The sequence below is a fragment of the Telopea speciosissima genome, chromosome 4, assembly GCF_018873765.1.
Source record: "Telopea speciosissima isolate NSW1024214 ecotype Mountain lineage chromosome 4, Tspe_v1, whole genome shotgun sequence".
Classification (NCBI taxonomy): domain Eukaryota; kingdom Viridiplantae; phylum Streptophyta; class Magnoliopsida; order Proteales; family Proteaceae; genus Telopea; species Telopea speciosissima.
The window spans coordinates 57,989,063-58,049,684 of NC_057919.1; the positions used below are offsets into that span (position 1 = coordinate 57,989,063).

Consider the following 60,622-nt stretch of genomic DNA (forward strand, 5'->3'; position numbering starts at 1 on the left):
GGTTAAATCCCTTTCCACGAGGATTCTTCTGTTGAAAAGATGTCCCTGGGAGTGTCCCTTGGCCCCTTCATTGGTCAATTGAGGCGCCCAGTGCGTGATAGGAATGACAGGCATGATGGTAGTGTCTCTCTCTCTTTTTGGAGCCATGTCGCCACCTGCACATACGAGACAACACCAAGCAGAATTACAAGAATATAAGTCAAATTGGAATAACGGTGCATATGATTGGCAAATGGATTTACAAAGGTGAAATGCTCCATTTGAAGTGGAAATGATTTGACTGAGAGACAACTCATGATGAGAAAATCAAAGGAGAAGTGCATGTAGAAAAAAAAATAAGGGAAATTTACACATACCAACCCTGAGTTTTGACAAAAGGATGTTTTCACCCTCCAGTTTTGGAAAATTCTGCGTACCCCCCCTGAGGTTTGCAAACGGTAACAAATAAGCCCATTCCGTCAGTTTATGACTAACACTGTTAAAAATTAGACTTCAACTGACAGAATTGCCCTTCTAAGAAGAACCCAAAAAAAGATTAAAAAAAAAAACCATAACCTGCAACTCATCTTCCCCAAAATTGATTGGGGAAGATGAGTTGCAACCATCCTTATTTTTAATCACCTGCAACTGTAAAACCCATCTCTCTCTTCTATCTCTTTGAATTGATTCCCCACTATCCATTTAATTTCTCTCTTTTTCTTTCTCCCCCCGTATATACCCTGCAATTAAGTTGGCTATATTGAATTTCATGGCGACAACAGCATCGCGGAAGTCTGTTTTGCACTTACAACACCTAGAATCTTATTGGCAATTTACAATCACCATCACCATAGCTAATATTATCTTCAGCATCACCATCACTATTATGACCCATTAATGGCAGAGAGTATGTGAGAGAGAGAGAGAGAGAGAGAGAGAGAGAGAGAGAGAGAGAGGAATTCTCAACCATAGCCAGAGCTTTGAGGATGCGTTCCAGTTTGTGAAGGCTGCTTGCGGGATCACAAACCCAAACATGGGCTTCGCCTGCTAGTTCTTGCAATGCTAGAAGAGGGTTCACGCCGTGCCGGCCAGCCCTAACTGGCGCCCAAAAGGTGGACCAGAAATCGGTACCGTACCAATCGGATCTCTTATCAAGTTCACCAAAGAGGGGACTGCATCTGGTATTTCTCCTATCAAAATTCTGTACTCTTCCCTAAGAATGATAAAACAAAGTAATGCGATTTGGCGACAATCCATCTTCAAAAGCTTAGAACATCCGAACCAATCTCAATCCACCATTCTCAACAATCGATTTGGCGACAATCCATCTTCAAACCTCTGCTTAGAACATCCAGAACCAATCTCAATCCACCATTCTCAACAATCTCTGTTTTGCACTTGCAACCCATCATCCATGACCATAAATATGTTAATCCTATTTGGATCTCACGCTTGCCCCTCCCCAGTTGGTAGTGGAGGACGAGATATCCACAAGTATTGATGGAACAACAGAGTCATGGGGATGAAGACGAGTTGCAGGTGCAAAAGGGGATTTGGGATTTTCCCCCAATTTTAAACCCTAAACTTCTAAACGGTTGAAAAGTGTTTTGAAACCCAATTGCCTAGGGTTTTCCAGTTCAAAACCCACTCTTTTTATTTCTCTTAATCATAATTACAGAAACAAAAGAAAAACCCTTATGGTTTTGAAACCTACAACTCATCTTCCCCAATCGAATTGGGGAAGATGAGTTGCATGTTTTTTTTTTTTTTTTTTTTCCTTTGTAAGGGTAATTTAGTCCATTCACCTCTTTTTTTTTTTTTTTTTGGGTTCTTCTTAGAAGGGCAATTCCATCAATTCAAGTCTAATTTTTAACAGTGTTAGTCATGAACTGACGGAATGGGCTTATTTGTTACCGTTTGCAAACCTCAGGGGGGTACGCAGAATTTTCTAAAACTGGGGGTGAAAATATCCTTTCGTCAAACCTCAGGAGTGGTATGTGTAAATTTCCCAAAAAATAATAATAATGATGTATAATTGGAACGTGGGAATTATTGGAGATGAGTTTGGAGAAAAGGAGAAAAGACATGAATGTGATGTAAATAAAGCTCCACAGGTAGTCACTATTATATGAATGTGAAGGATGAAACTAAGTGAGCAATAAACATAAGTTTTGGAATGGAATATTCCAACTTGAAACAAGAATCAATTATTGAGGAAAGAAAATGAATACCAAGGATTGTGCAAGTAATCTCAAGGATATATAATGCATTTGGAAACACATTAAGAGAATGAAATATCAAGAAGAGAAAATAGATTCCAAGGATTTTGTCTACTAGTATACAAATGTGTAAAGGAATGTGCTTGATGGTATATCAATGCAATGATTTGGTGAAGCCTAGATACAGGTAATGGATTAGGCATGGACTTGAAAGGTTTCTCAAGCATGAAAGAATGGGAGAGCTTATTCAAGCAAGAGATGGAAACCAATCCAAGATAACTAATTAAGCAAGTTAAGCAATCTCTAAAATGCTTGAAATGATACAATGAACAAGTAAGAAGCTGTTTGTATAGTACCATTGATAGTTAGAGCTTGAACCAAACCCAAAAGCCTTGGCTTAGATCAATTTTGGCATGAACTTGATGTATATGACCATAAGAGTGCACGCAAAGTCAAGACATGATCATACTTGGAATGAATTATCATAAAGCCAAGGAGAAATGAAGGAGAAGATGAAGAGGCACAAGTGAAATCTCTCAATGAGAAGAATAGAGGATTTAAAAGAAAATGGAGAAGAGGAATTTTACCTTAAACAAGTAGGAAGTGATCTTGGAGGGTTGAAGTTGCAAAGAATCTCCTCAAGGAAGTTGTAGAGCCTTTCTCCCTCTCCCTACGGTTGTGTTTTCTTTGGAACTCACGATTTCTGTTTGTTGAAATTTGTCGAACGAACGAACAAACGGAATCATTTATCGTGACTCCGCTCGTCAATCCGTCCCGCCTAGAATTTGAAAATTCATGTCTTTATAACTGACCGAATCAACGAACGGATCCACCGTCATGAGATCGCCCGTAGATCCGATCGATTCATATTCTCTCGGACCTTTGGTCTTTTGAGAACGGACGAACGAACGGATTCACATTCCACATCCGCCCTTTAGTCCGCTCTCCCTGTCTTGCGAGGCAAATACGAATGGACCCACAGCACCAATTCCACTCGTGAGTCCGCTCGCTGTTCTTTTAGGATTTTGATCCCAGACTTTTGAGACCTTTTAACCACCTCCTTGTATGATGAATTAATGTCCATACCCTAGGTTGGACACCCATTTTGCTTGGCCATGCATGGTTAATTGTTTGCCTTAGAGGCAGAGTATGATGTTTGTATTCTTGGACCCACATCGGCCAAACCGGCCAATGAGGAATGAAAGGCAATCGTGTGCGCTATGACTCCCCTCTTACCTAAAGGGGGAGGAGAGTTACTCTTGGAAATGAAGACCCCTAGACCGCGTGAATAAATGGACTCAGACCTTATGAATAAGAAGCCTAACCCTGTGGGTAGATATTAGGTAAGGGAAGTATTGGGCTGACTTGGACTGGTTCATTTCAATGAGCCACAAAGGCCAGGTATATTTGGAGGCCATTCATGACACATGAGTTAGTGACGACTCTATTTGTACTTTACTTGGTTCCTCCAAACCATGTTTAGACTCATAGAGGAAGTCCTACACCGTGAGTTGATCCTCCAAAAAGACTTAGCAAACTGTACTCGAGAACTTTTGTTCTTGTGAATTGACCTAAATGAAAGATATGTCTATAGGGATATGAATGTAATTCTTGAAATTTTGCCTATAAATTGGTGAGATATACGTGTGTATATATAGATATGTCCCTTAAGACCTTGGACTTGTGTGACGAGAGTGATTCTCTGGTACTACAAGTATGACCTTACCTAGGCTTTACTGTGATCACTTAGTTAAGCCCTGACTCTTGGTCATGTTGATCATGGATTAATAGTAAACGACCTTGATGATGACTGGGTGGATTAATTAGCATGAGTTGACTTAGACCCAACCATTGAAGGTTGTTTGGCTCTCGAAGGAGAACCATGTAGGACTTTTCCTTGTATAGTCACCGTGAGATGGGTTTGAAGACTTTGAAAGCTGAACCTGAAGGAGGTAACAAGACCTTCTCCAACGATAGATATGAAGGGAGTAATGGGTCACCAAATGCGTTCCCTCCGTACTGGGAGTGAACAATAGGAGATTCTATCAATATTCCAAATCATTCTAAAGTTGGGTGAGGTAATGAGATAGCCAGAAATGACAGCATTCGAGGTATGAACCCTATAATGAGGAACTGGACAGGTTGAGTTCTGTAACCCAAGTGTGACTAGAGTTGTGAAGGCCAGAGTGGTGTCCTACACACTAGACTAAGCCACCTGGAATGAGAAAGTTCCGTAGACTTTTCCAGACCAGGAGATACCCCTTTGACCTACTGGTATATTATGACTACCGGCTCTAAAAGTCAAAATTGAGCCTGGGTATTGAGGACCACACCCCTGTGGTAATGTGACCATGTAAGGGAGTGGAGTGTGGAACCTGACCTGTTGTGTTAACTAGACACTACCTCACCTTGACCCGACCTTGAATGAGTCCAAGTAGTGGGTATTTGGAGGTATTGTTGTTCAACAAACCTTTGCCCTTGAGACCCGGGTTGCCTCAAATTTTGAGGATGAAATTTTTAATAAGGTTGGGGGGATTTTACACCCGCACCCCAAATATCCCCTATACCCCGAGGGCATCCAGACCTTACCCAATGGGTAATGCCTTATGACCATAGTCAACAGTAATGACTTTGAACTAGATATACCATAGAAAGAACCCCCTCGAAGTTTTGGAAGTGTGGGCCAAAGCCCCACAGATTTCCTTGAAGTTTGGGCCATGACAGCAGCAACGGAGTCACGAACGGATTCACTAGAACTGAATTCGCTCGAGGATCCGCCCGTGCTATCATTAGCCTTTTTGGATTATTTTCCTATGGGACCCACATACCCGTGTCCCAGACATATTAATTAAGCCCTTGGACCACATGAATCCCTACCCATACCATGGATTGGTTGTTTGGACCATGAAATGGGGCCCACAAGGCCAAACTCAAGTGGATAATGGGTTTTACATACCCTAACCTAGGCCAAACAGACCCTAGCGGACAATTGAGTCCAATGGGCTTAGGGTGAATCCCAAACAGGCCTTAATTAGCTAAATGTACCTAAGGGCCATGACTTGGACCAAACATGGCCTAATGTCTAACCCAAAACCCATTTTATGCCCAAGGATCTAAACTACATTCTAAGACCCCTAACCAAACACTCCATAAGGTCCCTTCTACCCCCTTAAAACTAAAGAACCCCTTTTATTCTCTTATCTCTCCCCCTCCCCAAAACCGTGGAGGAGAAGAAGGAGGAAGATAGAACGAAGAAGTAGGAGTGGAAGAGGAATGAGAGGGGAAGGGAAGAAGATGGGAGCTATGCCAAAATGGTTGGCTGCCCCACATCTCCTCCTCTTGCTGATCGGACCAAGAAGGAAGAAAAAGGTGAAGGAGAAGAGATGGAAAGAAAGGGAGGAGAGCATGAAGGCTCACCTAGCCTTGGACTCCACTCCTCCATGGGAGGATCTCACCAAGGTAAGCTCCCTAAACCTGGTTCTCCCCCATTTTCCCTTTAATTTTGGTAGAATCCTTGAGCTTGGACTGACCTAGAGTTCCATTGGGACTCAAGGTGGAGCTCGGCCCCTAGTTGGAGCTCTAATAGAGTTGACCGAGGTTTGGTTTGGACCCCTTGGTGCTGTAATTCCAGCCATTGTTGGAGAACTTGGATTTTAGACATTAAAACCCCATCTCTTTGGACCAAATTGAGACCCAACCTTGTAGGATCTTGGATCCATGAGGTTAAGCCTAGTACCTAGTGACCCTACGAAGGCTTAGACACCCCTCCCCTGTTCCTAAGATGCTAAGGAGCTCCAAGCTCTAAGCTGGAGCTGAAACTCCTTGAAATCTAGGAAGAGACTGCTGACGGACGAACGACTGGATCCACCTATCGTGGTACCGCCCGTCAGTCCGCCTAGTATAAACCCTGTGTGTTAGCCTGAGCGGACGAAGGCATGGATTCACTCTGTTTGCTTTCGCCCGAGACCTGTTGCTCTCGGGTCCTGTCTCAGGAATCGAACGAATGCAGGAGCAGACCTAAGAAGCACTTCCGCCCGTGGATCCGCTCCCTTTTATGGTTGTCTTAGGTGTCGAACTGATCAATGACCAGATTCAACTAAGAAGATCCGTTCGTGGGTCCGCTCGCTCTGTTTTCACCTTTTGGCCTGAACGGAGTTAGGGGCGGATTCACCTTTGCTGAGACAGCCCGTGAGTCCGCTCATGCTGTCTTGGTTGAAACTTGGTTTTAACCATTTTGGGCCTAGCATGGGACCCTTTTATACTTGTTTTAATACCTTCTTTTATATGTTAGGTTGGTGCACCGGTGAGATTCATGTGAACCACTCCGGATGCCACCCGAAGCCCGAGGGAGATTCATGCCAATCACGCCCGGTGACACCTATGCCTGGTGAGTGGGTTCTGGGTGACTTTGTTGGGTTTGATTATTATATAATTGTTAATATTAAGCATGCTATGGTATATTTATAAGCATAGTGCGCATTGTATTTTATTTAATTGTGAACTGTTGCGAATGTGATAGTATGCTCACCATTGTATCGGGCTACGGTGCTGGGTGTGCCGGTACCGGAACCCCAATTTATTTAATTATGAAAACTGTTATATGTCATCCTGATCTGTATGTGCCGTGCCATTCTGCACCCGTGTACTAGATGGAATGGGAAGTTGATGCATCCGGAATGCCTCTCGGGACGATAGGACCTGCATATAGCATATCTGCGGCTAAGATTGCTTGTTCCCTTATGCTACGACCCTTGCCAACAGGGGTTTATGTGTTGGATAGTCTGAGCACCTGCGGTCTGTGGAGGTGGGAGAGGCCAGGGCAGGGGTAGTGATGGCTATCGGGGTTTGCCACTGGGTGGTCATGATGGCTTCTACCGGCGCAGGTCCCTTCATGATAATTGAGGTCTCACTGGGGCGATAGGATAAGTGACCCTCAGTGTTTTCCGAGTTATCACAGTAGCATATACTTGACCGATAGAATTATGTGTTAGGTGAAAAATGAATGTAACATTAGCATGCATCATTCTGTTTGATTTTGATTGCGTGATGTGTGCGCATTCCCCTTTGCTCCCTCACTAGCTAGTGTAGCTAACCCCGTTGTACAACCATTTTTAGTTTATATGCAGATAATCTCTTGACGAGCACCATTGGATGCGAATCAAGTGGAGTTGATGATTGTGACTTGGATGTAGACGTACATCCAAGCATTTGTGCCCTTGGGGCAATTATCATTTATTTATTTAATTTATGTATTTCTTCCACAACCATGTATAAACTGTTTGTTTACTTATTAGGAAATATTGAATGGTTACGAACATTGATATTATAATATGTGTTATCATTAGAGAACCGATGCTCTATAATTTCACATAATTTAATTTGATTTTACTTCCGCTAACTTTGTGATTGGAACGATTTATTCCTTTTGGTGCGTTCCTTTCTGTCATCATAAGGTGTTGATAGGGTGCACTGTAGCTCGGGACACTACATCTGTGATCCTAGTAGGTGTTGGGATGATGTGCGATTGTCCCAGTCATACCCCTATGTGGCAATATATATTACATCGGGGTGGGGGTGTGACACTTCTGGTCCGCTTGGACTAAGAACTGAGCATCTCTCAAGCTCTTCCTTCCTCAATCTCTACACTTCTCTTCATGCATCGTTGGCTATGGACAAGCAATCTCTCATTTGTTTTTTTTTTTTCTATTTTTATCATTACATGTTACTTTCTTTGGTATGTGAGGAACAATGTTCTAATGTAGGCTGTTGAGGCAGACCCACTGGTTGTTATAAAAAATGTTATTAAGTGAGCTAATGATCTATGGATCTGCCCCCCATCTTTATCTCCATCTTCTTTAACATACAATTCTTCTCATTAGCTGATTTTTTGGAAGATTACTAACACTATGACCCCCATGACTGGTTTAATGGTCGCAAGCCTCGTGGAACCCGAACTTAACATAGCCAAGTGGACATTTAACCTTTTGATAGATGGCAACAGTTTTGTCACCGATGCAGGTTGTATCAATGTACAGGACTCAACCGCTACGGTTCTTTATGGACTACTTCAGGGCTGGAAGAGATCACGACAGGAGGGGATTGTTCTCCACCATGTCTGGTTGCAAGATAAGGAGTTACTTTCGTGGCTCACCAATCCAGATGCTGCTAACAACTCTTGGTTTTCCCTACCCCTCTTTTTGCATATAGCTGAGGTTTCAAACAATTTTAAGAACATTACGTTTCACTACTTACTGGAGGGGGAGTCAACACCTCCTTTTCCGCCAACTGGAACTTTCTGACTTGCTAATTCTATATACATAAATAGTTCATTTTACGTACATTGTTAGCATATGTGACTTCTTTAACTTTATACAATATTTTACCATTCTATGTTTTTGTCTTCATTTAATGTTGCATTCTAGGCTGGATTTTGAATTTAGGGGCATATTGGTTATTTATGCGATTATTATATTTCACATGAATGTTTTAATTTTTTTTTTGGTAGAAATGTTTTAATTATTTTACTAAAAAAAGTTTTAAGGGATTGTTTGTTATTTTAATTTTTAACTTTGTAAGTGATATTATTTAGGCTTTATCTAATTCTTTTTGAATTTAGAATAATTATTGGGAAAAAGAACTCTGTCCGGGAGTGTGGCCTACGCCAGCACTCCCATGAGTCTATCTCTCTTTCCTCATATGAAAAGACATCCATGCCCCCTTGTTTTGAGGAGGAGAGTAATAGACACATGGGATTGCTGGTGTAGGCCACACTCCTGGATGGAAAACCACTTCCCATAATTATTACTCAGTTTTATGGTTCGATTCATTTTTAAACAAAATAAGAGTCGGAATTTTATTTTAGGTAAAAAGATCTCTGTCCGATAGTGTGGTCTACACCAGCACTCTCATGAGTCTATCTCTCTCCTCCCCATATGAAAAGACACCTGTACCCCCTTGTTTTGAGGAGGAGAAGATAGGCACATTGTTAGGGGTGTCAAAACCAAACCGAAACCAAACAGAAATCGGCAGGCTGTTTATTTAAATGGTCTGGTTATGGTTTTAGAAATGATACCGTTTATTTAATCGGTTCGGTTCGGTACGGTTTCGATTGATTATTGTAACGGTTTCAAACCATGTAATCCAATTAAAGCCGATTATAACCAAACCGTCTAACCGTTTAAAAACCTCAGTTTTAGGGGAGTTATTGATTCGTACTGCTATGTACTTCTGGGTCTCTATATTTTGAAGCTCTAACTATGGCTTCTGTTGTTCCTATTTCATTCTTAATTTTTATGTGTCTTCCTTAATGGTTTGTGCACTGCCAAAGGCCCCCATTTTCTATTAAAAAATGCAACAGGTAACCAGTGTAAATTAGACTTAGTAAATGGTTCATGAAACCATCTAGCAACCGTCTAGCATAAACCGTGTAAAACCGTTTAAAAATCATTTAACCACAACCGTTTATCAAACGGTTCAGGTTTTGATTATGAGATCATTTAGTTAAACGGTCTGGTTACGGTTTCTACCCTCAAGCAGTCAAAACCAAACCGTTTAACCAAAATCGGACCGTTTAACACCCGTACACATGGGAATGCTAGCGTAGACCACACTCTCGTACAAAAAATGCTTTTATTATAGAAAAATATTTTGCCACAAACCTAGTTTGCAGATTTAGCACACCTATAGCACCCTCAAATCCGAATAAAAGATATGTGTGTTAACTCTAACGAGACACCGTGTGATAACCGATGGTCATCCATTTACATACATTCAACAGCGGATAATAAAAGCCATAATCATATTGTCTATTCTTGAGGCGGATGTCTATATCATTAAGCATCCCATCCATGGATCCTACACTTTATATCATTAAATATAAAGGACCACAATTGAAAAACCGAAACCGACCCACCCAATAGCTTATTGGGTCCATTCTAGATTTACTGATAAGTTATTGGTTCTATTTTGGATCAAATAATTAAGTTATTGGTCTCCCAACAGTTCCAATACCAATAGATAAACTAGGAACCAGAATAAATCCACATCCTAACCTTATATATTACCCTAAGGCCCATGTACCCAAAGATAGGGCCATGTGAAATGACCTCTACACCCTCAAGAATTTCCTCCTTTAATGGGTGTAGCGATCATTTTAGCCCTATATCTGAGCACAGTGCTACAACACACGCAACTCTCCCTATATTATTTTAGTAGATGGAAAACCCTAAGTTTCCCACAAAAGTGTTATCACAATCCCCGGTAATGTAAATTCAAAGACAAGACAAATCAATACATTTATGGATTTACTTTTCATTTTATAGGATAATATAAATTAGGGAAGTAGTTCTCAGTCCAAGAGTGTAGCCTACACCAGCATTCCCATGTGTCTATCTCTCTCCTCCTCAAAACAAGGGATAGAGATGTCTTTTCACATAAAGAGATAGACTCACGGGAGTGCTGACATAGATCACACTCCCCCGACAAAGAACTTTTTCCCTATAAATTAATATATTTATGGAAGTCCAAACATTCTTGAGGTATATCGCGGGGAGATAAGGATGATTTCAACTTTGGAGAGGTAGATTTCAGACTACCAGAGTTTGAAGTGCAAGGGTGAGATCCTTCATCTCGAAGAGCACTCCACCGTTTCCCGACTCCACCCAAGCCGATTCCAACGACTCCAAATGGACGTAAAACAAAAAACCTCTTCGGCAGCAAGCTTAAAAGGATTATGTCGGAGGCCGCTACTACTAGATCCAAGAAGAAAAACTTCTCGCCAAGACTCCCTTTTTTTTTGGGTAAATTCACCAAGACTCGTCAACAGCAAAAGAAAAGCTTATGCAGAAGTAGCAACAGCAGCAACAGTGGAGTGGAAAAGGCTTATTCACCTCTTTCGTGGTGAAGATAAGATTCACCAGACAACAAACTACAAATCCACAAACATAATTACATGAACAGAAGATAGATGGATAAAAAGAAAAAAACAGGAAAGAAAGACATAGAGAAAGAACAGTTTTGAGGAAGATCAAGAAAGCCATCCGAAGGGATTTAAAAAGGTTGGTTGGGATAACATCTAGAGAAAAAGGAGAATTGCGTAATTGGGAGAAACATCAACGGTTGGGGAACGCCAAAATGGCTTACAATTGAAGCGTCGATATTTAATGGTAGGAGATTCACATAGATCGCTGACGTGGATGGAAACCTCTTCTTTAATTTCCTTTGGGTATACACGAATTACCAAAAGTATACCTCATTTTGCTCTCTCGCTCTCTCTCTCTCTCTAAAAAGTAGCGCATCAAGTCTGAAGTAGCCCTCGGCTAGGTATACTGAGATACGATCTTAGTTGGTAAGTTTGCATATTATACGTGTATATGAAAGTTTAATTAAAAAAGAACATATTTTATGTAGGAGGTCTCGCTTTGTGTTGGCCCCCTCTCCACGGCACTTTCTCTTTTATTGCAGAATGATGCTAAGGGGAAGAAATACCCAAGAATGTAATCTTATGATGGTAATCTCTAATATATAAGCTCCCTTTTAACCCAAAAAACAAAAAAAAAAAACGTATTTGATCATATATTTCTATATATATAGTAAAATATTTGTTTTTTAAGTGCATCCGTATTATATACGTATTAAATACGAATCAAACGTGTTTAATATTTTTTAACTTAAGTTTAGTTTTATTAAGAAAAAAACTCAAAACTTAAAGAAGAAAAAACGCAAAACAAAAACCTCGCATAATACGATTTTAGTATTTTTCTCTTCGAACCCTAGCTATCAACTGCCCCCATTCTATTCAACTTCTTCATCTCCGTTCTCATTCCAGTTTAGGTGGTTGGCGATACTTCCTTTGAGGCTGAATACCCCATGTTCCCTTCCTATTATCTATTCCCATTTCAATTTAAGTGGCCAGTTAATTGCAGCTGGGTAAATCGGTGATTGCAGAGGCGGACAAGCTCTGTTCCTCTTCTTCTCCATCTCCGTTCACCAAATGGTTGTACCGGTGATTGCAGTAGTGGCCTGGTGTGAACACTCAATCTGAGGCTCTCTCTTCTTCGTTTCTGTAAATTGTTTCTCTTTTTTTATCTTTCTTTGTTTTTTATTTTTCTTTTCTTCCATCTTCATCCTTGTGTGGTTTAATTCAAGGAACAAAATGTTCATAAACAAATATGATTCGAGTAACATGAGTTGACAAAATTGTTATTTGATGCAATTGGCCATTGACTATAATTCTAATGCCATGTGAAATATTAGACCATCAAGCACAAGCTTGGCTACAGATCACCTGAGCTCGACATATGAGTATATAAATTTTTAACCTGCTACTAAGGTACATGAACTTCCATTGGTGATGTTAATTCATCTTAGAAATGAGTTCTAAAACAAATTATGTCTTATTTTGTTTTTTTTTTGTTTTTTTTGTTTTAATGTCTGATGAGATACTTTTATTGATATTTTGATTTGTTAAATGATAATCTTATGAATTGTAATAGGGGATATTATATTGTGTTTATTTTAGTTGTGAGGTTGCTTTTGATAAAATCATTGTCTATATGCTATTATTTTGTTTATTAGGTGGTACATGTCTATGACATATTAAATATATGCCTGTATTTTTGCTTATAGAGCAGTCATATTAAACACATATTAAATATGTATCATATTATTGTCGTATGTGTTTTATTAGGCCAGATTCTTTGAAAGTATTATTGTTATCTAGTCCGTTTAATTGTTGAACGTATCCAATCCCGAAGTTACTAACTAAGGATACGATACGTTACCCAAAAAAATAAAAAAAAAACTTCTCTCTTTCTTTAGTTTTTTAATTTGATCAAACTGTAATTAGCATTAGTAAATTTTCTTAAATACATAATGGACGTTCGTAGGAAAGTAGGGAAGAGCTGAACTAGTAGTAAATTTTCTATTTTTTGTTAACCCCATATGATTCTATAATCTTCTGGATGAATACCTTTGCTAGGAAAGCAGTAACTTGTCATCGCCACTTTTGGTATTGACAAGACTCTGTACATACTTTTATTATTTCTTAGTTATAAAGTTTTTTCTTTTCATAAAAAAAAAATGTACAAAGCTCTGAAAACTTAATCTAAATAAGTTTCACGGGCAGATGAATCAGGCTTTTCGACTCTCAGTTGGGCGTCGACACTCTGGCTGTCTGGCATATGATTCGTTGGCGGCTGTCGGTTGTTTGTTAGGAGGAAAAGACTGGTGGTTGCGCCCAGTGTCAACGGAATGAAATTGTTCTTTGTGCTGAGAGCATAGGCTACGCCTAGACGCATGGGGGTGGGCGAAATGACCACCTCACACCCTGGAATCGTTGAAATGCCACTCCCATGTGTCTAAGCGCAGCCTGCCTTGTGGTACAAAGAACATCAACCCTAAATAAAAATAGAAAATGGCAATTCGATAAATATTAGAAAGTGTAAAACTAGAGAATGGAACACATCGTACCTAGGGGTGTCAATTAGGCTAGGCCCGACCCGTTTATTAAACGTGTCGGGCTCAAGCCCGACCTGACTAACATTCGATTGTTCCCGTTGCAAGGGTCCTACCCAACGGACGCCCAACCGGGACCAACCGATTAGTAGCCTGACTCTGCCCAACATGTTTAAAACACGTTTAGAGCCTGCTTGCAGCTTTGTTTAAAGCTCATTTACTCAGCCCGACATGTTTACAACCCGTTTAGATATACTTGTCATTAGCCCGTTTAAAGCTCATTTATGGCATGTTGAGCCCGATTATTGGAAGCCCAAGTGAAGCCCGAAAACTGACCAACCATTTATAAACCATACCATGCCTACCATATGCAAGCCCAGCTACATATTCGTGCAATCACGGTGCAATGCAAAAATATGGTAGGCCCGGCTAGGCCCAACTGAGCCCGACTGATTAACAAAAGATGATTCTAATTTCATTCTATTCCAGAATAATGTTATCAAAATATCAATTTACTTTAAAATTTTATGGGAAAAAAAAAAGGATACCACCTGAAATCAAGGAAGTGGAACCATGATGGTTATCAAACGGCTGTTTAAAAAATATCACCAATAGTAAGTCTCGTTAAAGATTTCTGAATCTTTCAATCTATTTTGATTTTGTGCATCATTATCATTATGCATAGAAGCGAGAGCAATATGAGATGAAAAATCTCACCCACTCCCTGCCTCACACAAGAAGGGCGTGGACCCTACCCAGGCACGGTACTCAGGCAATGGGTGGGGCGGTCATTTTGTCCCTATCTATGTGAGGTCACATGCTAGCCTTCCGGCTGCCCAACTGTAGAGGATCACGATCCGGAAAATTAAACCCCTAAGTTCCAAGAGGTCATGGAATGGGCTTCTAAATTATGCTTCCTAAGCACACTGTTGGTCCACTGGAGTGTGTGGAATGTTGTTGTCATTGTTGGCAACGTATTTCGTCATAGTAGTGTTGTGACAGTAGCTATTGGTGGTTTGGTAGAGCTGGAATGGTCAAACGGACTTCTACACAGTGTCAAAGGTAGTTTGGTCATTTGGCAATGTTACTGCGGCATCCAAGCTGGAGGATGACTATTGACAGTATATTGGGTCCCTAAGAAGTGTTTGGCAAAGGTCCGAAGCAGCAGGTGAAGGTCATGTGCATCAAAAGTAGCGAAATCACAAGTTCACGCAATGGCAGTGTCTTTAGAGCCATTTTTGGAATAATGGCAAAAATGGGAGAAGTAATCTGCACAAGAAATGTAGTTCATCAAGTTTTGGTTCTAATGCAACTGGTTTCACATCGTTTCAATGTCGTACGAGGAAGTAACATAAGTTTTCGTGTAGTCGCGTGAAAATGGAGGGAATTGAGAAAGGGTTGAATGACTTTGAACGAATTTGGGGAATATTCTATTGTTTATTTCTGTAACAGGTTATGCAATCACGTTTTTGTGGTTACAAAGGTCATTTCCAATTTGTTTGGGTCGATTTGGGTATAAAATGAGTGTTTTCTGAGAAAGATTTTGTTTCGTGAGCTTTGATAGGTCTGGAGGACAGAGCTTCAGTGTTTTCAGGCACATACTTTATCATATATAGACGGTCCAGATTGAAAGACTTAGTTTTAACGGATTCTAGGAACGTTACTATGGTTGGGACAGTTTAGATACCATCACAAGTGTTTCTATTGGTCATGTGTACTTGACTTTTTGCATATCACACTACGGAATCATATGTTACATATAGTTGTGTTTTGGTGTAAATATAAGTACCGCGCGCATACAACTCCCGAATGGAGGAATATCTTTGAAGTTGATCTCGTACATCCTATGCTCCCTCTCTGGTGTATGGCATATATACAAAACCTTAGAGGGAGATTCTATTTTGTTGGCTGCTAGCAAACCCTCTTTGCTTGTGGCAGAATCAACAAGATCTAGCGGTTAATAATCAACCTGAAATAAGCTTAATCGGACGGTCTAGAAAAGACCCGCCCTATGTCATAACACACGGAACGCCACGCCGCCTCCTGTTGAGTGATGAACTGTGGCGAAACATTTCTGAAATGACCGAAATGCCCCTAGATCGTAGGGTTTCAGTAAAACAAGGATATCTCCCTCGTTTTAGATGAGAATTGAGCTCTGCGAAGTGCTGCGCATTCACAGAGACGAGACCCATATATCTTTATAAAGAATAAAAAAAAACGTGAAAAACCTTCTGCATAACACGCTTTTGCATAAAAGACTTATTTTGGTGATTTTCTTGATTCGTGTGCAGCGTACTGACCGCACGTCAGAGATACAGTGTAGTGTGGAAATACCCTGGGCTAAGTATTTCACAATTGAAAAACCCTTGTCTCATGGCGTTGAAGGTTTTTCGTTCTTGAGGAGATTGAACTTCCAAGGTCAGTGAAGAGAAGCTGATTAAAAGCTATTATGTGCTTTGAAAACCAGATTATAAATTGAACTAGAGAGTGTCAATATAACCCTAATTGATGCCAATTTGTTTGGTTTTTTTTTTTTTTTTTTTTTTTTTTGGGGGGGGGGGGGGGGGGGGGGGGGTAATTGCAGAGGCCTCTAGTCCGGTGAATGCAGTATTGGCAATTGGGCACTCAGTTTTTGTGAAGGGAGATCATACAAACTTCGAGATAGAAGCTTCATTCGGGGTGGAGACATTCGATAGAAACTGAACTAGTCAATCTGATCAGAAAATGAACCTACCCGAACCCTTAACAGTTTTGCTTTGGTTTATGTTTAGAATCCGATAGAAACTGAACCACCACTAGAGGGTGCACCCAGTGCACGAGGCTCCTGCCACTGTAGGGTCTAGGAGGGTCATAATGTACCCTTGAATTGCTTTGCGGAGAGGTTGAGAAAGTGATTCACCACTGGTCAGACTAAAACGAACCAAACCCAAAAAATTGATATAAAAAAAAGTGAGAAATGATAAAAATCATTTTTTCATTAATTGGAGTGAGTTTTTCTTTAGCCATGGTGAATGGAAGGGAATCCATTCACCATGGCGGGTACAGATGCATAGAGATTTCAGAAGGGTATTTTAGAGAATATTCTAAAACCCTATAAGGTTTGTGAACCGTAATATAGAGCGCTGAACGTTCCAGTAAGGTGTAGGAAAAATGTATATGAAAAAGTGAACGAGATTAAAACCGATACCAGATAAAAGGAAAACTAAAGACCAAGGGATAGTAAAATAGGTGGGATCCATGTATAATGAAGTAAGCCAACAAAAAAGGGAATTAAAGGAAATGATGAGAAAAGTGATTTTTGTGGATCCCCCATTAATAAAGTAACCAATTTCAATTTAATTCTTTTCTTCTTCTTCAACACCTCGGACTTGCCTGCAAATTGTATCTAATTCTCCAAGTTATTTAAACAGACATGTGTTTAAATTAGCCTAATCATTTAGCCCTAGAAATTTTCATTTTTCTGCAGAAGCAATATGGAGACCTGCATGTAGAGCTCCTAAAATTTCTTCATAAGAAGTTCGTCAATGCCCACTCGACCTCAAAGAACCTTAGATGCTAGTCAATTCAAGGGCATTTATCTTCTCAAGTGCGGCCCAATGCATCACATTTAAGAATCCAGCCAACACTTGAAAGGATAAAAAGATATCATTGCCCATGTTTTTATAGTTGGATTCTTAAGTGTGGTGCATTGGGTAGTGCACCAAATTTATAGGAAAATGATTTGGGTCCAAATGGAATTTTTTGAAATATTTTTCAAACTATATTGGTTTCTAGGATCCAAGGAAGGTTTTTTACTCCTTAAACCATTATTTAAGTAGATCAACCCTTTCATCTTGTTTTGATCCTAATTTTGATCCATAATCTTGTTCTTGTCATAATTCATCAAATATTGGATAAAATCCCAAAGTTCGATATTGAAACATATATAACATAACTACGATGATAACCTAACTCCTCATATATATAATAATAGCTCTACCACAAGTTATGGTATCCAAAAAACAGCTCAACTTCTAGGATAGTTTTTATTGTGTATGTTTTGCATTTCCATCATGTTTTATCACATTTTTTAATGTTTTTCATATTTTTTTATTATTTCATTTTACGTACATTGTTAGCATATGTGACTTCTTTAACTTTATACAATATTTTACCATTCTATATTTTTGTCTTCATTTAATGTTGCATTCTAGGCTGGATTTTGAATGTAAGGGCATATTGGTTATTTATGCAATTATTATATTTCACATGAATATTTTAATTTTTTTGGTAGAAATGTTTTAATTATTTTACTAAAAAAGTTTTAAGGGATTGTTTGTTATTTTAATTTTTAACTTTTTAAAGTAATATTTAGGTTTTATCTAATTCTTTGCGCATTTAGAATAACTAGTAAACATGCACGTGTGGGCATTTGTTAAATGGTAGACTCAAATATAAGAATTCCAATATGTATGACATCTCTTGTTGCACAACCATCTAGAGCTCCTCCTAAGGTGCATGAGAAATCATCTAAATCTTTGTGTGCATAAAGGCATCATATAACTCGTGTTACTAACATAACTTGAACACCTACATATTCAATCAAAATTACATGTTTATATACATCAGATGAGTACCACAACTAAGCAATTCCCAGGACTATCCCAACCGATTTTGGATACACAAGTTAAATCTAATACAATAGGGTTAATGTGCAGAGTCTGGCTCACTATCTCTGTATATTTAATTATGTTAATCATGTGAATAAAAAGGCTTAGAGATCTACTCAAGAGTGTTGTGAGGTTTAGCATTCGATATTGTCACTTGGATAGAGAGTTTTTCTCTATGCAATTAGCCTAACAAAACTCATAGTTTAAAGGAATGAAAGAGTTCAATTATAAAGTTGAAATCTGAATTCAATTCTCCTTTTCGGATTCGATATTGTATATTAAGAGATTTCTCTTATAGCCATCCAAGGGAAAAGGAAATATTTTGAATGTATCGTTACAGAATTAATTGTAATTGTATCTAAAAACAACGAGGTTGACCAATTTTAATCTTTAAATTGTACACTACGAAACAACAGACCCGAACATTATCAGAGACTCTGTCATTAACTTAATTGAAAGCAAAACTGGATCTTGATGAGATGATAATCCTGTTATGCATGACCAAGAAGTGAATATGCATTATTTATCATTTAAAAACTTTGAGAATGTAACTATTAACCCAGATTAGAGTTATGTACAAGAGAAGAAGAAATGAATTGTAACAAAGAAGAATCAGCCCAAGTAGAATGAGCCAGACATAGGATGAAGAAATAATAGTATAATCACGTAAAGAATGAACTTGACAAAGTTCAACCAAAATCATTTGCACCTAGTTCACCAAATAGACCAATGAGCGAAAACCATGAGGTTGAATACTTACTCTCAGACCCCCTAGTATAAGGCCTGATCCCAGAAATACTAAAAGAAAATCATGTATTTGCCTAGGTAAATCCATTATATATTATTTATATGTAAAATAAGAAATAAATAAGTCGAAATCTTTCATGACCTTATTGACCTGACCTAACCGGGAAAAAATAAATTACACTATTTATATTTTATATAATTTATATAATATGTTTACACTCCTAATTGAATTAAATTCTAATGACTGTGAATCGATGTAGATACTCTTAGATGGATATACTGTTATTAGACAAATTCCATTCTATATTCGGATTTGAAAAACGAAATTTGATGTTTCGAACTCATCACAGTATATGAATCAATTTTCAATTCCAATTAAAACGTGATTCTCACCAATCAATAGCTAGTATTTTTAGTTATTAAAATATATCCAAAAAGACCTGAATGGAAAAGTAGAATCAAGGGTGCAAACTGCAGAAAATATTTCTGGTAAGTGCACTCACCCTCTATAGTTGGACCAAATTCTTTGACACCCAATTCACAGAATTGAAAAAGAAACCTGGGCTGCCAAAAAACAGGCACTCCAGAAGGCACTGTTACCCAATTGAAGGGCTCAAGACCATACCTATATCAAACCCGAATTGGAGTAATAGAGAAAAGAGAAATCCATATCAACCGTCACGAGACCAGCTGGTTTAGACATGCTTGGAGGATTGGAGAAATGGTGATACCAAACCAACTCTGAATTTCATCAATATCATCCAAATGTTAAGACAGTCAACTGGTGTGAAAGGTGGAATGTGAAGGAAATGAAGAACCATGATTCTGGTGATTTAAAATACGAAAAATTGAAGCTGGAAATTACCTTAGCCTAGTTGTTTAGTCTCCTCGATCCTCCACACTTCCTGTGGCAGGGTAGCACTGTCAAAATTCCAGATAGGACAACGAATAAGAAGTGTATTAGTGAAACGAAACAAAAGTACCTAGAAACAGAGCTTGTTTGAACTTGAGGACATTAAATTCTGGAATGCTAAAATTGCATGTAACATTAACTTCATGCCTCCCCCAACCCCTTTTCCAGAGAAAGAGAGAGCGAGAGATGAAAAACCTTTTCCCATAATTTTTGAGTTCTTAGATCAACTTAAAACTTAGTTAGACACCAGTACAAGAATTAAGTAATCGCTATCACCTGAAAAACGCATTATACCAAAGAGATATTGTAAAAACACAGAAAAGGAAAATAAAACAATGTCTGTCTAAAGTCACATGGATTACCCCTGGTTTCAGTTTCTTATAGTTAACATTAAATAATCTCAGAAGGTTAACTGCTTCAGTAATCAGTACAAGTACTCCAATCAATAACCAATTTAGGGTAAATTACACATCACCCCTTGGTTTTCAAACGAAACTCAGATCACCTCCTAGTTTTTGAAAAAACTCAAATCATCCCCCTCTACAGTGACGGTGTTAATCTGTTGTTAGTTATTGGTGTGAAAGGACTATTTTACCTATGTACTAAAACATTAGAATTAAATTTACAATACAATCTATCCTTCATCTTCAACATTGGTCAAGGGTAGTTTAGGGATTTAAATTTATTTAACTGATTGACATCATCACTTAACAGCATAAAACTAACGGTAGGGACTAATTTGTTATATTGGGGTCTAAACTAGGGGGTGATTTGAGTTTTTAAAAAAACCAGGGGATGATCTGAGTTTCGTTTGAAAACCAATGGGTGACATGTAATTTACCCTAAAATTTATAAAAACAAATGTAACTATAGTATGTCTACAATTCAGTTTGAAATTGAAGGCTAATTTTCTCTGCCCTCTTGCTAATTGTTCTTTTTCCTAGTTTTTCTACTCATGCTTCTCAACATCCTAATGTGATCTACACTTATTTTGATAATGTGTTACTTTTTTATAAAAAAGCCAACCAATATTAAGCTCCACTGTAAACCCCCTCAAATCGATCTTTAGTAAAAAACACGTCCTGGACTGTTCTAACCCTCCTACGACCAGTCATTTAATAAACATTGTGTTACTAATGATGGCTTAAGTTCAATGATTTAATGTACAGATTTGGAGCATACCTATTCATTTGCTCAATAAAAACCAGAACCAAACACTTTGAGCATACCTATTCTTGATTGGATAGGCTTGGTTAGGGATGCAACAGGGTCGGGTTGAGTCGGGCTTTTTGAAACCCCAGCCCAACCTTGAGTCCCCTTATCTAGGCCCAAACCCGCCCTGACCCTGAATCAGGGTCTTAAAACCCTGACCCTGACAGGGCCAAGCCCAACCCAAACCTGCCCTGATCGGCCCTGATTGGGCAGGGTCGGGCCGGGTTGACCCTGATTGGCCTGACCCTGACCTGACATGACACTGACCCTAACCCTGACCCTGACCTCTTTTTTATCATATAAAAAATAATAATAAATAGATTTTTATATGATAGTCAAGAAGAGTATATGATAGTCAAGAAGAGGGAGAAAAACAGAATAAAAATTTCTGATTCACAGACTACGTTCCCCATCTAAGCTGTCACAACTCACAAGCAACACAAGAGCTGAAAAGAGAAGATATACAAGGGGGTTTCGGCTATTCCTTCCAACAGAGAGAACCAAGCCTGTTAGGCTGTTAGAGTAGTAGCAGGCTAGCAGCAGATCTACATTGCCAAAAAAAATAATAATAAAGAGATTTTTATATGAAAGTCAAGAAGAGGGAGAAAAACGAATAAAAAATTCTGATTCACAAACCACATTCCCCATCTTAGAGAACCAGATATAAATTAAATGCACAATTTGAATGAAATGAAAGAGATTCTTACAGGAATGTAATTGCTGCAAGAGAAAGTTGGCGAGGGAGGGACCCTTAAGGAAACTGCCGCTGCAATTGAACGGAAATGGAGAAGAAGAAGAGGAACCGAGTCGTTGCCGCTGCAACCGAACGGAGATGGAGAAGAAGAGGAGGAACCGAGTCGTCACCGTCGCCGTCACCGTTGAGGAGTTGAGGCTTTGAGTTTTATAAGAAGGTTCGCCGGCGATCATAGATCGGAGTTGGAGAAGAATAAGAAGATGATTGGGGTTTGGGGGAGGCTGCGGCTGCTACTCTGCTAGGGTTCGAATAAAATGGGAAGAGAAGAGGTTAAGAGAATGAGATTCGTTTTAACTTTTAAGACTTCTTTTTTTTTTTGTTAGAATTTTAACTTTTCAGACTTTTCACTTGCTCAGTTGCTTAAGCCCAAAAAAAAAAAAAAAGATTTCACTTGCTTTGGGGTTTTTTAAATAAACTATTATTAACTTTGAGTTTTGGACTGGTTTCTAAAAAAAAAAGAGTTTTTGATCGGTCTGGTCATTTTAAAATTTGACATTTGAATCATACATGGACAATTGAACCAGGTTTTGACTCGATCAAGACGAGTCATCTAAGTTGATTAAAAAATTATAAAATCTGATCAAGTGTCATGGACTCATGGACATTCGTCAGTTGTCAATCTTAGAAAATGACCAGACTCGGTGTTGGTCAATTTAATTTTCCCTTGAATAGATGATTTTGTTTTAAATCAAAAAATAAATAAAATTATTGAGTTAGGTCATTTATGATTAGTTCTCTCTTACTCTTGCTCTTTGCTTCTGTGACATACTAACATCAGTAAGTACTAAGTAGTAACATCTATGTCTTACTTTCCTCGATTTCCCCTGATGCTATGGAGGTTGATGCCTTGATGGGTATAGACAATAGAGTATAAAGTATAGAGTATAGACGTATAGTACTATAGTAAAGCACTAAAGGTCTAGAGCTAAACCAAATATGGTTCTGAATCGACCTAAGTCGCAATTTTATTAATTCAATTCTCTATTGACATGGTTTGATTTTAGTATTTCACTGTGGATAAGTTCTGATTCTTCACCGACGACATTGTTGTCTAGGTGTCGCCTTGTAGATCAAGGTTCTTGACTTCTCACCTTTCTTATGTATTTTTTTTGTTTTTAAATATAGTAGGAAAATCATGTCTTATTTGACATGACTCGTCTTTCAAGGAAAAAAAAACCCTAGTGAGTCAGCCTTATAAAACTCGGTCAAGATGAGTCACATTTTTTTATTTTTTAATGTTATAAATATGATTATATATGATTATATTTATAGCATTATATGACTTGAACAATTTATGACCCTCGTTGGCTCGTTGCTATTGGTCGCTTGTCAGTTTATGACTCGGGTAAAATACCGAGTCTTATTTAACTCGACTTGGGTGACTCGCCCCAAGTCAAAACCCGATTTTCAGCTATGCTTTAAATTTAAAGTTTAAATAATTACTATTTTTTTAAAAGGTTTATGTCCATTTGATGAAGTGTAGCCGAACAGATTTTTGTGTGTGAGATTCATGGGATCATCCACTATTCCACTTTCCATTCTTTAATTGAAAAAAAAATCTTGAAACAAAAAAGGGCAACAAAATACAAAGGTGGATAGCCCTAATTGCACCTTGCGGGAAGGTTTTTGGACAAAATATTTTGCATCGGAATAATTGTCTCCATCTAAAAATTAATTAATTTGGTTTTTCTTTTGCATTGTGATGTACTGATGTTGCTTTGCATTTGCATGTTGGAATAATTGTCTCCATATAATATATATATATATATATATATATATATATATATATTATTTATATAATATATATAATGTACTTAAAAGTCTAATGTATGAACCCTTATTAGTTGTTATTTGTTACATTAATAATTTTTTATATAATAGAATATCATATTATCATTATACGTAATCGGGGTCAAAATCAGGGTCTAGATCGGGGTCATCATCGGGGCCAAGACCAAGGTCAAAATCAGGGCAAAGATCAAGGTCAAGATCGGGCCAAGATCGGGTCAAAATCGGGTCAAGATCAGGGCCAAGTTCAGGGTCAAAATCGGGGTCAAAATCGGGCCACAATCAGGGTAAAAAATCGGGTCATAATCAAGGCCAAAATCGGGGTCAAAATCGGGGCCAAAATCGGGTCGGCTAACCCTAGGCCTCAACCCCGACCCCACCCGACCTTGACTCGGGGTCGAATTTTTACCTAACCCGCCCTCGGGGCCGAGAAATCTTAGCCCAGGCCCCTGTTCGGGCTCGGGGGGGGCGGGTTCAGCCGATAGGGCCAAACTTGCACCCCTAGGCTTGGTTATGATCCAACAATTTCTCTTGGGAATAAATCATATGTATAAGAGACTCTCTTCTCTCTTCTTGCAATCTGTTCTCACCAATTTCCATGTCCTGGTCAATGTCCATATCTATCTACTCAAGACAGAGGAGATATACAAGTTTGTGCATCACAGTATATTTCTAGTATATATACCTGCTCTAGTGCACCTTTGCTCAAGGTACTAAAACTTGGATCTTGGTACCAACTCGGCCCTTGGAAAAACCAAACCGAGTCTCGCCGAGTTGGTGCATTTTTTTTTTCGACTCGAAACCTCAGCTCGGTGGGTTTTAGACCTAGTTTGGGTCTGAAATTTGGTATTCAGCTTATTTTTGGCAATTTAAACTCAATGGCACAATCAGATTTTGCAACTTGGCCATCAACAATTGTCTAAAGAACAGAAGACGTATTCATATATTTTCCTGTTGGAACGGTATAGAATTCCACTACAAAAATGGATCAAGAAAACTCTATCAGGGTTGTTACAGCTATGTACCATAAGTTTTTAGCTCGGAACAAACAGTAAATGGGAAGATCTGATCATAAGATTTGATAACGGAAACAATTGATTAAAAGCAAAAACTAATCAGACTAGTGTTAGAAGAAGGGACAACTCAGGCCATTGCAGCCAAGAGATCAGTATTCTTGATTGAATAGGCTTGGTTATGATCCAACAATTCTCTTGGGAATAAATTGTTATTGGTGAAGCTTGATTTTTTGTCCAGAATGTGTGGTTGAGATCTTCGAAACGGTATATTATGGGATATACGTTATGTTTTGGTCCGACCCTGTCCGGTTTGACAATTTCTGGGTCCAGGGGTATTCTTGTACTTTCTCAGGTTAGGGCTTCTCTATATAATGTTCTTATCTCTGAGCAGGCTGTAAATGTGGTTTTGTAACATTTTTAGAGAATAGTGAAATTCATTCTATTGCTTGGCTGTGGATGTAGCTTCCCATCTTAGAGGTGAACCACATAAATTTCTGATGTTGTGTGTTGTTTGTTCTTCTCTGTTTTTGGCTTTTCTTCTGCAAATCGCCATTCTGGGCGTTGTTTTCTTAACATAAATCGTATGTATAAGAGGCTCTCTTATCTCTTCTTGCTATCTATTCTCCCCAGATTCATGTCCTGGTCAATGGTCATATCTATCTACTTAAGAGAGAGGAGATATTCAAGTTTGTGATCACATTATATTTCCAGTATACCTGCTCCGGTGCACCTTTGCTGACCCGATGCATTTTACCTTCACTGTCAATATATGTTAATGTTGTCCGCTTATCTGTCGAGTTAAATGGAAAGAAGTGGACCTCTTGAATGTCAGCCTGTGCCGTTTTATGGTAAAAACAGAAAGACATAACAACTATAGCAGAATTGATTATCATTGTTATTAAAAGAAAATCCATATGATTAATAATTGGGTAATTTATATATATCACCCCTGAGGTTTGACGAAAGGATAATTTTACCCCCCAGTTTTGGAGAATTCTGCCTAGCCCCCTAAGGTTTGCAAACAGTAACAAATAAGTCCATTCCGTCAATTCATGACTAACTGTGTTCAAACTTAGATTTGAACTGATGGAATTACCCTTATAAAAAGAAACAAAAAACAAAAAAAACCTGCAACTCATCTTTCCCAAAATTGATTGGGGAAGATGAGTTCCAGGTATGGGAAATCAATTTACACCTAATCAGCCCTAAATCAAAGAGAAAATTCACATCCCACCGGAATCTATCTACAGTCCATTTGGTCACCGGCAAAACCGTCTTCGCCATCACTGCAACCTCAGACAAAAACCCATCTGGGCGGCCATGAAATTCACTCAAGTCTCTCCAAGCAAATCCATATGAGTTCCACCATTCTCCTTAGAATTATCTCCTTAGAATTATCGTTGGCCTTGATAGATGTAGAACTAGAAGCAAAGAGGGTTGTTTTCTTAAGAGAAAAATCACTGACTTGAGGCATGATTTGGAGGGAGAAAGTAGGGTTAGGGTTTCCGAGGAGATTGACTGAGTATATTTTCTTCTTCTCCTCTGTTTCTTCTTCCATCTTCTTCTTCCCCATTAGCCTCTTCTTTCTTCCCAACAAACCCTAACCCCAATACCTAACCACTCTTTTACATCTTTCAAGAATGAAAACAGGGTCTTTGCAATTGGTGCAATCTCAAAGATCATGCAACTCACCAACACAATAAATCCATCATCAACAACATCTGTATAAAGCCATTACGATTTGAGGGACAAAAATTTTGATCATCTCCCACATTGATCAACAAGAGATTTTAGGAGGGAGTGATTTTACCTCAAGAACATATTCATACCCAACTCTCCAGCATTCGGTTTCATAACAGCCCATGACTTGACTACTAGAGCCTACTGCTCTTCACTGAAAGCCATTTGGAATAAGGAACAGTAGTTACTTGACTTGCAGGTTTTCCTCTGGAGAATGGTGATCGATCTGTGAGATACTTACAAATTAGCAGGCTATTACAAGTTCCAATCATATTTAAAGAGAACCTTTCAGCCTTTCAGGTCATCCAAGAGCCGATTCAGATCCTTTATAGTCAATATCTAACAGTGATACACACAGGAATTAATGAATATTCTCTAAACCTCTTTAATATAAAAGTTAAAAAAAAAAAAAAAAAAAAAAAAAAGCAAGGATCATCGAAGGATTTGGAAGGATTTTGAAAGATTTTCAGGATACCTGCAACTCATCTTCCCCAATCGATTTGGGGAAGATGAGTTGCAGATTTTTTGGTTTTTTTCTTTGCATGGGCAATTTTGTCATTTCACCCCATATTTTTAATACCGTTAGTCATGAACTAACGGAATGGACTTATTTGTTACCGTTTACAAACCTCAAGGGGGTACGCAGAATTTTCCAAAACTAAGGGTAAAATTATCTTTTCGTAAAACCTCAAGGGTGATATGTGTAAATTACCCTTAATAATTTTAATTACTTAGGGCCAGCAAGCATCCCAACTATAGCAGCATTTATGGCATCCTGGTTTTCCACTCTGGAGGCTCGGGCTGCCATCAGAACAATATTATCTGCATCAGTTCTTTTTGCTAAGACCTGAGTAAATGTAATTCAGGTTTAGAAATTTGTTGTCAAGGTGTCACCTATGTGGCTACAATTGATTCCTTAATGCTCAAGGCCGCTGGTCCCCTTGAGTATCAAGGTGCCTAAACACAAGAATAGAAGAACTATAAGATGTTGAACTAAATAAATACAATACCAAATAACTACAAATGAATAAAACATGAAAAACCACAGAATATATATAGCTAAATAACTATAAGATATAGCATTAAGCTTTACCACACTATAGAAAATATCAAACATATAACCAACCATTTAGCCCCCACCTGGGGGGTAGGTAATTGTCCTTGTGTACCTTGCTGTGATCCATGACCACTATGGGTTAGGGAATAATTTAAAGTACATCCGTTTTAAACACATTTCCGTTTTTTACCGTTTAAACACGTTTTGCCGTATGCTTTCCAAACATACGGTAAAAATCGGCAAACGGTAAGCATTTCCGTTTTAAACGCATTTTAAAACATGTTTAAAATACGTTCTCATTTTTTTGGCTTTTTTTAAGACCTTGGACTTAATTGACCATATCTCTCTCTCCCAAACTCTGATTGGCCTGATTCATTCACCTATGTAAAGATGACACGAAGGGCTACATTTTTCATGATATAACATTTTCTCTCCCATACCGTCCATTTTTTGTTTTTTACCATTCTTTATTTTTTTGATCATTTTATTTGACCATCCGTTTGCAATTTTTTTCAATTTAAAACTCGTACCATAAAACTCCATTTTTTTACCGTTCACGTTTTTGCTAACTATGGTCAGAACTACATCCACAGCAATCATCATAAACATCACCCATCAATCAACCTCAATAAGATTCTTGTAAACAATGAGCTTGTCCAGTGTTAAAATTCCAGCTTTGTCACTGCAAATTGTTGGACAAGTGTGTGTCCATCAAACCGGTTCGGTCCGGTTCAACCTGGTTCACCTTTGTATTGAACATTTATACATTTTAGTTTAATATTGTCACATGCGATATAAACTTTTTGAGCATTATGTGTCCATAAGTTATACTTAAAATGGTAGTCACGACTAGGGTTTTGGGCACTTATCATATGGTCGTGCATTGGGTATGCCTAGACATGTGATGTCGGTCGAATGCGAGTGCTCACATGTTTGATGTGTGCATTGGCGAAGTATTCTTGCCGGATATAGGAAGGGATAGACATGTGTCCGACACCTGCACTGAGGGAACCCTGTCACTGCAAAGTGTGATCGCATTCTTTGGTTCATCAATGCGAGACTCAAGCGAGTCAAGCGTGTTGGAATGCATGAACACTTTGTGAGTGAAGGAGTTATCCAACACGGTCACCACGCCATTGGGGAACACCAAGATAGAGACTATATCGTGCATGGTCGGATCGAATGCGGATCCAGTACCGTTTTGGAAATGGTTTTGCAAAATTTATTTTACATAAAATGATACATTATTTATAGTTATTTCAAATAAAGTGTTTTATCGAGTTTTGCGGGACCCGATCGGATGCACAGACGCTCTTATATGGACATGTACTATGGATTGGGGTTTGGCGGTACATGTGTACATGCCCTAGATTCCATAATGATGGTGTTGATTAGTGGGGGGTTGTATATGATAAATTGTTATCATATAGGGAGTTATTTGGAATTTGCTAATTTAATTGGCTCTTTATTTAATTAATGGATTTGGTGCTAATTATAATTATCCATTAATAATTAAATAAAGAATCTAATTAATACTTTCCCTATTAGATTCTCGCTTCTTCACCTGTGTAGCACTTTGAGTTTAAAGCAGGCTGTAAGGCGAGAGAGAGAGAGTCGGACTCTCACTAGGGCTCTATTAAATCTATCTAGGATTTAATTAAACCCTATTATTATAAATAGGGGACCAAAAATATGCGTGAGAGAAGACGTTGTTTAGCCAACACAAAGCACATCCATACCCGCCATTTCTTTTAAGCAACAGAGCGCCTCATGTATATAGGATAGTGAAACCTACAATGGGTGATGGATAATAACATCCTTAAATGTCTACCCATCCTACCTGCTGAGATAAGTGATGGGAACCAATTGCCATTGTTACCTAAATAACTGTAGGTATGGCAATGGGAAACCCTCTAATCAGAAGGACAAGTAGATTGTCAATTCCTGGACGATACTTCCAGTGATGAATGGGATACGCAACAACAATCTCCACCACCATTCCAACAACAATTGAACAAATGTAGAAGTTCCCGATTGCAGTCAAGACCTATGAAATAAAAAAAACAAGGATCAGAATAAACCCAGCAATAAATAGAAAATAGCTTTATTGGTGGGAATTACACAGAGATCTGTGCTTACTTATTAAAATGGTTGACTTGGTTTGTAATGTCCAAGAGATGAGCAACCTTTCCAAAGAGAGTATGCACACTAGGGGCAATGACCACAGCTTCAAAAAGACAAAGTAGATCAGAGCAGAACTACTTGGAAAGACACATGTGGCTTCTATCAATACCTTAGCATTGGGAGTGAGCCGCGCCATGAGAGCAGCAGCAACTTTACCAGGCATTTTTCTCCTAAATAAAACTGATAGTTGAATTGATAAGTAGTAGAGTAATGATACTATCAAAGTCCTGCCAGTCAGGAGGTTTTCCCTGCCTGACAAACAAAGAGGGAAAAAATAAAAAAAGAGTAGACTATCAAAGCCCCACCCCCTTTAAACCCCAAACCAAAAGAGCACACAAAGCAAAAGTCGGTGCTAACTCCTCCATTAGCAAGGGTGATGGCCATAATCGCAGCTACTTCCACAACCCATGGACAAAGGGTTCCACAGGGTTCCATATAAACCCTAAGAATTTCAAGAATTTACTTTGCTGACAAAAGATCAGGTTTGTCACTGCAGACAGTCCAGTTTGGCGGGTATGCAAGGAAGCGGTGGATTGAAGAGATGAGTCGAGATTCGGAAGAGAAAGTGGGGTAAGTTGTTTGATTGTAAGAAAATCTTTTAAAGGGAGACAAAAGATTAGGTTTGCCGCTGCAGACAGTCGAGTTTGGCGGGTATGCAAGGAAGCGGTGGATTGGAGAGATGCATCGAAATTCGGAAGAGAAAGTGGGGTAAGTTGTTTTAATTTTTTGGTAACTAGGGGATAACTTGTAGGATCCCTCTACTTCCATGTGTTGTACTTTCATCCTACTTCCACGATTTCTCAGCACACCACCTATCTTTATGATCATCCAACGGCTGTGTTTGAATTAATTCAAATTTTTTTGAAAATCTGATGAGACCTATCTCGACCACCATAAACCCAAAAAGCAACCCAACCTAACCGGTTCATCCCATTCAAACTAAACCCACTTTTAACCCAATCATTTTCACTCAAACTAAACCCCCAATCATCCCCATTTCTATTCCAATGAAATGCCCTAAACTCTGAGGTGCAGAAGAACTTCATCGCTCCACTCAGGTGTAGGATGAGGAAAAATAGTTGTAAGAAATAGTTTAGTTCACACAGATTGCAGAAGGTCATCAACCATGGAGGCTGGTATTTACTCTCTTATTCTTCTCCCCTCCAGTTCTCTCATCTCTTATGTTCTATTTCTGCTGTTGCTACTTATAATAAAATATCATCTCCCTTTACCCTCTGTTTCTGTTATCTGGAATTTCATGTTTTTTAATCTGTAAATTTTGATCTCTCTGCTGCAATCTCTTATCACATCTTCTATTCTAAGTAAACTGAACAGATTTGATCCCAACAACCAAAAGGATCATGTATGGACCCTTCTCGACAGCCTCATCAACCTTGTTTATTGCAACCATAAATCCAATTTCTTGATAGCATGAACCAGTAAAGTCACACTCAGTCATCCCATTTCCACCTCCATCTGACCTCCCTCAAGAACCTTTGCACATGCTTGGTTTTTCCTCGCTTTGTCCTCAACCCAAGACCTTCACATAAATTGCATTTGTAGGTGTGAGAGGAACTATATCACAACCATTGTCCATTTCACAGGGAACAAATAAATAAACCATAACCATCCTAACACTGGAAATTGGCCCGTCCTTTACTCAGCCCAGAAGAAGTTTTAGACTATAGCATTGAAGATAATCATATTTATTAATGGTTTAATACTTACCATAATATAATTTCAAGGCTAAGAACAGGGGTGGGGCTAGGTTGCAGAAGAAGATGAGGGCAAGGCCACAAGGGCATGCTCGTGTTTGCAGAAGAAGAAGATGGGGGTTTTTGGGTGTTCAGTTTAACCTATCCAGAAAAAGAAGAAAAAGACAAATGGAAGATGGCGGAGTGGATGGAGAAAGGGGCAAACCAGAGTTTTGCCACAAGGGCATGTTCGTGTTTGCAGAAGAAGATGGGGGGTTTTTGGGTGTTCAGTTTAACCTATCAAAAAAAAAAAAGATGAGATTATTCATCCACAGAAAGGGAGTGAAATGAAAAAATACAATTGGAGCGATGGAGTTTTTCTGCAACACAGAGTTTTAGGGCATTTCGTTCGAGAAGGGTTTTGAAGGGAGAAGGGTGGATTGCAAAGTAGGGTTTCATTTTTTCTCCACGATGGTTGCCGCGGCTCAGATGGACGTTGCAATGTCACCCATTTTCGGTGTGGTTCAGGCAGATTTGAAGAAGAAGAGAGCGGGGAAGAAGAAGGTCGAGATTTGGGGAAATTTGGGATTTCAAATCGTTTTGAAACCTTATCACTGTAATGGGTTGTGTTTGGTTTTGGGTCGTCTGGGTCGGTCGGGGTTTTTTTTGGGTTTAATGAGGTTCAAAACCCATTTGAAATTTTGGACTAACAACCGTTGGATGGTTGTCAGTACAGGTGTTGCTCCCAAAAATCGTGGAAGTAGGATGGAAGTAGAGGATGTGGATCCGTAAGTTGTATGATCGTAAGAAAATATTTGGGAAAATTACATGATTAGCTACTTTTGGGTTTTCATTTACAAAATTGTCTACCCTATGTTTGAGTTAACAAAAATAGACAAAAACAAGTTAAGGTTTACAAAACTGGACAAAATAGTGTCTCTCCCTCCCACACTTACTTTTTTAGACATTTTTATCCTTGTCATTGCCTTCTCGCCCAGGCATCCTCCGTTCCCTGCAACCTTACCTTTGTCCCAGCCACCGCCATTCTCTACTATCCCAAGCAACAGAGAAAAAAAAAAGAGATTTTTTCAGAGGGGAACTGTCGAGGAAAGAAGGAGAGTCACTGTTTTGTCTAGTTTTATAAAACTAAACTTGTTTTTGTCTATTTTTGTTAACTCAAACATAGGGTAGACAATTTTGTAAATGAAAACCCAAAAGTAGCTAATCATGTAATTTTTCCAAAATATTTTGTGTGTAAAATAAAATTTAAATACGAAGGGTACCAGTAATTTGGGTAAATTAAAATGAAAGCATAATGAGTAAGAATTGATATTTAAATAAGAAATACAGGGTAAAATAATCAAGTGAAAAAATAACCAAGAAGCATGCATTTGTGCACTTATATAATAGTATGATAATATGATATGATATGATTTTATTATTGGGAAAAAGAACTCTGTCCAGGAGTCTGGCCTAAGCCAGCACTCCTATGAGTCTATTTCTCTCCTCCTCATATAAAAAGACATTTATGCCCCTTTGTTTTGAGGAGAGAGAAAGACACATGTGAGTATTGGCATAGGCCACACTCCTTGCAGAAAACCACCTCCCATAATTATTACTAAGTTTTACGGTTCAATTCATTTTGGAAAGATTACACTGTGACCCCCTGAGGTTTGCCCTAAATATAGTGTGACCCCCTATGTTTTTAAAATATCCACTCCAACCCCCTGAGTTTAGGATACTTGTTACACCTAGCCCCACTCTGATAGAGCATTCTCGTTAGTTGCTGACGTGTTGGTCATTGATGTCTTAAAATAACAAATATACCCTTAATGGGGGTGTGAGCTTACCATTTTGCCCATAGGCAGCCCAAACTTCACACCCCTTTGGATTTGGCTCCTGTCCTGCACTGATGGGAGCTGGAGCGTCCAGCCCATGGAAACCAACTAAAAACAGGGGGTGGGGTGGTCATTTTGCATGTGGTCAGAATTTTATTTTGGGGAAAAAGATCTTCTTCTGAGAGTGTAGCATACATCAACACTCTCATGAGTCTATCTCTCTCCGCCTCATATGAAAAAACACATCTACCCCCTTGTTTTGAGGAGAGAGATAGACACATGAGAGTGCGCTGGCGTAGGCCACACTCCCATATAGAAAACTGCTTTTATTATAGGAAAATAATTTGCCACAACCCCAGTTTGCAGATTTATGCACATGTATAACTCTAAATCCGGATAAAAGATATGTATGTTAACTCTAACAAGACGCCGTGTGATAACCGATGGTCATCCATTTACATACATTCATTAACTAATAATAAAAGCCATAATCATATGGACATATAGTGTGTTCTTGAGGCAGATGTATATATCATTAAGCATCCCATCCGTGGATCCTACACTCTATATCATTAAATCTAAAGGACCATAATCAATAAACCGAAATCAACCCATCCAATAGCTTATTAGGTCCATTCTAGATATACGGATAAGTTATTGGTTTTCCAACGGTTCCAAAACCGATAGACAAATTAGGAATCGGAATAAATCCACAACCTAACCCTATATATTATCCTAATGCTTAAAACTTAAGGTCATGCGAATATATTATCCTAATTCTTAAAACTTAAGGTCATGCAAGCTATGGTTAAATATTTTTTCTTTATTTCTTTATTTTTTGTTTTTCAATTTTGACTTATATCTCTTGTCTCATATACTATTGGGAAAGAGAACACCACCTGATCGAGTGTATTGTATAACTCCTGTGCCCAAAGACAAGGTTGTGTGAAATAACCTCTGCACCCTCAAGAATTATATCTGAGCGCAAGTGGTACGCCACAAGCTTGACATTGCAACAAAGAATATAATGTTTCAGTCAATGTAGTTGGAAAACCCCAAGTTTCCCGTAAAAGTGCTATAACAATCCCCTGGTAATGTAAATTCAAAAAAAAGATAAATCAATACATTTATGCATCTACTGTTCATTCTACATGATAATATAAATTAGGATAAATTACATGTCACCCCAAATTTTTAAATGAAACTCAAATCACCACTTTATACATTTACAAACATTCTTTATATTTACCGTAGTATCTACAAACATTCTTGAATTTCCCTTAAATTAATATAGGTATGCATGCATTTACAAACATTCTTGAATTTCCCTTCATTTCTTTATGAGTTATGATAAACACATGGAGAGATGGTGGTGGCTCTTCAAGTGGAAGTGTAGTTTACCGTTGCCAATACCACCCAAGCCCATTCCAACGACTCCAAATGACAGCATTCCAATGAAACGATTGACAGTAGCGCTCTCATTTTTTGCTTCAAAATCTGGGTTTACGAGACCCAAAAAAAAGAAAAAAATTCTTCCGCCGAAGCAAGCTGAAAAGGATTAAAAAATCTCTTCTGCAGAAGAGAGCCGAAAAGGATTCTGTTAGAGGTTGCACTATATCATCGGTAAAATAACCAAATTCTTTTCTCTTCCCATCTGAGACACGCCAAGATTAGATCCAAGAAGAAAAATTTCTCACCCAAAACTCATTAACAGCAGAAAAGCTCCTGCAGAACTAGCAACTACAGCTAGGACTGGAAAAGGCTTACTCACCTATTTCGTGGTGAAGATAAGATCCACCAGACAACAAATTACAAATCCACAAACATAACTACATGAACAGAATATAGATGGGTAAAAATAAAACAAAAAAAGAAAGAAAGAACAGTTTTGAAGAAGACGAAGAAAGCCATTCGATTTTATAAAAAGAAAGCGATTCGAAGGGATTTAGAAAAGTGGATTGAGCCTTGGGATTGGGGATAACATCCAGAGAAAAAGGAGAATTCCGTATTTGGGAGAAGCATCAACGGTTGGGAAACGCCAAAATGGCTTACAATTGGAGCGTCGATATTTAATGGTAGGAGGTTCACATAGATCGCTGACGTGGATGGAAACCCTTAATTTTCTATTATTTTTTTTTTTATAGGACCCTCAATTTTTTATTTTTGATGAGTTGAATTAGATCGATTCAAAGATGGCTCTCAAAACTTAATCTGAATAAGTTTCACGGGCATATGAATCGGGCCTTTTAACTCTCGGTTGGGCGTCGACACTCTGGCTATCTAGCATATGATTTGTTGGTGGTTGTCGATTGTTTCTCAGGGAAGTCTAGTGGTCACACCCAATGTCAACGTAATAAAATTGTTCTCTATGTCAGGGGCATTGGCTGCGTCCAGACGCATGGGGGGTGAGTGAAATGACCACCTCACACCCTTGAATGGTTGAAAAGCAACTCCCATGTGTCTGGGCGCAGCCTGCCTTACGGCACAAAGAACATCAACCCTAAATAAAAATAGATAATGACAATTTGATAAATATTGGAAAGTGTAAAACTAGAGGATGGAACATATCGTACCTAGGGTTGTCAATTCTAAGCTTGACTTGAGTAGCATTTGGTTGTTCTCGTTGCAAGGGTCCTACCCAACGAACGCCCGACTAGGATCAACCGATTAGTAGCCCAACTCAGCCCAATATGCTTAAAACACGTTTAGAGTCCGTTTATAGTTTTGTTTAAAGCTCGTTTACTCAACCCGACATGTTTACAACCCGTTTAGAGATAAACGTGTCATTAGTCCGTTTAAAGCCCATTTATGTCATGTTGAGCCCGATTATTAGAAGCCCTAAAACTGACCAACCGTATATAAACCGTACCATGCCTGCCATATGCAAGTCCAACTACATATTTGTGCAGTCACGGTGCAAGACAAAAATATGGTGAGGTCCAACTAGGCCCGATTGGTTGACACCCCAAAAGATAATTCTAATTTCATTCTATTCCAAAATAATGTTATCAAAATATTGATTTACTTTAATCAGTTATGGAAAAAAAAATTGGATCCCACCTGAAATCAAGGAAGCAAAGCGTGATGGTTATCAAACAGATTTTTTAAAATATCACTTATAGTAAGTCTCGTTAAAGATTTTTGAATCTTTCAATCTATTTTGATCTTGTGCATCATTATCATTATGCATAGAAGCGAGAAGAAGAATATATATCAAAACGAAGGCTCACACAAGCTAGGCATGGACTCCACTTGAGCAAGGTGCTCGGGCAAAGGGTGGGGTGGTCATTTCGCCCTACCTGTGTGAGGCTAAAAGAAGAATATATACATCAAAACTAGGGCTGTAAACGGATCGGATTCGGCTCGGATAGTGCTATATCCGCATCCACATCTGATTAGCTATCGGATGGATTCGGATAATGTTAAACAAATACGGATACGGATACGGATCGAATATTTTATCCGTTTACATATAAATATAACTTTTCGGATAGCTATAGCCTATCTGTATCCGCATCCGTTTAGCTTTCGGACGGATTCGGATAGCGCTAAATGGATACGAACACGGTTATGAAAAGGGATTTCGGCTATTCATTTACACCCCTAATTAAAACGAAGGCTCTCCTAGACATTTTTAAGGTAGAGCTAGCATGGAAGAGTAATAACAAAAATATGCTATCTAGCTAGCTATAGAGAGAGGAGGAGAAGCTAGCGTGACGACCAAAATATACCTTGGCTGGCCATGTTTTCGACAACCATGATTTAGAAAAATCAAAACAAACCACTTTCTTAGTAGGAAAAATCTTCTAAAGAAAAACAAACAGGAAGGTTTCTTAAGTAGTTGAAGCTAGGGTACGTGGTTGTACCCATTCTTCATTTTAATTTATCGATTAATTTTTGTTAATTAATTTCTTGTATCCCTCATTGGTAGCATCAATATAAATCAAATCAAATCATTTACAACTTATTCTATTCATTTAGTACTATTTAATATGATAATCATTGATTTAATTTGAGGGCACGGCAGGAAATTTGGTACTATATACCCGACCACCAAATTTGATTCCATGGGAAGTCGTTGAATACTGATATGCAGTCAAGCATTGGCAGCGCCAAGAGTTTTGTCGTGTGTCTCCAAACCCGAAAATGACCTCTGGCCCTCCTGTCCAACGCTCCCTATTGGTGCAAGAGAGCAATGTGCCTATCCTCCTGTTATGGTCGCCTAAGAGTTCCTGGGATTGGATTCTTCTACTCCAGTTACCCTTCTTTGATTTTCCTATGTTGATAAAGAAAAATAAAGAAGAGAGTAAACGAGAGAAGACAAGGGAGAGGAAGATAAAATATAACGCCTAAATTCGAGGATAACCGGCCTCCATGTAGACGTGAGTCCAATTTAGTTTTACTAGGATGCATTTTCTATTCACACTCCACTTCTTATGTGATTACAAAATTATAGGAGACTCAACTGCAAATGCACCATGCTATCTTATGCACCAAGTTAAAGAGGCAATGTGGCCTTCATTGAATTGTATTTTTGTTTATTGCATTTTTTTCTACTAGGATGTTAGAACCAGAGCTGCAGAATTGTAAGTTTGGATGTAATATTAGTTTTTACTAAATTCATGTTTAATTATTTGTATCATCTTCTCTCCTTTGCAACAATTTTCAACAATGAGAAAGGCATTGGCACCTACACAAACTAAAGCAGTGGATGATCCAAGGACATTGACACAAGGTCCTCTACAACAGATCACTAAGCAACATTTATTCGTTCAATGAACTAGTGTATCGGCAAGACCCTTGAAAGGGTCTATGAACCAACATGATCCCATGGACCGAAGCATTACCTACACTTCTCTCCTCTGCAATAATTTTCAACAATGAGAAAGACATTGGCACCTACACAGATTAAAGCAGTGGATGATCCAAGGACCTCTACATCAGATCACCAGGCAACGTTATTCACTCAATGAATTAGTGCCCCTTGGGAGAAGATGATCGACAAGACCCTTGAAAGGGTCTATGTTCCAGAGTATCAAGTACTCCAGAACATCCAAGGTCAGTGAATAGAAGATGATGAAAAGCTAATATCTGCTTTGAAAACCAGATTATAAATTGAACTAGAGAGTGTCAATATAGGTCTAATTTATAAGATGTTAGATGCTTTTCATTAATTAAATGTGAGTGGTTACATTATATATATAGGCTGATACAATACACACTGTGATGTAACTAACCGAGGTATGATATTACACGTGGAGTACATATGAGCTCTAGTGTGGGTCCTTCTCCCTTACACGCCCCCGCAAGCGTAGCGGGTCACACACCGCCAGCTTGTCACGAAGGATGGAGAATCTTGAACGACACAATCCTTTGGTTAGTGCATCAGCCACCTGGTCAATTGTAGAGATATATCGAACCAGGAGTCGCTTGGAAGTAACCAACTCACGTACATAATGAAAGTCAATCTCCAAATGTTTGGTGCGAGAGTGGAACACCGGATTAGCTGTCAAATAGGTAGCACCAACATTGTCACACCAAAGCGTAGGAGCTGCTCTGAGAAAGACACCTAGCTCCCTTAAGAGGGAGCGAATCCAAATAAGCTCAGTGGCCATCGCCGCAATGGCCCTATACTCGGATTCAGTGGAAGACCGAGCAACCGTATGTTGCTAGCGTGAGCACCAGGACACCAAATGAGACCCCAAGAAGATGCAGTAACCCGTAGTGGAGCGTCGGTCATCAGGGCTCTGAGCCCAATCAGCATCAGAGTAAGCCGAAAGCTGCACCGAAGATGACACACTAAAGAATAGACCATGCATACGTGTCCCACAAAGATAACGCAAAATGCATTTAATGGCTGCCCAGTGAAGATCCGTGGGGGCATGCATGAACTGCGCGACGCGGTTAACCGCAAAGCTTATATCAGGACGTGTAACCGAAAGATACTGCAAGGCACCTACAGTACGACAGTAGAGAGTGCCATCCGGTAATGGGTCGCCACTGTGAACCAAAAGTGAGGTGCCAGACAATAATGGAGTGTTGATGGCCTTCGTAGACGCCATAGAAGTGTGCTCAAGAAGATCTGATATATACTTGCGCTGAGTAAGGTGTAGACCACTAGTTGTTCGAGTGACCTCGATGCCCAAAAAATAGTGAAGGGGCCCAAGGTCCTTGAGAGCAAACGCACCAAAAAGGGCCTTGATGAAGGCTGATATGGCAACTTGGTTGTTGCTCGTGACAAGTAAATCATCGACATAGATTAAAAAATATAGTATCACCCCGTTATTGCGATAGATGAACAATGACGTGTCCGTGCGTGATGCAACAAAACCATGGGAAATGACAAACATGACTGACGAAGCCCATATAGGGACTTGCGTAAATGACAAACATGACTGGGCAAGGCAGGATCCTCAAATCCTGGGGGTTGAGTCATATATACGGACTCAACAAGATCCAGGCATTGGTAACCGCAAGAGACAATACTATGCGAATGGTAGCTGGTTTGACCATTGGACTGTAAGTCTTCCCAAAATAGAACAGACGTGACAAAGTCCTTGTAGTCATCACCAAGGCTGCGTAAAACGGCAAGCACCAAATCCTCGTCGGAGACAGGATTATTGGTGGCAGCAAGGGCATCGTCAATGGATCGAGCCTCAAGAAGAAAATCAGAAATGGATGCAGTGCCTCTCGTCAGACGGAGCAAACGATCTTTAAGATCCATTATGCAAGATCTGGACGATGGAGCAAACACGTGAGCAGGAGACTACCATGCCTCATACGATGTTCTTGCACTGATGATGTGAGGAAGTGTTTCCTTAGAGAGTGAAGAAATCAGCCAATTGAGAATCAGTTGGTCTTGACGATCCCAGAGGTCGACTGTAGGATCAAAAACTGCAGAACCAGAGGATTTCGGAGTTGATGTTGGTTGAGGGAAAGAGCCATTGACGTACCCGAGGAGATTGTGTCCCCGGAGCAGAGGAAGGAATTGTGCTTTCCAGAGTAAGTAGTTCATCGCCGTAAGCTTCCATGGCAGAGAAGGCGAAACATTAAGAACCACAGGTTGAGACATCTTGAAAGAAATTACAGACAAAAGATCTTGAAGAAGCAAGATCGAGATCAACAACGCAGCTTAGATCATAGACCGAAGGCTAAAAACACCATTGGAGATCGAAATCTATTGTCGAATCACCGGAGAAACACCAAAAAATGCCCAAAAATTGCAGAGAAAGAAAGGGAAAGAAAAGCAAGAAAATAGAAAGTGACAGCAACAAGAATCAAGAAAAGTCCAAGAGAGGACAAGGAAGAGTGGAAAGGATCAAAAAAGAAAAACTCGTGTGAGCAAAACGCTCTGATACCATATAAGATCTCAGATGCTTTTCACTAATTAAATGTGAGTGGTTACATTATATATATAGGCTGATACAATACACACTGTGATGTAACTAACCAAGGAATGATATTACACGTGGAGTACATAAGAGCTCTAGTGTGGGTCCTTCTCCTTTACATAATTGACGCCAATTTGTACTCTTTTTTTTTTTTTTTTTTTTTTTGTATTATTGCAGAGACCCCTATTCCAGTGAATGTGATATTGTCAATTGGGCACTCGGTTTCTGTGAAGGGAGATCATACAAACTTTGAGATAGAAGCTTCATTCGCGGTGGAGGCATCCGAGCTTTATCCTGATGTTAAATACACCATTGTGGATGAATACCTCAATCAGTTTGTTTGAGAGTAGAACTCCTCCGGATAGTGTTTGGTGTTTCACTTTGCGTAGTAACTATGAGTAAATAAATGTTTAGGTTGTTGCGTGATGGTCTGGACTCAGGATAGGGTTTGTGGTTCTTGTTTGATTTCACAAGATATGTATAGCAATGTGGGATTTGATATGAATGAGATAATTATAGTTTGGTGGTGGACTAATATAGTAAATATGCTAGAAATTTTGAATTAAACAGATGGATTATTCTTGTTGTTTAATTTTCTTTTTAATTTTTTCCCCCTCTTTTAATGTGAAAATGGACTGGTTGTACTAGGGATTATTTTTTTAATAGAAGACAGAAAATTATATTACTAAGAGGGAATAAGTACAACAGACTTAGGATAGTGCTTATCACTTTCCATAGTAGCCTTTATTAGGGCTGCAACAGGGTCGAGTTGGGCCGGGCTTTATAGAACCCTAGCCCAACCCTGAGTCCCCTTAGTTGGGCCCAGGCCCGACCCGACCCGACCCTGACTCAAGGCCTGAAAAATCCAACCCTAACCCGGCCTCAGGGTCGGATCGGGCTGACTCTGATTGGCCTTGATCATGGGGAGTGAGAAGGAAATGCATGGGCTATAATGGGCTGCGGAGAAAATTATCAATTTTACGTAAAATAACACTATAATAAAATGTATTATATTACTTATTATTTTGATATATAATATATTATATAACAAAATGTGGGTGATGTTAAAATTTATAATATGTATATTATATCAATATATATTTTATAGTATAACTTAAAATAGGGTTGGGACGGGTCGAGTTGGCTAACCCGACCCGACTCTGACTCAGGGCCAGAAATTTCCATCCCTGACGCCCCCTCAAGGTCAAATATCTCAAGCCATACCCTCTTTGTGCTCAGGGCGGGCCAAGACGGGTTTGTGCCGATAGGGCCAAACTTGCACCCCTAGCCTTTATGGCCCGATCAAGAAGGGAACTAACTATTTGATTACTATTATATAATTTGAAAGTAGAAATAGTAAAATTTTGAGTTACTTCTACCAAATCTAAAAATATACTTAGACTGTTCAAAGGTATTTTCACATGGTCTAGAGAGCTAAGTTAGAGTTGTAATTCTTTCAAAGTACACCATACTAGGGATGTTAAATTCTAACCCGAACGAGTCAATCCGATCGGAAAATGAACCTACCCGAACCCTTAACAATTTTGCTTTGGTTTGTTTTTAGAATCTGATAGAAACTGAACCACCACTAGAGGGTATACTGTGTACCCAGTGCACGAGGCTCTTGCCACTGCGGGGTCATAATGTTTCCATGCTTTGCGGAGAAGCTGAGAAACTGAACCACCACTAATCAGGCTAATACGAACCAAACTCAAAAATTGATGATAAAAAAAAACCGAGAAATGATAAAAATAAGTTTTTTTCCTTAATTGGAGCGAGTTTTTCTTCAGAAGGGAATCCATTCACCATGGCGGGTACAGAACGTTTCAGTAAAAGGTAAAGCTATTTGTAACCGAGATGCTGTTGTATCTACTTTTTTATTCCATTGTTACCCTTGAATATATTATTCTCTCCCCTTTTAAGTAAAATTGTTTTTGTAATTTCATTATCCCTCTCTACCCATCTTCCCAATCTCTGTCTGTGTCTTTGTTTTCCCATCTTCCCCACCTCTGTCTCAGCCTCCGTTTCCATCCCCCTCCTGCGTCCTCTCCGTCCTCCCTTCTCCCCTCTCCCATCCCCTTCCCACTGCGTCTCCCTTCCTCGACTTTGCCCGTCCCACGAAACTCGGCCCCATCCATCCTCTGCAAAAAAATCCCCCCCGAATCCCCTCCAATGGTTGTCTTCAATTCCACTCCCTGTGTTTTTCCTGCACTCTTTAATAAGTGAGCAGGGCATGATGTTTATGACATCCATTCCCCAAGATTCCATCAATTGATATTTCAAACTGCATTTGTGCTTCAGACCAATATCCTCAGGCTCAAGACCCGCAAGTACGGTGAGGTTAAGCCTACACTCAGCCAATTGGTTGATATTGCGGAGTTCCTCCGCAACCACTTGGCCAGCATTATGTGAAATGATGGATGATACGTTGAAGTGAATTTTACGGGTGAATCAAATCAAAACCCATCCTCCAGATGGGTTTCAACAAACATCGGTAATTGCAAAAAGTAAATGAAAACCTAAACGATATACCGAAGAATTTGGAAGTAGTAGAAGGGTATAGAACTATAAGCAAAAACAATTAGGAATAAAAGATGCAAATCTTGACAACATGGGCTCGTTCTTAAGGCAGAGAATCTCCCATAATGGGAAGAAAATGTAGACTCCAAATTGGTGCATCAAATCGAAGTTTAGCTCCAACAAAGATGTTCATGGAATATTCAAGAGTATAAATCACAAGTATCTCTTATGCAGTTCAAGTTGCAGAGTTCAATGGCAGCGTACATATTTGTTCTTCATTACAGGGATGAGGGAAGGAAGTGGGAGAGGGGAAAGAGGAGCCGAAGCAGAAGCCCAAAGAGAAGGGAGTGGGAGTAGCGGACCTGGAAATTGGTTAGGGCTGTAAATGAATAGCCGAAATCCATTTCCGTATCCTTCAACTATATGAAAAGAGTTAATGGTGGTTCTAACTTTGTTACAAATCGGACGGATTCGGATAGTGCTAAATGAGGTGGGTGGGCGGTTATTCCGTCCCTGCCTGTGTGATGCCACATGCTAACCGCACGGCTGCCCGGCAGTAGAGGATCACGATCCGGAAAATTAAACCCCTAAGTTCCAAGAGGTCATGGAATGAGCTTCTAAATTATGCTTCGTAAGCATATTGTTGTTCCATTGGAGTGTGTGGAATATTGTTGTCATTGTTGGCAACGTATTCCGTCATAATAGTGTTTTGATAGTAGCTATTGGTGGTTTGGAAGAGCTTGAATGGTCAAACGAGCCTCTACACAGTGTCAAGGGTAGTCATTTGGTAGAGTTACAGCTGCATTCGAGCATGGAGGTTGACTATTGGAAGTATATTGGGTTCCTAAGAAGTGTTCGGCAAAGTCCCGAAGCAGCAGGTGAAGGCTATGCGCATCAAAAGTTGCAAAATCACAAGTTCACGTAGTGGCAGCATGTTTAGAGCCATTTTTTGAAGTGATAATGGTAGAACTGGGCGAAGTAATCTTCACAACAAATGTAGTTCATTGAGTTTTGGTTCTAATGCAACTGGTTTCACATCGTTTCAATGTCGTACGAGGAAGTTACATAAGTTTTCGTGTAGTCACATGAAAATGGAGCGAATTAAGAAAGGGTTGAATGGCTTTGAACAAATTTGGGTAAGGCTGTGTATATTATGATCCTCCCTAGCAGTGGCAGGAGACCGAAGAAGGTTTTCCATCTATGGAAACAAGCCCCTAAGCTAGAGTCAGAGAAACTCTTCCTGGACTGCTATTGCCTATATCTGCCACATGACAACTCTGTGTTCAGGGCACCCCAGAAACTTTCTTGGTCAACTATCTAATGGATGGAAGTGATTTTTTTTTATGTGAAAACAAAGATTTAAATTACTAAAAAGTAGCACTTACATTGTTTGTAATATTCGGACAATCCATCATTATAGCTCTATTGTAAAAAGGGTCATTACTACACCACTTAAAATTAACACCACTAAAATCGGTTGCATCTATTAGTTCAAAATATAGTTTAATTAAGTTCCAAGGGAGACGGAGGGAATCAGTCGGATGAAGTAGGTCACACAAGGCTTTGTTGTAGCACACCATACTTGTTTGAGCTTGATGTTTGCATGTACAACGTGCTTCCATCCTTGTAGAATTCCATGAAGCTCAGCTTCCTTTTCATCTGATGTTGTTAGTCTACCTACATTTGTTAAAACAACTTGGCTAGCTAGCAAAATGTAAAAAGCCAAACCTGTTAATTTAAGTCCAAGGTCATATATGCCTTCACAAATTAAACTAGGGAGTTGCAAATTAGGATTAGCATCCAATGGAATTATGTTTGAAATGTGAGTGCATTGTGGGGATGCCGAAGTAGTTAATGATTTAAAATGAGGATGAATGCTTAAGTCAGAAAGCCATTTGAGTACATCCCTTAGCACCAGTATAGGATTGGCCTTGGCTAATCCTAGAATAACTTTGTTCCTTACATTCCATATGAAATAACATATAATAATAAAAACCAAAAAAAAAAAGCCAAACTAGAGATTGTTTATCAAGGACAGTAGAGCAGAGGAGGGAAGCACATAGATATGCAAATGAGGGGCCGGAGAGATGCTCAGTTCTCAATCCGAGGGGGCCAGATGCCTAGATACGCTTAGTCCAATCACATTATAAGAAAATGTGCCAAATTGATTCATCCCTAGAACCACAGAAAAAACATGTAGGCTCGACGGACTTCCATTACTAGAGAGGGAACATCTCCAGAGATCATTAGATTCTGAAATGTTAATTCTAAGAATATTATTAATAACCATATAAAAAAAATATGAAAAGAGTGGTACAATATTCCAATTTGCATTGATTATAAATTCATTGATCTTATTGTAGCACGAAAAATGGGTAGTATCAAAGGAAAAATGGAGTTACCAAGGACAGATGGTATCCAAGGATCGAACCAGCAGAATGTATTCATTCCATTACCCACCTGGCGAAAAACCATTTTTTAAGTCTGGAAGAACAGCTGCAATGTTGTTCTAGGTCCAAGACCCTCTTTTGGCCATGGTTTTGGGGTCAAAGGTAGAGGTTTTAAGGAAATAAGTAACTTTTAGGACCCTAGCCCAGATAGATGAATCCTCCGTGAGGAGTCTCTATTCCAATTTTAAAATGAGGGTTATTGTGTATGAAGGATTTCCTAATTCCAAGACCCCCAGATAGAGTGGGCTAACATATTTTATTCCACCCAATTAAGTGGCACTTCTTCCTTTCATTTGAGTCATTGTTCCAAAACCTGAGATAAATGGAATCAAGAGATTTGGATATTTTCAATGGAAATAAGAAACAAGACGTCAAATAAGAAGGTGTTGCTGCTAAGACGGATTGAATAAAAATTCTACGACCAACATAAGAAAGAAAATTAGCTTTCCTAAGAGAGAGTTTGAATCTTACCCTATTTACAAGAATATTCAAATCCTTACATTTGGATCGTGAATGGCATAATCTAGCCCCCAAATAAAGGGAATCAGGGGTCATTTCCTTCATTCGAAGGAAAGAACATAGATTTCTTCTTTGGTTTCCATTTACATTCTTGCTAAAGAAAATCTCGCTCTTTGAGAAATTCACCTCTTGGCCAGTAAGGTCAGAGAAAAAGTCCAAGATAGATTTAATAGTAAGGAAATCATCCTTAGTTGCCCTGTAGAAAATAAAAGTATTGTCAACAAAGAGTAAATGAGAGATTTCAGGGGCATGTTTAGCAATCTTGAGTCCTTTGAAAATGCCAATATCTCTGTAAGCACCCAGAATTCTAGAAAGGACCTCCATCGCAAGCAAAAAGAGATATGGACTAAGGGGGCACCCTTGTCGAAGACCTCTGGAGGGTTTAAGAAAATCAACGGGCTGCCATCAATTTTAAAGGAGAAAGAGGTTTTAGAGATGAGTGTGTTGTTGAGTGAGATCCAATGTTCATTGAAACCCATACTGGAATAAATTGCAAATGAGACTCCATTCAACCTTGTCAAAGGCCTTCGCCATATCAATTTTGATAGTAGCATACCCAATTTCCCCTTTTGATCAATTTAATCTTTTGAGCCACAACAATGTTATCAATAATTTAGGGAGACAATTTGATAGCTAGCCAGGATGTTTTAACCTTTTCTAGGCATTCAATAATTTCTCTAGGTGGGATGAAAAGATTCTAGCAATTCCCCTAGGATCTTCTACCCTAAGCCCCGAATCATCAAAAACAAAAGGAATGCCCCTCTTCCTGATATTGGTTTTGGTTATGGAATGGTAGAATTTGGTATTCTTGTTACCATCAGAGATGAAGGCATGCCTGGATTTTTTAAATCAAAAAGCTTCTTCAGCAACTGAGATCCATTTAATCTTAGAAGTTAGAACTTGAAGGGCCTCAGAATTGCAACCCCCAGAATCTAAATTTTCAAGAAGACCGAACTGATCAAAGAAGTTTGATTTGAGTTGGTTAATATGTCCAAATATATTTTTGTTCCAACTAGCCAGCAACGTACTAAGGGGAGAGAGTTTAGTTTGGAGGTTGTCGTGGTGCAATAGTTTCCATTTTCCAGAATAGAAAGAAAGAAAGTCAGGATGGTGGACCCAGGCCGACTTGTAGCGAAAAAGCTTTTAAAAGATTTCCTAGTGGTGATAGTACAGAGGTAAATTGGGTTATGGTCAGATCCTATAAAAGGAAGTTTATGACGAGTAGCCTGGGAGAAGTGTTGGATCCATGAAGGGGAAACTAGAGCATGATCATGGCACTCTTTAATGAGTTTGGGAGGCTTCTGTTTGTTTGTAAACTAGAGCCTAATGGTGCAATATGCTCAAGAGAATGATCAGAGATTAGGGAAAGGAGGGAAGTTGATGATGGATGGTGAGCAAAAGGAGTCCCTCCTAACTTTTCAGAGGGGTTAAGAACCTCATTAAAATCTCCAATAATTACAAACATACATGATAGAGAATGGAGAAAAGTAGTCAAGTCATTCCAAACTGGTAATTAGCTAGCAGCTTGTGGTGGAGCATATAGAAAAATAATGCTCCAACAGGTATCGACATCACTCCAAACATTAACTGCAACAAAAGAAGGATGTATGTGCATTGTGCAAGATGGAGGTTCTATTGTGATGAGCCGCAATGATCCATAAGCCTCCTTTGAGACCTTTAATTCCTTCACTATTGTGGAAAGCTATGGTCTTATAATTATTAGTCAGATATTTGAATCTGAAACTTGCATGGTCCTTGCATTTGGTTTCACAAAGGAAAATGAGATCATGTTTCATTTTTTTCCGCATGATGGGTTAAGGAATGTTTCGTGAATGGATTGTTAAGACTCCTAACATTCCAAGAAATTAAAATCATGATGGATATGTAAAGCAAAAAGAAAAGCAACAATAAATCAAGCATGTAATAAAATATGGGCTTTGGGCCCAACTTGATTGCCCACATGTGGGGGCTGATCGCAGGCCCAAGATGAGAGAGGGAGGAACGATCACTTAAGTGATCGATTCTTTCCCCCCTTCTTATCCCTTGTTTTAGATTCCTAGAGGGAATCAGATTAGTGGGGGAGCCCTAGGGTTTTAGCCTATAAATAAGTTATTTGGTTCAAACCCTAAGATATGAACACAATTAGAATCTCTCTCCCTCTTTTTCAAGTTCTGTGTTTTCCCTAGGGTTTCCATTCAGTTGCCTAGGGTTTTGTGGTGTGGAGTTCTTTGTGGAGAAGCCTGTTGTGATCGTGGAGATTCGTCCGGGTGCTCATAACCATAAGTTTGGCGTTTGATCTTTCTTCCGCTGCGTTTCTAAACACATTCAGGCATGGTCCAAACCCTAGATAATTTGGATCTTGGATTGTGTGACCTAACAAAGCACAACAGAACTAAGTTAAAAAAAGGAGAGTATGAATAACAATAGATAAAGTAAACCTTCGAGGGACAAAGAATCGACGAAGAGCTTTTCGTTCCAGTAAAAACCAAACAAGGGATAAGGATAACAGAACAACAAGAAAAAAATAGGAAAATTGTAGAACTCAATATTGAAATAAGTAGGACTTACCTGGATTGGATTTAGCATATCTGGTTCACTGGCAGTATAACCATTCAACAGGGTACTTGACGAATTGTTGATTGTCATACCTTCAGATTCAGAGGATGAAAGATCGGACAGCCATTCCTTCACTAGGGATATCAAGAGAGTGTGTCAGAAGAGGATATCAGAGATTGAGAGAGAACAATCTTGATATTGACAAACTTGGACAAAACAAGACTATCCCAAGAGGGGATTGATAATTTCCTTTTCTTTGTAGGAGGGAGGGTACTCGAAGTCCCAAAAAAGAAATTGGAATTGATGGAACTTAAAGCAAACACCTGTGATGCTATGCCTGATCTAGAGAAGTTAAGACCGACTTTGCTGTCTTGTGGATGCAGACAACAGGGTGCTTTGAAACGCCACTGACGGTTGCGGCATCAAGACAACAGGAGCAGAGATGGGTTCCAAGAAACCAATGAAGGTCCTCCGCAACAGAAAAAAGAGATGGTGCAGGTTGTAAGAAAATCCCATCAAGAGTAGGTAAGAAAGAAGCATCATGTGGTATTGTACTTCCCACATCAATCGGATTATCATGGGATGAGCTAGCTTTAGTTTTTTCAGAACCTTGGCGGTCTTAATCAATTGACAGAGTACTGGGGATAGTTGGAGCAGCAGAAATATCCATATAAGAAGACGACAGAGACACAATAGAAGACAAAGCCTGGGAGCCAATGAGGCCATGCACGAAGTTAACCATCAGAGGGAGGGTAAGAGCTCTGTTGTAAAAGCCCAACGGAGGAAGCATTGGATCAGGGGTGCCGCGAAGATATGGGTAGTGAGACAAGTCATGGTATGATACGCTCACAACCAAAACAGAGGAGCTTTAACTCGTATCAAATAGTGACATCGTGACTTACCCCCACCAACTTTCCGAATCTAAGAAGAAACACAAATGGCCCTCTTTTTCTTGAAAGTGATCTTGACTCCTGTCAATCCGGGCAGCAGTGCTCCATGTGCAGCACTTGAGATGAGGCGATACGTGTTTACCGCCTTACCCCTGCCCAAACGCCTTGCCCGAGTAGGGGTAAGGCAGTCAATGCGCACCACCTTACTCAAGTGCTGAACATGACTGCACGCTACCCGGATTGACAGGATCTTTTTTCTCTGGACTCTGGCCGAATCAAATGGAAGGCCTAACTCCATTGCGTTAAGTTGGAAATCCAGAGGTCTTCCCACACTCAAAATGTGAAAAAGATCCTGTCAATCGGGCAGCGTGCAGCCATGTGCAGCACCTAAGATGAGGCGGGCACATTGACCGCCTTACCCCTGCTCGGGCAAGGCATTTGGGAAGGGGTAAGGCAGTAAATGCGCACAGCCTCATCTCAGGTGCTGCACATGCAGCACTGCTGCCTGGCTTGACAGGAGCCAAGTGAGGCTGCCGAGTGAGGCTTAACGAATAAGACTCGCGTTATAGCAATCAGCAGGTACCCCATGAATCTGGATCCAGATAGGGATCGAATCTCTTTCATAGACATAGTAACACCGATAGAGCGCCAAAGGGTTCCCACAGTTGGCCCAAGAAGTTAGAAAGGAGAGATCCATAAAATAGTGGCGAGAATGGCTTTTTGCTAAAGCATCTGCAGATCTTGATTTCAAAATTTTCTTTTCTGCTTGATAATGGTCTAAAGTGGCTGAAAACTTATAGTTCCTGTATTTTAGGGTTAAATGATTCAAGTTGACATGATCTCTAGCAATTGGGGTTGACTACAAGGACCCTTTTCTTTCTCTATTTAGTGTCATGTCTTCTGTTAACTACTTAAAATCAAAACCATACAACTTCAGCTGAGTGGTCATTTTCTTACATCATATTCTCTTCTAATAAACTCCAATTTGCATCATATCACTCCTTACTGGTAGATCTATTGACCATTTTTATACAGTCTCAAACCATCTCAGTTGGATTTACTTAATCCTGTGATCTACTGGTGCCACATGTAGTCTTTTGCTTCCTTGATTGCATTTAATAGAATCTTCATAAATATAAATATGAAATGTATGAACTAATAAAGACAGACTAGCAAGAAAGATTTGAACCAAGGGAAAATGTTCTGGTAAAGATTTGTCTAGTGCCCTTATACCTGAACCGATTGTTCATATTGAGAGGGATCTTGGATCTAGATCCAGTAATCCACTGCATTCCACGAGACAATTCATTTTATTTTTGGAGAAACAAGAAGGATGATCATGGTGTGGTGACAAAAATCATAAGGAATTGACTTTTTCCACAGGTTAAATTACTATTTTCATTAATAGCATTTAACCGAGTCTGTAATCATATGCTTCGACCCGCATTGAATGTTGGGCCATTGGTTGAAGATAAAAGTACACCGAACCCATATGAACTCTTACCATGAGCAAATTGTTATCCATTAAGCAAATAATGGATAACAATCTTTTTTAGGGATAAGACATATAAGGGTGTGATTGCAACCAAGGGGAGAGAGAAAGAAGAGAAAAAAATCTGACTAAACTTTGAGACATCATTGCCAATAAGATCCCAGAACTTGTGGTAAAAAGAGCCTTGATAGCTATCAATACCCGAAGCCTTAAACGAACCAATGGAAAAGACAACATGTTTAATCTCATCTAAATCAAGGATAGAGGACAAGGTCATGGCAAGGTCTGGGTTAATGCAACGGTGGAAAAGACATTCCACAAAGCTATAATGAAGAGGATTTGAGGTTGTGAAAATGTTGCTAAGATGATCAATAAAAACATGGGCAAAGCCCCTCGGGTCCTTAATTCTGTCACCATTGTTATCAATGATGAAATTAATATGGCGCCTTCGAAGATTATATTTGGTAATGGTATGGTAATACCTGGTATTTCTATCACCATCTTTGATATAAAGATGACATGACTTTTGTAACCAGAAAGTCTCTTTTGCAGCAAAAATTCATTTGCAATGACGGTGTGTGACTCTTGGTTGGATGAATGGTGTGTGATTTGCTTAATTCTTAAAGTTTATTTAAAATTTTTAGGGGTTTCCCCGGGTCCTAGATAATATTCAGACTAAAAAAAAAAACAGAACTGATACAGAGGTTGGTAAAACCTAAAACATCTCAATTTTTGAGAAAAAAATTAAAACCTTTTACTCTGATATTTTGGTTAAAAAACTAGGTGGATTTCATTTAAACTTAAAAACAGACTTGGGATGTATGATCAAACAAACAATATTTGGCACTTAGAATGAAAGAGTTAAATGATAGATTTATCTTTTCTTTTTTCAAATCTTCTTGTTTAATTAATTGCTTCTTATTACTTATTAGTAGGTTTGAAGTTGCACTTGCCACTGAAGATATGAATCACCATAGATGCCACGAATATAGAGAGATATCATAACATTGGTTGAATACCATTATTTACAGTGTATGTACAATACTTAAACTCACTAGTTCTGAATGTATCATAATTGTGTATTTAACATCTCTTATTGTCTCTCTAATCTTGTGATGTTTTTTAAAATCAACTTTCTGATACGCTTCCAGATACCGATACTTTAACAGTTATCAAACTGATTTTTATAACCACGATCAAATAAAAGAAAACATATAGAACCAAAGGAAGTTTAAGCGATATGTTTATTGATGCAGGCAATTCTATTCCATTATTGCAAACTCAATGTCTGTGTTGATTGATAACATCTGTTACTCCAATATGGATTGCACCCATGCAAAGTAGTTGGGTGGCACTTAAAATGATGGTCAACACTTCCAGAGTCCGCTGCAAATTAGTAAACAACAGTTAAAATTCATAGGAGAAAGTTTTCCTTCACCCACAGTGAAGGATTTTCACTATAAAATCTAAGATCATCACTATTCATCTCTATATGTTGAACGTTCGAAATGTTATTCGCTGTTCCAGGATACCCATCCAAGTGTAAAATCACTTGTGCATTATTTCTAAAGGGCTTGGATTTCCCCTGTTATTTTTGAGGAATTTAAAATACCCAATGGATTCTTCTCTTAACATTCTTCTCATTAGACAATAACTTGATTGTTTTCATTTGTGCTAGTAAAAACAACATTGTACTCACCAAGTTTGAATCCCTGAAGCCTAGATTAATCTCTTTGCATGCTAACCTGCAACACAAATAAATCCATTGGCTAATATTCTTACTAAATATAGATGATGAACAGTAAGGGTGTCAATTTCAAACTGAAACCATTTATCGAAATTAAACCAAACCATTTAATCCGGAACTAGTATCGGTTTGATTTTTTAACTTATAAACCATCAGTTCTAAACTGTTTAGAACCGTTTACGACGATAAGTCGGTAAACCAAATACCACTAATTAAACCAATTAATCAAATTGTTAAACCTAATAAAATGCTTATGAACCTAATAATACAAAATAAATCAAATAAAATTAGGGGTGTAAATCGGTCAATTTGGTCCGGTTTTTTCGATTTCGGTGTGGCTTTTAGGGAAACCGAAACTGAACCAATAAGGACTTTTCGGTTTCGGCTCGGTTTCGATTTTGATGCGGTTTGATTTCGTGTCGGTTTCGATTTATGATAGCAGTTTGGATTCGATTCGGTACCAGGTTTTTTTAAACAAGTTGGATTCGGTTTGTGCCTATTTTCTTCTCTTTCTCCTTTCAAGTACATAAAATATTTTATTAACCCCACACTTAAAAAGAAGATCAATGGAACAAGCATTGTTACAAATCAATTTCCCTATTTTCATAACCTCATAGTCATTGATTTGTAACAATTTCTCTTACATCATAAATTTACTCACTAATATTGAAATCAATTCAATTATTCATAACCTTATACTCATTATTTTTTTATCGGTTTCATTCAGTTTAGTTTTCGATTTATTATCGGTCGATCTGATGCAATCCGGTTTTCGACTGGTCCCGTCATATCCCAGTCCAAAACCAATCCAATAAGGATCGGATCAATTTGATCTCGGGTTTTTCCGATCGGTTTTGGTTTAACGGTTCGGGCTAGGATTTGACACCATTAAATAAAACCAATTAAATCAATTACAAACTGCATAACAAAATAAACTAACAACAAACCAAAATTGAACCAATGATAAACCTTATAACCGAAACCAATTAGTAATAAATTCCAAATTAGGAGCTTGAAACAGGTTAATAATTGGTTTGGTTTTTGTTTCTATCAATTACAACATGAACCGAATAGAACCGAACTGTTTAAACCAGAATCAAACCAATTAACATTAATAATGAACAATAGTGAATTGTTTAAGTTGTCAAGTTTCATATGTGAATATAAATAAGGGGGATAAAGTTCTCTGCACCGGGAGCGCAAGGTACGCCCAGACACATGGGGGTTGGACGAAAGAACCAACCCACCCCCTGAATGACCCAAACCCCGCACCATGTGTCTGGGCGCAGCCTGCTTAGATGCGCTCCCGGGCAAAGAACGCCGCCCCATAAAAAAGATATGAAATTTAAAATTAAACAAATAAAAATATTTATATTTACCCCATGGCTAGAATGGTGAGGGACCATGTAGTGATAGAATATGTGGCAGCTGATAGCAAGTTAGGAACATTCCAGTGGAGGATATTACTGATCCCAGAAATTGAAGTTGCAACACCAACAAGTCCAGCAATTAGTGCAAAGATGACGAAGAAACTAGTTGCCATGTTACCGATTGGATAATAAATCGGAAATATATGTGCAGGAAACGTCAAAGCAGATGCTACATGTTCATCAGAGAAATAATTTTAGAAGATCAAATAAAAAGTGAATCAGAGAAACTTTAAAAAAAAAACCCTAGAAATCTAATAGGTTCTTAAAAACATAATTTGAATTCTCAATTTGATTATTACCTATTTCAGCTGAACGTTCGATGCCGTAATTCACAGCCCAACCAGCGATGAAGGTTACAATACCATAAAGCACAAGATTAAGAATTAAGAGGATGAATGCGAGTGATTTGGTTGCTCCGGAAGCCATGCCTTAGAAGCTTAAAATCGGATCTCTGCAATTCCTAAACCCTTCAACTCTGCAAGTCCAAGGGCGAGACTGAAACATATAAATATGAAGAAGAGAAAGTCCTTAACCCATATTCTTCTTCGCTATCGATTCTCTTCATTGAAAATAGGGAAGAATGAGTGTCGTTGGTTTAAAGAAATGGCTTCAATCCTTTGTCTTTGCATTTGGTTTTGCTCCATTGAGGAGGGAAAGAATCTCTTTCTTACTTTCCTACTCTGCTTTTGTTCGTGTCGCATACTCGCAGTCTTATGGTTATAATTATTCCCTGATCCAGCCCAACTAAGGTTGTGCTAGGCTGATCCTGAACTTACAAGCCCGTCTCCAATCTGTCTCCGATATGGTAGAGACTAGTGTCAAATCCAGTGTGGTAGCACACAATCCATTTGAGGGTTCAAATCAAAACCTTCACTTAATGAATCAGCTGAGCTTGATCCTGATTCCTGTCGTTTCGTAGTGATCTATACATTTCTAGGGAGGAATCTGACCTATTCCAACCAATCCGGAACAAAATTACAATGGAATTGGCTAAGATGACTATACCTCTATAACTCCCAACATCTCAACAACTAGAGAAAGAGAGAGAGAGGGGGGCAACTGAAAACAATTTTTCTTAAAAAAAACAGATACAAAAAACAATGCTATGAAGCAAGGCTAGGAAAATTGGAACCAGGGATCGAAATGGTTTGGAAAACTCTAGGCAGTATTTGGTATGCATTCTCAAAATGCGTTCTGGAGTGGCAAAAATGTTGTTTGGTATACATTCTCATTCTAAATTTCTAGAATGGGCTCAAGAATGGACCTTGTACTGGAATGGGAAAAAACCCCATTCCACGTTCTCGTTTTGCCTTTGTCTTCTTTTCGACTCCCAACTCCCAACTCCCAACTCTCGACTCCCATGATGTTGTTCATTATGGTTGGGCTATTATGATCCTTTTGATTTTCTTTGACGAAATCATTAGCGATCAAATGCTGCATGTTCAAGCTGCTTGGTAAATGATCAGAAATCGAAGACTGAAAAGTGTTTCGCCTAGAGATCGATGGATCCCTGGATTGGCTTAAGCTCTAAAAGTATTTGCTTCCAAGAAAAGTCGAAGTAGAGAAACAAGGAAAGTAGATTCTGAAAAATATCTCCTAGCAGCTGAAATGGAAAAAAGAGGTTGAATCTGGGATTTAAAGGTGGTGATTACTAGAAAGGACCTTTCATGGTTGTTGCGTTATCACATTTGAAGAGGGTAAAGTTTTCCCAGAACTGAATAAATCACTTGCTTACTTTGTATTTTGTTGAAATTTTTATTTGTTTTAAAATTAAAGATTCAAAATATTTTTTGAGGGTTATGTCATTTCCTAATAGGTACCAATAGGCACCTGAATAATCAATAGGTGTGACTATTGGACAACTTGTTTGAATAATCAACAAACAAGTATTTTGGGAAAAGGCATGATGTTAGAACATGTCTCTTGGAGACGCCCCTTGGTGGTAGTGGTGTCTCTTCCTCTCCTATATATAGAGAGGGGTTACTGTTGCCCATTTCTCTAACATTTTTATAGAGACAATCTCACTTTACTATGCTCTTGGATTTCTCTACTATTTTTGTTTTTTTGATTACATTAAAATCATTTTTCAAACGAACGTTTAGTAGGCCCAACATTGCTCTCCCATATCATTCGAAGTCTCTGTGCAAAAGACATTCGATTAATTGTTGAGTTATCTTGGAGGTAAAGCACAAGAAAGCCATAATTCACTTGTATAAGGGGGTGTTTCAAACTTTAATGACAATGTGTTTGCCAAAAAAAACAAAAAACTTTAAGGACAACATATACGTTGATGCGTCTCAACTAGTTTTTACTGTTCGTGTGCTACTAAAACTTGTTAGTGTCATTCATCAACACACTTATTCGAGATTCTCAAACAAATAAGTCTTACACTTATTGCTTGTTATATTATATTTCTAATCTTATATTGTATGCTCATTTTATTATATTTCAACAATCTTAAGGTCTGAAATCGAGTATAAGACTATAGAATTGCTTCAGTAATAATAATTCTGATTACTTTTAGGTAGTAATGTAACATACAATACTCCCATCAAAATTGTGAACGGCAAAAGATCGTTGAGGAAGGACTCTACGTTAGTCGAGTTCAACCAGGTCCAACCAGTTTCAGGTTTTTCCAATCAGACCAATACGGACCTAGAATTGACACTCCTTAATACATTGGTGATTACTCACCCAACGCCAGAGCCTACATGACCAGTGGCTTTGAAAACGGTGAAGAGCTCAATGGTCTAATGGAGCAAAGATGGCTGTGTAGTGAGGCCAGTAGTAAAGGAGGTTGTGGATGAGCATCCCTTTTCTTGTTCCCCCACCCAATCGTTTGATTGGCTGCTACTTTAACAAATTTTTCTTTTTTTGATAAAATACTTTAATTTAGGACCATCAAATACTGGGAAGTTGTGCCCAAGGTTTATTACTCCATATTTGACCGGTTTCTCCAGGGAGTCCATGGTGTCCATCGCCCAGGGAATGTTTAGGGACACATCCAATAGCTGGGCTGTTTTGCATAAATTCCAGTGCATGCCATGTCAGCATGTGCGGTGCGCCAGGATGTGTGTGAGGCAGGGCACTCCCTAGGCGATGGATTCCCTGGAGAGGATCCAAATCCATGTTTGATGGCAAGCATGATCATTTGAGTGATGGTTGAAGATCACAACTTTCCTCGTAAACTCATCGGGATTGTTTGGGGTTGGGGAAGTGATGAGTTCTATGTATAGTTCATGGGTTATACCCACAAAGTTATGTGCGTCTCTTGCAACTTCAAGTAATCAGTCACTGCTGGTTATGATGAGTAGTAAGGAGTAGGGCAGACGACGCTGATGGGATATGGTGAATCCGGTGCATTTGATGGGAAAAGAGAGCATGTAGGCGTAAAGTGCACAACTGGAAGAGTTGCATGGAAACGCTTTCCATGGCCTTAAAACGTACAAAACACCACACACCTGATGACTTGAAATGGTTCATAAAAATGATACCAAAGAGAGCCTAAGTCATCTTTTATGCTACAAAAAGTTACCCAAATCTTAAATTGTTTCATTTCTTTTGGTAGATCTTGAATTTTTTTTAATTAAATGCAGCGAGAAAATGCAATTAATAATTTCAAAGCAGGGAAGACATGGGCTCAATTGCAACAGACGTTATTGCCAGGAGCATAGATTTTAAGGGTGTCAATTGTGTGGTTAATTATGATTTTCCTGAATTTTCTGCAGCATACATTCACTGGATCGGTATCTTCTCTCTCTGTGAAGCTAGTTGGTTTTTTTTTTTTAGGGGGAGGGGGGGGGTGTGTTTGGATGTTATTGGGTTTTTTTTTAAACAATTGGAATTGCCAAATCATGCCTTGCAATTTCGATCCTCACCATTCAACAGGCATCAAATTCACATGTCACCATCTACTATCACGTCAGACGAGATGCAACGTATACCGAACTGCAGAGGAGGAATCCAGATCCTTTCCAATGTCACTTAACCTCCAGAGTCGCACAATCCATCGATGGTGGGAGATTGACTCTAGTGATTAAATGTCATTGGAGAAGATCCGGGCTCGCAGAGGAGCTGAAATTATTGTCTATTAGAGCCACTCCTAAATTTTCTCAAATTCTTTTCATTTTTATTTCTAAAATTTTTGTTCCATTTAACTCTCTAAATCTCTATATCATAACTATAACTATTTCCTTTGTGTATTGTTATTTCTTTGTTGCCCATCACTTACCTTACCTGACAATTTTTTGAATATTCCACCCATCTAGCAGTTGAGCACCACGATCCTATTCTCTGGCTTTATGTATATGAAACAAAGTTCTTCCATTCTGTCTCTGTTTTCTGAATCAAGGGAAGGAAAGAATGAGACCATAATTTGGAAGTCACCCTCGACCGTCTCACCGAGCAATTCACACATGCTAAGCTCATCATGGAAAAAGTACTAGGGCTATTTGAGCAAGAAGTGGAAAGTGAGAAGCGACAAGCCGGAAAAACTGAAACTTGGACATTGAAATGCTGGAGGATAAAGTCTTTTTGGCTTCGCGCCCGCTTCTTCCGTCCTCACCTCCACCTATACGGGATCAACTAGAATAGCTGCTATCTATTATTGATGAACAGGGAGAGGCACAAGCCCCCCAGCTCTTCAATCCTAGTATATGAAAGGTCATGCCCATTCATTCCCGATGTAGCACTTGACTGAAAGGAGAGGAATCTCTTTCTCTTAACCTATCACCGACGCGCATATTCAAGGAAGATTGTAACTGGGAGTCTTCTCGCCCTTTAGAGCGGTCAATCGCCCAGTAGTCGTACCTTCTTTTGTAGAGTAGTCCGAGTTGCTTTGGTCACTAGACACGACTTCTGTGCGCGAAAGAGGGAGGTGGGCGAGAAGGATACTGAAAGCGAGACTATAACCAAGGACGATAGCTATACATATAAGCCTCGGCTCGGAACATTCTTATCGCAGATGAACGAAGAAAGAAGGATACGGATGGACCCATTGTCGATGAGCTTTTACACTCGCCCCAAATCGGCTTTGAAATGGACTGAAAAAGTCTCTCCGAACATAAGGTGCAGGAGACACCTACTCACCTAAGAATTTTTTATTATAAACATGTTCTATTTTTAATAAAAATGAATAAAACATGTCATGTGACTACACCTCATGTTGAGATAACCCTTTAGCTAAGTGTACAGGTCTATCACGTAACACTAAAGGCTTGCACTCCACGCAAGTTTCCACCCCACAATTGGCCTTTTAAGCAATTAAAAAGCTTCACATTATGCTTAGGTTTTCAAAAATTATATTCTTATTGTTAGTTCTTCTTGTGTAGTAAATAAATAGTCAAGAAATATTTAAATTGATCAAAATCATTAAATAAATGGGGGAGAATATATTAAGAGATTAGTGGATGAGCACGATCAACCAAATCAAATGAACAATAATGGAATATATTTTGGGAGTAGTGATCAGGATCGTCTCCAAGGAATCCAGCACCCAGGGGGTATCCAGCGGTTCAGTTGTGCTGCATATATCTTGGCGCATGCCTAGGGATGTGTGCGACACAGCCCAACAGCTGGCAGCACCCTAGATGTGTTGGGGTCCCCGGAGATGAGCTAAACTGGTTTCTACGCGAGCTGATCTAGAGAGGGTTCTTTAGGCGGGCCTTAGTTTTGCCACGTGATAGATCAGACAATTTATAATTTTGTGGATATGTGGATCCTAGGGTAGCTTGCTCACATGTGAAGTATCATTTCAGTCAGAGCTAATCAAGTATTGAAAAATTAAAGCCTATAGAATGGATGCATACTAAAAAAATATGGATGGTTGAGAAAACTGGATGCATGGACATACATCGGTATGTAGTTAATTGAAATGCGGAGTATAAAAATTATCACTTGGCTAATATACGTCATTCCCTCAATATCCAAAAGATGAAATTGTCATATCATTCCTTTAAAAGGTATACATAGAAAAACTTTTGCCAAATATTTAGACTTTTCACCACTCTTGCGAGTATCAGTGGTCGAATCAGTCAACTCAAATTGGAATCGAATTGGTTGAATCGGCTGGTTTGAATCAGCCATGATGGATCCTGACTTCGGCCGTTCAAATGGGCTTATTTTTGGAGGTTTTTGGGATTGGATCACTGGATTTTCAAATCTAAGAATCAATTCTAGGATTTTTGGGACCGATTCTTTTCAATTCTGATCCGATCACCGATTCGACCCCCAATTCCATCTCACATGATAAAAAGTAAAATAAAATCCGCCAGTCAATTGCTGGCTCTGAATAACCAGCCCAACAATAAGCTCAATTCTTCCACAACATAACGGGGCGGGGTTGCGTGCGAGCCGAGTGACGTAGGTGCACAAGAGTACTTCTT

At 39.0% G+C, this 60,622-nt stretch overlaps 2 protein-coding genes and 1 long non-coding RNA gene across 3 annotated transcripts; 1 reads left to right on the top strand and 2 right to left on the bottom strand.

Annotated features, from left to right (window-relative positions):
• Window positions 1-6,282: 6,282 nt before the first annotated feature.
• Window positions 6,283-25,545, bottom strand: LOC122657730. Its single transcript, XR_006332345.1, has 3 exons — window positions 25,448-25,545; window positions 20,593-20,595; window positions 6,283-6,294 (listed from the first exon to the last, which is right to left on the bottom strand). It is a non-coding gene; the product is annotated as an uncharacterized LOC122657730 (long non-coding RNA).
• A 12,690-nt stretch (window positions 25,546-38,235) lies between these two features.
• Window positions 38,236-41,173, top strand: LOC122657729 (phenylcoumaran benzylic ether reductase POP1-like). The gene is made up of 2 exons (XM_043852524.1): window positions 38,236-38,302; window positions 40,813-41,173. The coding sequence occupies exons 1-2, from the start codon at window positions 38,239-38,241 to the stop codon at window positions 40,977-40,979; spliced, it is 231 nt and encodes a 76-aa protein (XP_043708459.1). The 5' UTR covers window positions 38,236-38,238; the 3' UTR covers window positions 40,980-41,173.
• An 11,170-nt stretch (window positions 41,174-52,343) lies between these two features.
• On the bottom strand, window positions 52,344-54,785 carry LOC122657728 (membrane protein PM19L-like). Its single transcript, XM_043852523.1, has 4 exons — window positions 54,539-54,785; window positions 54,189-54,408; window positions 52,762-52,807; window positions 52,344-52,448 (listed from the first exon to the last, which is right to left on the bottom strand). The coding sequence occupies exons 1-4, from the start codon at window positions 54,663-54,665 to the stop codon at window positions 52,344-52,346; spliced, it is 498 nt and encodes a 165-aa protein (XP_043708458.1). The 5' UTR covers window positions 54,666-54,785.
• Window positions 54,786-60,622: the final 5,837 nt, after the last annotated feature.

Excerpts from the sequence above, each read along its gene's own strand:
- LOC122657729 (XM_043852524.1), top strand. The coding sequence starts at position 38,239 with ATGATCGACAAGACCCTTGAAAGGGTCTATGTTCCAGAGTATCAAGTA. Across the intron at positions 38,303-40,812 it reads AGTACTCCAGAACATCCAAG|AGACCCCTATTCCAGTGAAT; the intron begins GTCAGTGAATAG and ends GTATTATTGCAG.
- LOC122657728 (XM_043852523.1), bottom strand. The coding sequence starts at position 54,665 with ATGGCTTCCGGAGCAACCAAATCACTCGCATTCATCCTCTTAATTCTT. Across the intron at positions 52,808-54,188 it reads CTCACCATTCTAGCCATGGG|GTTAGCATGCAAAGAGATTA; the intron begins GTAAATATAAAT and ends TTTGTGTTGCAG. Across the intron at positions 52,449-52,761 it reads GCTTCAGGGATTCAAACTTG|CGGACTCTGGAAGTGTTGAC; the intron begins GTGAGTACAATG and ends ACTAATTTGCAG.